Below are 70,226 nucleotides of genomic sequence, written 5' to 3'. Positions count from 1 at the left end.
AAGATCTCTCAGCCAAGCATTTGGAAAAAGGAAACGAGAGTAGAGATGTAAAAGAGACAAAACTACAACTTTTCTGTTTCACATATAGGAGGAGGAAGGTCAGGAGAAGTGTGGAGAGAAACCTCCAACTCCGTTCCAGCAGCCTACGGTAGCAGTGGGATGTTTGTTCATCTTTTACATGCAGAGAAGGGCAGGGACTTAAAGTACTTTAACAGACTCTTCTGCCTTTTGGCTTCAGTAGGGTCCAAGGCTAATGCGTGGTTAGCGTAGCCTTGCTGCCCCTTGCTTGGTGTCTGCGTGGCAGACATGTCTTGGTGCTGTTGGACACACAGGGTGCCCACGGTCCTCCACTGGTAATGGGACCATGGCTGTGAGCGGCTGCAGCCCAAAACCTGTAGGTACGTATGACCTACGTGCAGCACCATGCATGCTCCCGTACGCCACCTCGGCTGTTGGTGACAACATGTCCTGTGTCCCATTGACATCCCCCTGATTTGGTTTCACCCCTCTGGCCCTTTCCCAGAGGACCACTGTGTGCTCTGATCGTAGGAAGCTCTCCTGCTGTAATCAAAACCCTAAGAGGACTCTCACTGCCTTTGCAGCTATTTCAGACCCAGCTTCCCTTGGAGGGGGAGGATTTCCCTTTCCACACCTGCAAAAACAAGCAGCCCTGGCTCAGTGCCTACAGGGTGTAAGGGCCAAGAGGGCTGCCCTTATGCCACGCTCACAGGGGTAGGAGCTGGGGAGCGGGGTCTATTTACCAGGCACATGAGCCTGAACTCTGCCTGTTACTGTGGGATTTCCTTGCCCTACCCTCTGGGTCTTCCCCCTTTTTGCTCTTTTCAGAAGCTGATTTCAGTGCAGTGTGGTGTCTGTGTGGTCCTGTTGTGATTTAACCCCAGTGGGCAGCTAAACATGACCAGCCACTAAATGGCTGAACACACCTGCCTGCTGGTGGAAAGTGGTGAACTAATTCCTTATTTTGCTTTGCTTGCACACTCAGCTGTTGCTTTACCTGTTAAACTGCCTTTGTCTCAACCCTTACCCTTCTAGTTCTGCCCCCCTTCCTGCTGGGGGGAGTGAGCAAGCAGCTGTGGAGGGGGCTGAGCTGCCCACTGGGGTTAACCCACACCAGGTCCCAAGCCTGTGCTGGTTTTGGCATTGCCACGGCGTGCCCTGAGTATGTGCGTTTGTGGAGGGTCCTGCTGGAGCTGGTGCTTCTCCAAGTCCTCCTCCCCATGAACCTCCTGTCTGATGCTTTGTGGTCCCCAGGAGCTCTCCCAATGGGACATATTGTCTTTCTCCATCACCAGTTGTCAGGCCATTTCTCCATCCCTCGTCACGGCTGCCAAGGAAGACAGGAGCTCAGCATGTGAGCCTTGTCAGCTCTGAGCTCTGACTCCTGTCCTGCCCTGGCAGCTGTGTCTATTCAGCCTTGAGCAGCTCCATCCCTAGACTGTAAAGGAATGGGAAAAGCCACTGGGCTTCTGCTTAATAGCTTAAAGGACCCGTTGTGGGGGAGCGAGGTCAGCAAAAGGGGAGTGCTGCAGCCAGCTCATTGAGGAAGGCGTGCGGACCACAGCAGGGCACGTACACAATAGCTCAGTGTCCTTCTCCAGCCTGGCTCAGTGCTTGTCCTACCCTCAGAGCTTCAGCCACATGATTCAGAATTGGTTTGTGGTTGGAGTAATTCAACTAGTGTCCTTTTCTGTCACCTCGATGTCATATGTATGCCATCTGCTCCCCACCACACAGCAAGTTAAGGCAGAAAATGAATCACAAATTACACTGCTGACCAGGCATCTAAAGGAAAGAGAGCAAGGGCTGAGCCAGGCTGGATGCAAGGGGACTCTTCTTTCTCAGACAGGATGAAGCTGTGGTGCACAGAGCATACATGTTACCCCTTGTCCCATTGCTCAGGCTGTTGCCTGGTTTGTGGGACAGAAGATGATGATCACCTTTAGCCCAGGTAGTGCTAACCCAAACTGAGCCAGGAAAGCAGGGCAGGCTGAAGCTTTTGCCAGTCGGTGCAATCATGCCAGGGCAAAAAATCTGTGTATCATGGGAGGAGGCAGTAATTTCTGAGTCTTCCTCAAATGTTTTGCCAGTTTTCTGTAAAGCCACTGCAATCTCAAATCAGATCTGCTGGGAATGACCAGAAGTAGTATATTTGGGCATGGGTTTCCAGCCCAAAGATCCCTTGGTCAAGCCAGAAGTCCTCATTGCTCAAAATACTATTAATGTTCAGTAGCTCTGGAGTTTTCCATTTGTCCTGCTGCTGATGACGATGGCATAAGAAGCCATTTGATAAAGCCCACCTTGATTTCCAAAGGGGTCTCTTGCAGTCTCTTAAGGAAGCTAAGCTCCTGTGGGATGAGAGGGGAGATTCCTACCAAACTGCTAACCCATTATTTTAACAGGCTAAAAGGCAGGGGGAAAGGTACATCAGGAAAACTGTGAGTAATAGGAGTATTTCTGACAATATTTCGGTAGTCAAAAACAAAAGACTAACTGTGAAGGGGCTGCAGAGGGACCTTACTGGGTGCTTGGTGGCTTATAGCATCTTGAAGCGGCTGTCTTACCCTGTGTGCCTTTTCCTTTTAACATCCATGGGGATTCTCTGAGCTGTCTGTTACTACTTGGAGTGAAACATGGGATGTGTGGGGTGTCCGTGGCTGAAGTTAAAACCCAAAAGCTCCCTCTGAGATCTAGAAGTCCCTGGGAAAGGAAGGAGAAGAGGGAAAAGCAACCACTGCAGTGGCTTTTTTTGTTTTAAATGTGCTGCGCTGCCTGCAGTTCTGGCTCCCCTGCCTGAGGAGGGCCACCATGAGCTAGGTAAGGTTGCAGAGGGAGGGAGCAAGGGTAACCGGATAGACATGGAGCTGCTTAATTCAGAAAAGGAACATGGAGGAGGCATATGAAATTATACACTGGAGATGTTTGTGTCTCTTCTGTGAGAGCTTGAATGAAGCTGGGAGGGGCAGGCTTAAATGCCAAGCTGTAGTTTCACAGCCCTCCTCTTTACAGGATGTTACAGATGCTTATGGTTTATATGGGTTAAAAAAAGCAGCTGAATACATTTATGGAAGAAAAAGGTGGGAGGATGTGAGAAAATTCACTGGTTGAAAAAGATGAGAGAGTGTCAGCGGGGGCATGAGGGAGTTCTTGGAGCAGAGGTGGAGGGAGGGAGCAGTCTCCTGGGTTCATGCTGTGCTGCGAAGGGGTTTGGTCTGGGCGAGAGCCGGGCTGCGGGAGGAGCGTGGCTCTGCCCAGAGGAGTGAGAAACTGCTGCTGCGGGTTGGGGCTCGGGGGAGGGCTTGGGGGATGTGGGAGAGCCTGGGTGCAGGGCGAGCGCCTGGGGAGAAGGGGCTGCTGGATCAAAGGAGGGTTTGCAGAGAACAGAGGACAAGCGGTGCATTGAGTACAGACTCCTGCTTTCTTTCAGCTCTCTCTAGCTACACTACAGTCCAGCTGGCAGCTGGGGGGACATCTCTCACCCCCCCCTGCTTTCTGCTGTAGCCCCGAGGGGATCAGTGCACAAAGCCTGGCAGCTCTGAATGCTCCCTGTGTTGTCTGAGCAAACCAAATGCTTCATCCCCACTCACTGCAGGACAGAGATGGGAGGGCAGTTCTCATGCAACCCAGCAGCAGCAACCTGAGACTACCCGTAGGCGCTGACCCACCAGCAGCACCCACACAGTGTCCACACATCAGGGTCCAGCACCAAAAAATGCCCGCCCTGCCAGCAGACCTGGAAGGGGAAGGGAGATGGTCGATGTCTGGGTTTGGAGTCAGTCCCTTCCCGGCCAGGCTCTGTGCGTGATCTGTCTGCATCAGACCCGCTGTGCACAGGGCAGAAGTGCTGCCCTAGCTGTCTTCTGTGCACAGCCCACGTTTCTCTTCCTTTTCTGGTTTGGGCGGGTGGAGGAAATACCCAGAAGTGATGTCTCCTGCCTGCTGCACTGCTGGTCAAAGGGACTCTGTGTGGGGCTGTGTCTGGGGAGTGGGGCAGGGAGAGGCAGATGCAACAAGGAGAGGTGAGGGGCAGTTTTGGGGGTGAGAGAGTGAGAGAGGGGTGCTGGGTTTGTGCTGGCTATTTAGCAGGGTTTGCAAAAGTCTTGTAAATCCTGTGCAGGAGCCTACAACTTCTCTCCTTTGCACAGTTTCCTTTGTCTGCCCTTGGTATTTCAGGAGCTAGGGTGACAACATGAAAGGTTTTCAGTCCTGAAAGAGTTAATTTCTCATGCCTGCAGTGTCTGGGCGGTAATTCAGCTGCTACTTTATATTCCTGAGCAGGTCTCCTCCCTTCTGCTGTCCCCTCCCAATCGTAAAAATACATTTTGTGAGACACTGAAGGCAGGAGCTTGTGCAGGCAGTGCTGCGTGGCTGTGCCGGTGCCTGCCTGTGGCTGTGCCGGTGGTGGTGCTCAGCCGGCCACGCTCATCCTGTGCCCTCTTCCACTGAGTGCCCTAGTGCCGGCCGGTGCTCTGCAGCTGCTCTAATTCAGGGATGGTGTCTTGAGTGTAACGTCATGAGCTGGATGAGCTTGGGCTTTAAGCTATAAAGGCTTCTTAAGGGTAGTTGCTCCCTGAGCCTTGTTACTGGGACACCAGTGTTTGGCTGCATCTGGAAGGCAATGCCGGGCGTAAAGGTATAAGGCCAAAGTGCAGAGCATGGGGGGATTTGGGGGGCTCAAGTTCTCTGCCAGCACAACCCCACAAGAGCCTGGCAGGCAGTATCCTCCCTTACACTGCCGCTGTCCTCTCCCACGGGCTGTGCAGGGGCCTCCTAAGGAGGGGTGTCCTGAGGTCTGGAGTCCCAGCCGGGTCATGGTGTTGCCTGTCAGGAGCTACGCCTGCTCTCTCAGGAAGGGGGGAAGACAGGTGGTTGCCTGAACCCTTAATGTGGTGCATTTTGCAGCCCGTGACCTCATGGTGGGAACTTCTCGATTCCCCAGTATCCTGAGGTCAGGTAGCTCCTCCAGCTCAGCCAGCTGTGGCCACTGCCACAGAAGAAGGTGGTCTGTACCAGAGGTGGCCTGAAGGTGCTTCTCCCCTGTTTTTAACGATGCCTTGTTTTCAGAACCAAGCAAAACCAGCAAAGCCTGCGAAATGACAAGAGTTGGAGGCATCATTGAGGAGACGGTGGTGATCATCAGCTGCTCGAGCTAGACATTGCCCCTGGATAAAGACAGAGCACTGCTGGACCTGCGAGAGCTTTCAGTAAGTAAAGTTTCATTCTGGGATCTGTGCATGGCTATGAAGGATAATTTATTTTCCTTCTTGCTCTTGGGGCTGTTTGTGCCATTTTGTGTTGTTTTAGCTGTCCTGTCTGATCTTTAGTCTGTCCCTGGAGACAACTGAAGGGTCAAAGGCTTCAATCAAAGGGAACAACATCATCTGCAGTTCTCGTGCTGGAGCAGACTGGGCAGAAAGGCAGGGACAGAGTAAAACCACAGCCCTCCCTGCACGTGGATCAGTGCTGGGGTACCAAAGCAGGGACCCAGGGTCTTGTCTTGCAGGGTGCTGGCTCTTGGTGCAATAGTTTACAGTGGGGATGGTTCTGCCCCAGCTCATGCATTCTAGGCATTGAGTTGTTTTCTTGTTCTAATTTAAAATCTTTGTAATGTTGAAGTCATGGAGTGATCCATAACAGCCCAGCATCATCTGGGACCAGCATGCAGCTTGGCTGCTGTCACTTCCCTGCAGGAGGAGGAGGCCAACTGATCCCAGCCCAGGTACGAGCTGGGGTACCAGGAGTGTAGAGAAAGAAACAGAGTGGCTGGGAATGCTCTTGGAGAGAAGGCAGGTTGGCACTCTCTGGTCTGTGAGAGCCACCCAGGGAGGGGCGAGCCAGCACTGGCAGTGCAGCAGGGTCTGGGGACCTTTCAGTATGGCTGGGGTGACCCAGCACAGGGCTTCCTGTGAGAGCTTGTGCCTGCCTGAGCACTACTGGGAGCACTGTCCCTCCTGGGGTCACACCAAGGCTTTGCAGCTTTTAGTTTTAGTGCACTTTTATGTTCAATAATAATACAATTCTACTTTTTGTAGCACTTCAGGAGTTCCTGGGGCCTGTTATCACATCACAGGTTGGAAGCACTAATACAAAGCTGGGCTTGCTTAAGAGAGTGTGTTCTCCTGTGCCAGGTCAGCCCGGCAGCCCTGTGTGGCACGTGGCACGGCCACCAGTCCCATCATGGCAGCAGCTGCGCACGGCAGAGCTCTTTGTGCAGGGCACAATGCCTGCTCACTGCTTCAGATGCACTTCGTGTCTATTATCTCGCTGCTATCCCAGGTGCTCGGCTCCAGCATGCAAACTCGGTGGTGCATGAATCGGAGAGAATAACAGCGAGCAAGCAGCTGCAGATGGGCCCTGGGGAAGAGGTAGGTGCATGCCTGCATACATGAGGTTTGTGCCTGAAAGAGAAAAACACTGATTGTAGAGGGGAGAAGAGTTGCCCCAGTTCAGCATTGAGCAGCTGGTTGGGCAGTATGGTGCTGGTTGTGGTCCAGGGACTCCCCACACTCAAACCTGGCTAACCAGGAGCCCATTAGAACCAGGAAGGGATGAGGAAGTAAAAAAGGGCAGGTAGGATAATTAAGCCAACGGTCACTCTGCCTGGGGCATCAGACTGCTCATTGAGGGGCCAAGAGCTGTGCCACCCCCATGTCAGGGTGATGGCGGGCTCTGCCAGTCCGGTAAGTGCAGGTAGGAGTTGCCTTTGTACAGCCAAATGCCTGTGGCAGCATTTAGCAGCCCTGGAAAGCTGCAGGATTGAAAGAGAAATTGGGATGCATGAGCTGCACCTGGGCCAGCCTGACGCCTTACCTGAGAGCTTTTATTTTCCTGTCACAGTTCCCTTAATATAAAGACTTTTTTCATGTCTTTGCAGTTGTGGGCAAGTTGTGCTCTGGTAGCACTGTGTTATCATGACAGTTTGTAAGTACAAAAGATGGAGAAATAAACACTCTTTTTGGTATGAAAACATGGTCTTGCTTCCATATCATAACTCTGCTGGTGCAGAGACAAACCTGGAGCCTTGTGGCGCTGAGCCACAGGGTCCTCATCCAGGCTGGGGTGGGCAGCTGGAGCAGCACTGCGGTTGCCTGCAGTGGGCTGGGTGCTGCCACCACTTCCCAGGAGGTGGCTGGAAGTCCTGTTCTCACCACAGCAAATCCACATTGGCAAACCTGGTCTGAGAGCCCAGGCATGGAGTGGGCTCGGGGGTGGAGGTGTCCCCCCTGCCCAAATATCACCCAGCCTGAAAGCCAGGTAGTTGGGGGATCTGGCAAGGACAGGAGCCCCTCTCACTGTCCAAATACTGTGATGGATATTTCCCAGGGATAAAACAGTAAGCAGAGCCCTGGTCACACCACTTGAGCCTTTCTTGTCCCCAAAGGTGTACATACATGTGTGTCAGCTCTGTTACAGCAGTGTCTGTCCAGGTGACCCCCATGGAGGGGTCCTCCTGCCCTTGCTGTCATATGAGTAGCACCAGCCAGGCCACCAGCTGAATTTAGAGGTCAACCGAGCCAGAAATCGGCCAGCCTGCGTTCCCCGCTGCTCTGCTGGGAGGAAGGACAGTTTCTCCCAGATGGCCACCTTGGAGGGACAAATGCTTTGCCACGTGCTGGTAGCCCTGTTTTGGTGGTACAGGAGGAATTCATCCTTGCAACTGGATCTGTGCATGGGGCTGGAGCCAAGGGTGAAAGCCTGCATCCCTTGTGCATGGACAGCCAAGCCCTGGCTGTGTTCCTCATCCTGGGGCCAAGTGCGTGTTGCAGCAGTTTAGAGTCCTGCTGGCATCTCATGGTAGGTACCCCATGGGCATCTGAATCCCTCTGTGGTCAGCTCCATCCCCCCTGCCCTAGGCAGCACTGCCTTTACCTTCTGCCTGTGCTAGGGAGCAGCCTCTGCTCCACTCCCTGCTGCCATGGTTTAGAAAGATGGTGGTGGGACATCACCAAGGGGGTCCTGTGTATCCCCTGGAGCTGCTCCAGCCTCTCCTGCTACAGCAAGCTGCCACCAGTACCTCCTCCCCCTCCTCAGTCCTCTTCCCTGCCTTCCCCATCCCCCCCATGGGCATGGTCTTGGGAGGACATGGCCATCAACCAGTTCTGTGTGTCAAAATGTCTCTGCCTCTTACCCAGCCCCTTTTCCTCTTCAAGGTGTCCCTGTTGCTGCAGCAGGTGTGGGATGGGGCCAGCCACCAGCACTGACTCCATGGAGCTTTCAGGAGCTGGTCCCCACAGGCATGGACACACAGGGGACTGCTGGGATAATTTAAAAATGAGGGCAGAGACCTGATTATTGCCCTAGTTTGTGTCAAATTTCAGGGGTTTTGGTTTGGGGGTTTTTTTTAGCATACTTTTATAAGCTCATCAATGACAAGTTGCTAACTGGGGAGTGGGAGGCCTGTATTATTGTCCTGTGAAAATGGGAAAAAAAGAGGCAGGATAAAATAATTGTCTAAAATTGGCACTTGGCCCAACCAGAGAGACCAGGGGGATGCAGGAAAGCCAGGCTGGGGTGGCCTCAGAGAAGCCATGGGGCTGATACTTAGGGGGTGGGCACATCCCAAAGCTCTGCAGGGGTCAGCAGAGACCTCATGAGCTTCAGCAGGGAGAAGTGCTGCATCGCCCTGGGGTGCTGCAGCGGTGGGGGAGGATAGCTGGTTTCTGACAACATGAGGCACCCACCAGCATCACGTAGAGCAGTGGGCTCCAGATTTTTTGATTGCACACACACACACACCCCCGCTACATTTATTGGTGTATAAATAACCTGCATGTACTGCTGGGCTAATATGTACACTGTAAACCACAAACTAAAACAGAAATTTAAAAATAATAGGGTAGAGATTAAAACCCCACTATTTTAAAAGGGGGGGTGGTAGTCCCGGGGTATTTTATTTATTAACAGTACAAAAAGTATTTTCTTCCTGCACCCCGGTGGACTATCATGCATTCTGCTTTGGGAACCATGGGATCAGAGGGAGCCAACCCAGCCTCTTTCCCCATCTGGCACCCACAGGCCCCTTCCCCATGGTCACCTTTTCCCCGCCCTCCGGATGCTGCCCTACACAAAGCAGCTTTGTCTGCCTCTTTCTCTTCACCTCCTCCTGTCTGGCAGCCCTCCTTCCCACCCTGGCACCTGTCCCATCTCCTTCTGCAGTGCAAGGACCCTCCTTCTCTATTTATCTCTGGGGAGGGGGGTCCAAGCCCTATTGTTGCCCCATTGCAGCTCGCAGGGACACCCCTGGCTGTGCCCTGTCCAGAGGCGAGGGGGAGGATGGCAGGAACTCCACCCCACCAGCCCTGGCACCTCTCCACACCCTGGGGACCTGTCACACAGCTGCCACTGGGGTGAGCAGTGGGCACTGCTCCCCAAAGCCCTGTGACGCCAGGGTGGCACAGGGGGGCCCTTTCCCTCTTCCGTGGCATGGCTTTACCAACTGCTTTCCCTTCCCTGTGTCAGCAGGGCTGTGTTGCTTGGGGTTCACCCAGGAAGGCTCCGCCAAACCCCCATGTGTTGTGAGCCCTGTGGGAGAGGAGGGGAAGTCCCCAGGATGAGTTTCTGTTTCCCAGCCTGAAACCAGCAGTGGCTTCCAAACCTTGGCCAGCAGGATGTGCCTGGCACCATGCCACCCATGTCTTTGTCCCCTGCAAGGAGGACATGCCCCAACACGGCCGTCCCCAGTCCCATTCCTGCTCCCAGCCCCCCCAGCAAAGCCCTGGGTGGTTTGGCTTAGCATTGCTGCCCGTTCATGGGGAGAGGGTGCCAAAAATACCCCTCCCCATGCTGGGCCAGCCACACTGTGGCACGACAGTGGTGCCCACAGCATCCCCCCTGTCTACCCAGTTTGCCTTCATCCCGCCTGGCATCCCTTTCCTTCCCCTGCCTCCCCCTCCCTGCTCTCCTCAGCTCCATGACTTCAGGCCTTGGCCACAGCTACTGTGAGCTCCACGGGGCCGAGCTCTTCCAGCCCCCAGCCCCCAGCCCGGCTGGGGCAAGGGCTCTGCCCCGGGGGAGGACAGACCGACCGAGCAGGCTCCAAGCAGCTCATGCCATTGCATTGCCGAGGCCACCGCCAGGTCACACAGGCTGCGCAAAGGGCGAAACCCCACCACATCCTCTTTTGCCTGGTCTCCTGCAGCCCCGACACTGGCTGAGGGCTGGCCCTGCTCCTTATCACGATGGATGAGCTCTTGGCAGCCCCCGAGCCCCCCGCAGGGCCGGCAAAGGGCAGGCATCCTCCCCCACTCCCCCCCCCCCCCCCCCCCCCGCAGTCACCCCGTCACCCCCCCGCAGTCACAAGGTTTCAGCCAGCAAAAGGCAATTTTTATTCCATCTTTGCACGCTGGGCTTAAGCTGTTAAAAAAAGTAATAGAATAAATCAAAGTGTCAGGAAGTGGATTTATGGAGCAGGAAGGGACAGGATGGTGAAACACCTCTCGCTCCCACTCGGGAGTGCGAGACTGGGAGAGGAGCCGGCTGTATCGGGAGGAAAAATCCCAGGGGGCTGTCACGGCAAGGGGCTGGTGGGGAGCGTGGTGCCATGGGCTGCGGGAAGGGCTTTCTCAGCACATCACCTCGTCCCCCCCGGGCTGTGTGTCTGTCTGTCTGTCTCCCAGGGCTGCCCTGCCCCCACTTCCTCCACCCCCCCCCCCCCCTCACATCTGGGCAGCAGCAGCAGCTCATTTTCCCTCTGCAGTTGCGACACTCCGAGCCACGGGATGTTTCTCCCCAGCCTGTCCTGGTCCCCCGCCGCAGGGAGGGGTCGGGGCTTGTCCTGGCTGGGGTCCCCGGGCACAGTATCTGACACATCTCCCTATCTGCTCCTCCCCCAGCACCGAAAAGGGAGCCCAGGCACCACAAAAGGCGAATCACCTCAGGGTTGGAGAAGGGAGAGTGGATCGCGGCTGGTAATGGGGAAGGGTGACTGGATCCCTGCCGGTGATGGGGAAGGGCAATTCAGTCCCCCAGGACTGGGGAAGGGGATGTAGCCGTGGCCACCACAGTCCCCTCGGTGGGGTGTACAAGGGTCTGCCCTGCCCTTCCCCAGAAATGCAGCTGGGAGCCCACTGGTGCCACCCACAGCCACTGCACCCTCTGCCCAAAGGCCTGGGGGACCCAAGGATGGGGGTACCCCAAGAGCATCCCCACTGCTGCAGCTAGGCTGGGGCTGAACCACCCCCCTGCCACCAGCCTCAGCACAGCAGCAGCACCAGGATGGGCAGGCCCCATCCGTGCCTTCCTCTTCCCATTGGAATAAATACCATTTATTCAGAAGAAACCATTTTATTATTTTTTCCCAAAGAAAAAAAGCAATATAAATATTAGAGTATAAAACTTGCGTGTAACACATCGACATTGGTCTATATGGGTATAAGAAGGATATAAGCATATATATAATATATAAGTATAATTCAATATTAGACACATTGAAAGGGCAAACGTGTTTCATTTCACGTACACTTGGAGCACAGACCACATGGAAAGAAGATACAGAGAAAATTGAAAATACTGGTGTCCACAAGTTAGTTACCAAGATTAAAAATAACACGCCACTAAGTACACGACACTCACTACGCTACCTCAGATTGCAGATTAAAAAGAAATATAAAGACTATGATTCAGCTACAGCATTTCTAGAGGGGGGCAGGTGGCAGCTGCGGGGGACAGGGTGGGAACCGCTCCCAGTGCAGCCAGCGCCAGAGGTGGCTGGATCCAGATGAAACACGGCAGATGCTCCTGCTGCCCAGGGTTTGGGGAGGGGGCAGTGATGGGGTGACTGCTGCCATGCTGGGGCCTAGCTGAGAGGGCTGGATCTGCTCGGGTGAGTTATGTGTTAGTGATTAAAAAAGGAAAAAACAACACACATCCCCTGGGAAATCCTGCATGGCCCCTTCCTGGCCACCCCACAGCCCCTCTCCTCGTTCTGGCTACACACAGCTCCAACTCCGACTCCTCGATGGGGCTCAGACCTGTTTTGGTTGGGAAGCCAGCCTGGTGCAAGGGTGGTGGGTGTGTGGAAAAACTATTCCTCATCCTTCAATTCCATCCGCGCGGAGAGCCCAAAGCCAGCAGGAGCATCACCTCTTCCAGGCTGGCCCAGTGTGGTCCCATGTGACACCCCCTCCTTGTTCCCCAGCTCCCAGGCTTTGCAGCATCACCCCGCGCACCCACCCACACACACCCCAGCTCTTGAATCCCTTCTCCAGGTCTGGTCCCCAGACACAATCAAACCAAACATCACTTACTCAATCACCAATTCTGCACCAAAGCCACACATGGGCAGCTCCGTGGATCTCACCTCTTTGGGTAAGACCCCAAATAACCCCCTTATTTGGAGTCTACACCCCAAATAACCCCTTTATTTGGGGGTCTACACCCCAAATAAGAAGTAATGAGTTTCCCCATCCTGCTTGACTAATCCCCACCCACCCCACCCCCCACCCAAGGCAGCCCCAGCACAGAGGCTTGGGCAGCTGCCAGCGCATTCACACCACGCTGCATGGGCATGCGAGGACTGCTCTGGGTCCTAACTGCGCTAGTGCAGGTGTGAGGTGAAAGACGTGCATGCAGACACAGTGTGCAGAAACGTGAAGTATTGTCCCCTGGTCCCCTTGGCGGGGACTTGGCTAGATGGTTGCCTGGCAGCAGGGGAGCAAGATTCTCTTAGCTTTAATTCCAGAAGAACATTGACTGTACATATAAATATTTACTGCAAAGAAGGGATGAGATGTGTCTGCTCTTCGGAGACCCCTAGAACCACTGGGGCAGCTGTCGCACACCTTGGCATGCTCCTCATTGAATTCCTTACCTCTCAGACATCAGATGGTTTTTTTTGTCTCATATATCAGGCCATCGGTAGTTACACATTTGAAAGAAAAAAAAAATTAGGATGCAGCTTTGCCATATTCCCTTTGACTCATGCAACATAACACTTTTTTTTTTTTTTTCAGGTAACAGGTAAGCAGGAACTGAAGCACTCCCTACAACTTCTCAGCAACAAATCCATCGCTAACATTAACTGGGGGTGAATTTTACTAATGGAAAGTTTAAGAGCAAAGATCTGGAGCATGGGCTCTAACCTAGGAACTTCCTTTTCCTTTCCAATAAATGATTGAAGGTCTATAAATTAAAAGGTCCACGTTAAAATTATTTACACTGGGCAAAGCCGTGCACAATCCTTGTGCCTTTCTCAGACTATCTGGGAGCAAACTGGATCCACAGACGTGGCAGAAGGCCTTCCACCCTTGCATATTCTAATTCCCGAGGGGTTGTATAAAATATTAGCAAGTATTCACAGGGCACTTGTTTGCATTCGGTTTAGCTTCTGGATTGGTTTTCATCATGAGATCTAACAGCAGCAAGACGCTGCTCCTAGCTCTGATGATGATGAGATACATTCGCAGCGTTTCCTACTTCTTGAATCACAAAAAAAGTTCACATTCGTCCTCCGGCCTGGGCTGTGGTTTGAGGGAGTGCTGGAGCCGGCTGCCCTGTAGCTCTAAGGTCTCCTTCTTCTTCTCTACTTCTTCTCCTTCTTCCCAGATTTCTTCTTGTTGCCTCCTGAGGAGGCAGCGCTTTTGGCATCACGCTTGCCAGCAGCGTTGGTGAGAGTGGCAGTGCTGCCGGGGATGTAGACATTCTGCCGGTAATCGGGGACGTGCTGCAGGGTGAACTGGGGACCATAGCGGGCGCTCAGCCCCATGGTGCCCGTCCCGCCACCCAGGGTCGAGTTGCCGTCAGCAGCTTCTGTGGGGGATGCCAGAGGGGGGGGGCAAAGAGAAGGGCAGGTTGTTAATGCTGGCCAGAGCCCCCCCCCAAGCCCCAGCAGCCCCAAAAGGCTCTCACTGGGTGTCAAACACAGACCTCGGTGCCACCAACCTTCACCCCCACCCCTCATTACCCTTAAATGCTAATTCTCCACAGGACAGCTGCAACCTATATGCTGGGGAGCAGGGCACAGCCAGCACCAAAATCCCTTGTCTTCATGTCAAATTCTTGCTAAAGGTTTGGGACTGGGGCTGGAGGCTGGCCGGGGTAGGGCAACCTCTCCTCTGCCCTTGGCAGCAATGGGGCTGCCTGTCCCTCCCTGCCTGCCTGATACTGTCTGCTCTGCCCCCCTCCCAGCTTCTGTCTCCACAGAACCTCCCCCCCCCGCCCCCACCACCACCCCCCGCGAAAGCAGCCCATTATAAATATTTTGTACAGCCATAACCATTAAAAATGCATTAAGGGAAATCCAATATTTTTCTTCCGCTGCATTTAAAACCCTGCCTACAGTATTTCTCCAGCCAGGTTTATTCAGGGAGCTGAGCACATGAGATGAGAAAGAAAATTCCTCCTGTGCAGTACCGCAAAATGGCTCTAGGAAGCCAAGCACAAAGCAAATCGTTGCTGAAGCACATCTGATGGTTCAGATCTGGGAACTGGGGGCGGGGAAGGCAAATTCATTCCTGTCACTCTGCAAAGCCCCAGCATGGAGACAGCAAGCGCAGGGGCGGGGAAGGGCGCAGGGCCCCCCCGGGATGTCGTGGAACTGCTGGATTGTAAAGACCAGATGGAGGAAAGGGGGACGCATGGAGACAGGGGGAGAAATGAGCATGGGGGGATGGCATAGCACGAGCGATGCTGTTGCCATGAGCTGCTACACAACCTGCTCCAGTGGGATCCTTCCACAGCCCTGCTCAGAAATGATTTGCTAAACCCCTGCCTCTGCCTTGGATACTGTGGGTCCCGTCTCAGCCTTTTAACTGCTTCATGCACGTGGCTGTGGACGTGCTCTCCTAGGAGGCTGGAGAGACCCATCAAGGGCACCTGGAGGGCCCAGGGCAGCATCCAGGGCAGCTACTCCCAGCTTTTACAAGCAGACAGACAGAAAAACAACGAGTAGAGATTGTGGGCTGGTCCCCTTGTGTTTCTCCTCTCTCCAGACCAGATCTGTGAATGCCTCTGTGTTACCTTTGCTTCTCCCTAAACAGATGGAGGTGGCTAAGCCAGCCAGAAAGCTGGACAAAAAGCTGGGCCACATCCCACCAGCCCCCTGGAGGACTGCTGTGTACACATCCCCTCGCAGAGGTCAGAAGTATGAAGCAACTGCAGTTTGAAAAGTTACAGCTGCTCTGCTGGAGCAGGCAAAGGAAAACACAGTGAGTCCAAAAACAGGCATGATATTGTACACCAAAGCTGGGGGACATGCAGGATGGTGTACAAACACAGCAAACCAGTGTGGGGAAATGCCATTTTGCTTTCTGCTGTGGAAGCATTCACCGGCAGATTTTTTCTACAGTCCCCATTAAATGGGTCCCAGACCTGGCAAGGCTTTGGGAACCTTGGGCTGGAGGAGGGCTGGAGGAGATGTGCATATACAGTGAGTGGTATTTATCACTAATCCTTGCTTGCCTGATCAGCAGCTTTTTTCATTAACAACCAACTGAACCCTACACCATCAGGGTGTAACAAATGTGGGCAGGATGGCTGGAGATGTGCTGTCAGGCCAGGCTGCAGCGAGGGACTGGCTCACAGGGGGACTACAGCCTCTGGAAGCAGGAGAGAATTTTTTTCCCCTGGGCTCTCACAGCTGAAGATAGCCCATTTGGGGTCCTGGTCGGCTTGGGAACCTTCTTCTCTCCCCTGGGTGCTACTGTCCTGCTTCCCCCCGGACCAGCCCAGATGCACCAAGGCTCTGAGCAGTGAGGGGGCTGTAGGCTGCCAGCACCATCCAGGACAACTGGTCCCCATGAACTAGTTTGCAGTCACAGTACAGATTTCATGGGGGAGAAAAAGCCGCCCGCGAAGTTCCCAGCCTGCCAGTTGGTCCCGGGTAAGAGTAAAGGGCTGTTTCTAGGTAACATTGACATTAAGGCTGAAAAGAAGAGAGAACAGGGACAATAGAGGTTTATAAATGGGCACTGAGCTGCTCTTGCCAAGCAGGGCATTTCAGCTCTTGTTGCTGGAAAGGTCACACTAAGCCTTTACCAGCAGCCAGCCATTATTCCAAACCATCCTGAGGAGGAAAACAAGAATTTGAGTTTTGGCAAAAATAACCAGATAGCAGCTCCATTGCCCTTCTGGGCAGAGGGGAGGAGAGGCTGGTCTGAGGAAGCCCTGGAGCACATGATGCTGCAGCTGTTGGTGGGTCTTTCAGGACAACCCAATATAGCACATCTGCCCCTGCCTGCACGCAGCAGAGCTGGGGAGAAAGACCTCCCTGGACTGCCTTTCCGTCTGCTCTCCCACCATCTCATGGCACCCCTATAAATTCCTGCTGGAAGCCAGAGTATTTTAAGGATAGGATGTCTGTCTGCCCTTTAGTGTCTGGTGTCCTGAAGCATCTGTGTCCCTTCGTCCATCTTAGCAGCTGACTCTGTCCCTTCAGATGGCTCATAACACCAGCTTTCCATGTTGTTCCTAGCTGCAATGGAGGAAGAGCCATAGGAAGGGAGCCTGGGAAGGGAGACAGAAGCCCTACAGCAGGGTCGCAGCCCTGTGGGGGAACCAGCTCCCCAGGCACAATGGCTTGGGAGGCTGATTTAACCATTAAGCAAGTGATTTAATCCTCAGAGCAATTGGACTGCGCAGGATTGTTGTGTCAGGGCCAGCTGTGCCTCTTGCTGAAGTGAAGGGTAACCCCTGGCACAGGGTAAGGATGCATGCAGGGCATTGCCAGCCCCTTCTGGGGGATCCCCAGCTCATCGAGCAGAGCAGCAGCAGAGGAGTTTCTGCCTGGTGGGTGGTCTCTGTTTGGTGCGTGGGCTTGACGTGGTGCAGTGCAACTCAGCATCTACAGCTCTGTGCAGGGGCAGCTTGCATTCAGAGGAGTGGGTGAGCAAAGAGCACACAGTGGCATCACCTGTCACTGTCCCACCTGCCAGCCCGGAGTTCAAACAGAGCTCAGCAGGTGATAGTAAGAGATAATGATCATTTAAATAGCCAGGAACAATTACCCAAGGATAGGCAGCAAAAAGCTTAGTGAGTGGGCAATTAGCACTGCCCCTAATCAAAGCCTGCTCCAATCACCACTATTAGCTTAATAAGCAAGAGCAGAAAAGGGGTATAGAGACCAGAGGAGGCATGAAAACACAGCGCTGGTGGAAAAAGCTTGTGCTCTCCATCCATCCCATCAATGACGAGCATGGGTAAGAAAAGGATGGAGTACTGAAGGCTACGCTCTCCCTCGGGCTGCCCCCGGGGAAGCCCTTATCTAGGGGAGGGATCTGATTGAAATTAACTCCCTGGGTGGACTGAAGCCGTGGAAGAGTTTAGAACACTTTGGGACTTGTGGATCGGGGGGAGGTCTGCTGCAACAGGGCCCGGGACTACGTGGATCCTGGAAGTGACTCACTCAGCTCTCGGAGCTGGGGACCGCTGGAGCAGCAGTCAGAAAAACAGCTTTAGTTGTGAGCGAGGAAACAGGATCTGGAGGCCCTGGGTGATGATAACCACATGCAGCCCCGGAGGCTGTTTTTCCATGGCCGTTTTTCAGAGCAGAGACACATTTTCACATTGTTTCTTTCCCTTGAGTGTAAACAACTTGCTTGCCTAAGACCTTCGTCCCCTTCCCTGGCCATGGAAGCTGTGTCTCCAGGCTGCCCCGTGTCCGCAGAGCAGCGAAGTTCAGCTGCAGCAGCTTTCCAAGAAAGCAACATCAGAGCCACCCCTCCCCCCTTCAGATTCCTTCTCTCTCAACAGCTCAAAGGAAACATCCTAAGCATTTTGCACAAGGTTTTATAGCTGTGCTTGTTGCTTCTATTTTTAACACAAGGAAGAAAAGACTTGGGAGGTATTTATAAATAAAGGCTATATGAAAAACCAGCCTCTCCAGCTGTAGTGCTGCTCAGAGTGATAATTGTACTTTTATATAAAGCCATGGAGACTGTGGGTGCATGGGAACACCCCTCCCTGCCCACTGCTTCCACATGGCACAGCCATAAACCAGAACAAACTAATCCAAAATAACCTCAACCCAAACTCCCGTGACTACAGCTGCAAAGAGCCAGCAGCAGCCTGTGGGATGAGGCTCGGTGAGCCCACGGCCTGGCAGAGGAATACGGTGTGAGCAGGGGGCACGTGCCTGCACCTCTGGACACAAGGGTTGTTGGGGATACAGAGTCGGGCATTTACCGTATTCCTGGCCCAGGCTCTAGCCACAGGCAAATCTTCTACACTTCCTAACTCTTCCCCTTACAGCAACTCGCAATACAGCAGACATTTCATTTACTGTGACCTTCTGGAACAAAGTACTTTATAAAACATCAACTCAAAACTGGCTCTTTCATATAACATAACTGCATCACAAGCTGGATAATGTTCTTTCCAGTACATAGATAATATAGTGTGGGTGGAAGAGGTGCCCCTGCCTACAGCATGCCCGATACTGATGGCTATCTGGTATCTCCTCTGCCTGAACCCTTGCTGATCTCTCTCCTCTACACGGTAATACAGACAGCAGTGCTTTTCCACCAGCGTCTATTGAAGAAGGACTTCTGAAGCCACCTCAGTTAACCCAGACACATCAATCCCACCAGCATCTTATCTAACAGCATGCATCTGAGATGTCCATGTGAGAGCAAGTGCCATGGTTTTCCCACATGCAATGAAGACCAACCGTTTGCTGAAGCCAGGATCATGGCTTGGAGCATCTCCGTGTCAAACTGGTTGTTTGGCCAGGCTCCGCCTTCCTCTCCATTCTGGGAGCTATGGGAAAAGAAAAGAAACAGCAAGTTACTGCAGCTTGCTCAGGAGGAGTGGGCTTGTCAAAGCACAGGAGAAGCCAAGGCTGTGGGCTCACCCGCTGGCGAAGAGGAGTTTGAAGGCTTTAAATCCTTCTATTAAATAGCAGTCAAGAGCCAAGACACTTTCAGAGGTCTCCATCCCTCACCAGGGATCTATTGAAGAATAACCACTAATACCAAAAGCACTTGGGAGCTCAGTGGTACTTCCAGCAACACCTACCTAACTCTTGCTGACTTCAGAGACGGCCAGCACCTCATCACCTCAAAATTCCACCAATATAATGCAATGCCTTCCCACCAGTATAATGTAATACCACAAAAAATGCTGGTCCTAAAGCCCCAGAGGCGCATACACCTTGGTATGACCAGGTTGTCTGTTCCTTCTGCAGGCCATGTGACTGGATGCACGTTTCAACCTATCTGAGGCTACAACTCTGTTCTGCATCTTCATATGTAAGATGGAGGGTGAGAAAACCCCATGGCATGGTGGGCTTTGGGATTAGCATGGAGCCAGCTGCCTAATACTACAAAACTTGCTCTGACGGGAGTGCAAGAGCAGCTGCCAGCTCTGCAGAGCTGGCAGCAAACAGTCTTGGGGAGGCTGGAGCAACAGAGGGAGGAGAGAAGGGAGGTGGGCACCTGCCTTGGTTCCCTGGCACTGGTTGGGGGGCGCGGGCGGGGGGGGGGGGGGCGGCTGAGCCCCAGAGATCTGCCTGGGAAACCTCTGGGGATGCTATCACACTTCAGTCAAGGAGGTTTCATGACCGAGGTTACAATCAGCAGTCTGTGTGCAGTCTAACAAAGCCCTGCTTTCATGTTTGCCAGGTGCCAGCTGTGCTTGGCCACTGCTCACTGGTGGTGGCACTTCCCCTCCGGAGGGGCCAGCACTGTGCTCCCAGAGCCCCACCAGAGCCTCCCCACTTCCAGCACAGACCTAAACATCTCACCAGCTTCCTGGGTCCTCCTCTGCTCTGACTCTAAGTGACCACTCACTCAGACAACTGGGTGTCTCTCCTTCCCCAGCCAAGTGCTCTGCTCACCTGCTGGGATGCCAGGATCTGCCCCCTTGGTTGTGCGCTGGCTTGCCTGGGACAAAGGCTGCCCTGCTCTTGCAGCTGGGAGCTCTCCAGAAGTGAGGTGGGCGGTGGGGTTGAAAGTCCTTCCCCTTGGATAGAGCTGAGCCCGTTTCCCAGGCAAGTGTTCAAACCACCAGGCTGCAAGGCACTGAAGTGGCCTCCTCCTCCTCTACCGCTGTGGTCCCAGCCCTTACACCCAGGAGCTGCCAGACCCCAAAGCCCTGCTTAGACCACAGAGCCCTGCTCAGACATGCTCAAGCAGCCAAGATCTCCACAAGCTCTGGGGTCTCCTGCCGGCAGCTCTGTGCTCGAATGCTTGGCTCCCCGCAGGTTGCAAATGCCAGCGCAGGCAGTGCCGGTACCAATTCAGTGCTGCGTGCTGGGCAGCAGATGGGCCCTTCACCACCATGCCGAGCACCCCGCCGCCCAAGTGCCCCTGCTGGCTGCACCCGCTGCAGCCGTCACACACAGGACAGGCTCAATACGGCCATTTCGGAAATGGGATGGACCCACAGGCACGTCTTTGAAGGTTTTGTCTGCCACACTAACCTTGTTGCATGGGCAGCTACTGTCCCAGCTGCATCAAAGCTCTGCAAAGAAGGAAGCCCTGAATGCACAACAGCTTCAACCATCCTCCCTGCGCAAATGTCCTGCACACAAGAAGCGAAACTGCAGATGCACAGGATGCGTAAGAGTGCCTGTGAGCTCTGATCAGGCCCTGCTCAGTCACACAGCTTGGTATGGGACCAGTGAAGGGTCTATATGGGCAAACTCCCTTTGAAACACAAGATTGGCGTGTAAGGATTCATGTATGGACACTCCCAGGTACTCTGTGGAAAATCTGGTCTTAAGCAACTTGTGCAAAGACATGCAGGACCTGTGCCAAGATGACACAGCCATCCATCCCTTCCCCTGCCTGACCCATCCCCAGCCAGGCACAGGGCACTGCCCTCACACTGGTTTGTCTGTGGAGGATGCAAGCAATCACTAATGTAGCAGAGGCTGCCCTGGCATGACACTGCCAACAGCACTGCTTCTAAAATACCTGCTGTCTGCTGCAACCCACGGCATCCCAAAAACTATTTATATCACGCCTCCGCACATGTGTGGTGGCAGTTTCAAGGCCAGAAGCGAGGCTTGCCTGCCCTGCAAATCGCTTTCAGTGTTTGCATGATGATTGTGCTGAGCCTCCTTGGATGTGGGTACTGCTGCCCTGCACTCGGTGCTGTGCCAACAAACAGCATGCAGGCAAGTCCAGGCCATGAGGACACGGTGGGGACAGCCCTGGGGCTTCGGTGACCTGTTAATGTCACAAGTAGGGCTGGGAATAGAGCCCTGGGCTAGATCAGATAAAGGACTTAGGAACATAAACTCCACTGCAAATCACAACCCATTCAGCCACCAGTTAACCCCAGCAGCTCCTGCCGGACCAGCTGGCGCACCCCAGCTGGCAGCTCAGGTTCCCAGGTTTTTCAGGGCTGCAGGAAAGCTGCCCAGGAACACCCTGGTGCCTCCCGGCCGCTGATTCTGCCTCTGGGGGCTTCACCAGCACAGTGATGGGATCCAAGGATGGGGAAAAGAAAAGCACAAGGTAGTGCCAAATCCATTATTTTAATTTTTTATTTATTTTGATATTCCAGTGGTCTGAACTCTGTTTTGAAATTAGAAGTCTAGGTTCAACTCCCTGTTTGATAAGGCAGTGCTGGCATAACATTTTCCACCTCCCAAAAGACTCTTTCCTCCCCTCCCACCTCTCTCCTTCAGGCAATGGGCTGCACTGGACAGAAGCTCCTCCTGCCCCCTGTCAAAGCCGTGCCTCTGTGCCCCAGGACAGCAGGAATGCATGTAAGGAAAGGCTAACGCTGTGGTCAGGGCATTCACCTGGGAGGTAGCACCAGGACCCCGAACCTCACAGAGCTCCCAGTCAGGTGGTCCTCACTCTCCACCCCAATGGCCCTTGGCCCCATGGCTGCATGCAGGCACAGACAGGAGAGCTGGCCACCACTGAGCACCAGACTTGAGCAGGGTTGAGTTGGAAAGGGGAAGGGAAGAAGGGCAGTGGTTAGTCCCTGCAGCCTGGGAAGGTGTTGAATGACACAGTCCAACCCCTCTGGTGCACTGCACGAGAGGAGCGGCTGTACAAGAAACATGTGGATCTTGTTCAGGTTGTTTTGAGTTTGTTTTAGAGCTGTGTGCCCCCAGGGAAGGTGACCGTGAACCACCAGCAAGCAGAGTGGGGTTCATCCCCAGAGGATGGGGAGACAGGCAGCATGTTGGACCCCTTTCCTTCCTTCTGGTCTTAGAGAGGGAGTGATCTCACGTGGTGGGCTTCACTAGCCCCTGCGTTATGGCTATACTCCAGTGTCAGGGGACAGCCAAAGCACTACAACCCCTTAATGCCCTGTGGGATCACAAAATCACAGACTGATTCAGTTGGAGAGGAACATGAAGTACCCAGCCTGAGGAAGGTGGGAAGGGCTCTGGTCCCACCTCCCACTCAAAGCAGAGCCAAGTTTTCAGCCAGACCCAACTTGATGCTCAGGTCCTGAGCAGCCACATTTTGAGTATGAGATTTCTCCACCTCTCTGGCCTCCTGTTCCAGTGTTTGACCACCCCTGAGTGAAAAATATTTCCTAACATCTACTTCAAATTGGTCTTGTTGCAACATGTGCCCGTTGCCCCTCATCCTTTCATTGTGCACCTCTGAAGACAGCAAGAGACCCTTCTCCCACCTCTTATGCCCCCAAGCTGAAGAAACTCTCTCAGCCTCTCCTTCCCTGCCTCAGGCTCCAGACCTCTGATCATTTTGGTGGTTCCCATATGGCCATGTCTGTTTTGCAGCAGGGAGCTCAACACTGGACACAGTGCTCTAGGTGCGGTCCTGTAGGTGCTGAATTGAGGGTAATCATCTCTTATCTTAACTTGCTAGCTACAATCTTACCCGTAAAACCCAGTCAGTCTCCATCACAGCAAGGGTGGACTGGTGACTTGTGTTCAACCTGACAGCCACTAGGTCGTTTTCTGCAAACTTACTGACCCAGATTACCCAAAGTCTGCATAAACACCCCCAAAGCTGTGTGCTTGCTCCTCATAAGGCCACACAGAAAAGCTATTTTAGAAATGCCTTGAAGTTGCAAAATACACTATTGATCTCACATTAAGCAGGAAATTCAAATGCCTCAATTACTTGCAGTGCAATCATCCAGAATTCACAGGCACAGAAAAAAACAAGTGCTGTAATCTTAAAAACGCCCAAAAATATCTTCTCACATTGGAAAAAGGCACACAGCTGATGACCAGATCTGGCCACGTTCCACGGCTACAGGATGGAGCTGTGAATCACCAATTCAACAGAAAGCAGCCTGCCCTCCCTGCAGCCCCTGCCCGTGGCAGGCAGACCTTGGAGCCCCCCTTGCAGCACTGCTCCCTACTTTGCCACAGCCTTGGGTGCTTCTGCGGGCAGGCTGCCCAGAACGGGAGGGCTGGTTCCTATGGAAATGACTCCAAGGACTTGATGTTTTTAATACAAATGCCGTTGACTCAATAGGGGTTTTTTTCTAAAACCCATCCCCCATAGGATACTTTTTTTTCCTTCTCTCTCTCTCTCTCTCTCTGTTCAATTCCACTCCACACTTCAAAGCTCAGAAAAAAGCTGGCTTTCATTTTCGGGAACGTTTCCAGCACAGCTAGGACTGGAGGGAAGGAAGCAAGCCCGCATTTGAGACAAACCCAGGGATGCAGCATCTTAGAGGGCTCAGGGCATGAGAGACACAGAGCACTGAATGGAGGCTGTGCCAGCAGAGGCAGGTACTGCCAGTGCGTGATCTGCAAACGCCTTCATTAAACCTGGCTACGTGGAAATCAGGGAATGCTGAAACATAAGGCCTGCCCCACAGCCTTGGCACAGCCCCACAGCAAGCTGCATTGCAAGGCTGCCCCATTCCCGAGGGCTTCCACAGGCATCCACCCAAGCAGTGCAGGGTGGACCTGGCTGCTTTGCTGACCAACTATTTTTCGGTACCCCCGGCCACCACAACCCTTTTTAACTTGCACTTTGAGCTCAGAATTATTAATTTCCTTGCAGGGTTGCTATGGAGATCGTCACTATGGCAGCCAAAGGCCTTGCAAACATTTATTTGCACAACTGCCTGGTGGATTCCTGAAAAATTGTTTTCCTCACTCTGCAGCTGGAAACATGAGCCATAGCCGTGCCACAACAAACTGGAAAAGTTTATTCATGCCAGAGCAGTGCTGTCAGAGCCCCAGGGGCTGGAGAGGACAGCCCAGCACTCTTGGGGTGCCTGGCAGGGCTGCAGGCAGTGTTTGGCCTGGGGTTTTTCCTGGGATACCCTCAGCATCCTCCCTCCTCTTCCATTTGAGACTTTCTGGATCCTATAGCAGTGGCCCCCCACCAGCACGGCTCCCACCCCCGGTCCCCAGCTGCCCCCAAACTTCCCCACTCAGGGGAGGGGGATGTGGCTAGGGTTTGTTTCTCCTCCCAGCCTCCTCCCCTTTTGCTCCCATTTGCTCCCCAGCTCCAGCTGCTGCTCCCACCATCCAGTCACCAGCCCCAGCAGCCTGCCTGGGGCAGCACTCTGCCCTCCCCTCCCCACCCAGTTCCCAGGGCCAGGGGGTATCTTCAAGCCCATTCCTCCATTCCCAGACAGCCCTTGGTTCCCCCAGGCTGCCCCTCCTGCCTAAACCCCCCTGCACTGCTGTTTCCTCTCTCCCAGCTTCCTCCGAGCCCTCCCCACTCCCCCTGCTGCCTCCCACACACAGCTCCAGGCTGAGATAGCAGCAGAAATAAAATCTCAGCCTGCACGTTTCCAGGCTGGCAAAGTGACAAGAGAGAATGAATCCATCCCTGCTGGTGCTGAGCCTCCACTGAGCTCAAGGTGTGCTGGGGACACAGCCCCACGGCTGGGGATGCAGCCCCAGGGTTAGCATCCCTCTGTCCTACTGCCCACATCAGCTTCCCACAGCCATGGCCCACAGCCCACCACCCTCCTGCCTCCCCCAGCCTCCAAAAAAATGGAACCAACTTGAAAACTGCCACAGTTCCCTGCCCTTCTCCGCTTCTTAAGAGAGGATGCTGCTGGCCCTTCCCCCATGCTCCCCCGGCTCTGCACATTCCCTGCCGCTTCTGTAATGCAATTACAGGGGCTGGAGAGGGCCTGGATGAGGCTCAGCTTTAAGATCATGACTTTGCAAAGATGGGATTGAAAATGTTAGCAGGCAAGCAGGGGGAAGATTTGCAGCCTCCCAAAGCATTCCTTAATTCCAGCCAGCACAGCAGCTGAGCTGCTGCTCTGCCAGGCGAAGGTAGCACAAAAGGGCACGCTATCTCTAAAAGGGGGACCAGGTGCAGCATCCCCCCTCCCGGATATTCTTCTAGCCCTCCTGAATGAGATGGAGATGCTGAGACCAGCAATTACTTCACCCAGCCCATCCTGCTACCATCCATGCCTCAAACCCACCAGGAAGGATATTTTGAGAAATTCTTTGGAAAGGTTATCGGGCCTATTTGTCAGATCCCTGCACTTCTGCAGCAAGCCATGGCATGTGCTCAGCTGCACAGGAAGCAGATGGAGAGAGAAAAATTAAACTAATACACACAGCACCTGCTAAATTACCTAAAATAGCATTTCTATACATAACACTGTGATGCTGAAACTCCTGATATTGGGGGTGGGGTGTGGGGGGGGTGGGGTGTCCAGAATGAGAAACGTGTCCCATTGCTAGGACATCTCCCCTCTTAAAAGACTCTCCATCTTTTGTCCCACTTGGCAGGATCTGGATGGCTCAGACTTCAAGGGCTGCAATAATGCAGATAAGGGGATTATTGGCCCAGGATGGTCAATAAGGGAAGGAAACGTTCAGCTGAAGAGAGCTATGTGATCTAGAAAGAAGCTCAAATGCGGAGTCTGCTGAGATTTGGGCTGTTAATAGACAATATAAAGGTTGAACCCTGCAAGCAGGAGTGCTCACATGGCAGCATGCACAGCACAGGGGACCACCTCTGTAGTCTCCCAGCTGTGGAAAAGGAGGTGGGTTGGGACCAGGGCACATCACTACAAAACCTTCAGCTTCCAGTCCCAGGATCGGCTCAGCTCTGCAGGAGGGGAAAGGAGAGCAGTTATCTGGGGACAACTCCTGCTCCCAGTGTCAAAACAGCTCCTGCCTGTCCCAGCACCCCAAATCCACTCCAGATTTGTGCCATGGGGCTGCAGCCCATGCTGAGAGCAAAGCCAGACTCTGAGCAGCCTTGTAATGTTCTAAAGCAGCATTTTCTCTGCAGCATTTGATACGACACCACAGTCACAGAACCATAGAATCATTTAGATTGGAAAAGACCTTTAAGATCACCAAGTCCAACTGTTAACTGCCCAGTCCACCACTAAACCATGTCCCTAAGTGCTACACCTACACATCTTTTAAATACCTCCAGGGATGGTGACTCCACCACCTCCCTGGGCAGCCTCTTTCAATGCTTGACCACCCTTTCTGTGAAGAAATTTTTCCCAATACCCAACCTAAACCTCCCCTGGCTCAATTTGAGGCCGTTTCCTCTTGTCCTATCATTTGTTACTTGGGAAAAGAGACTGACACCCACCTTGCTACAGCCTCCTTTCAGGTAGGTGTAGAGAGCGATAAGGTCTCCCCGAGCCTTCTCCTCTCCAGGCTAAACACCCCCAGTTCCCTCAGCTGCTCCGTGTAATTCTTGTGCTACAGACCTTTCCCCAGCTCTGTTGCTCTTCTCTGGCCATGCACCAGCACCTCAAAGCCATGAGCCTCTGAGTGGTCTTCAATCCTTCATGTTTCACGACTCAGGGCAACACCAAACCTGACAGGTGTTACCATCTGGCCCTTGCTGGGCTTCTGTGGTTCCCTCTGAGGTGTTTGCTGAGCAAAAGACACACACAGGCTGGGGTCTGGCATGGCCTGCATCACTGGGCATGAAAAAACACCTCAAATATTCCCCAGAAATGCAGCTTCTCTCCCAGGCTCCCCAGGACCTGGCACCAGCTGATGATGTGAGCTCTGCAGCCCCAGAGGCTTTGGCAGGTGGAAACCCCTCCCTTCAGAGCAGAGACCCTTCACTAGCACAACTCCTTCACTCCGGGGTCTGCAGCCCACATTAAAGTGCAGTGGCTCTCAGTCTTAGGAGAGCATTGTGTCACTTAGATTATGGCTGTTCCTGCAAAGTGATAACCTCAAAGGCATTCCCAAAGGCTGCTGTGATTTTTCAGGCTCCACTCACACCTCCTCAAGTCCCTGGAAGGCAGCTGAGAGCAGCTCCACGCTCTGCATGCTGCAGGGGCTATGGAGGAGTCACTCAATACTCAAGCATCTGAACAGGCAGACAAATGCAAACCAGTCAGAAGAAGCAGCAATTTTAGCTCAAAGACTGTTTGCACCTCTTTTGATTCATCTGCAAAACATATGGAACATCACCTGGTAAAGTGAATACCATGTTGGCTTCAAACCCTGAGTACATTTGGGATGGAAATCTGAGGATAACAATTATTTCCTAAACTCCCCAGGGTGGCAGTTATTTCTGATGCTACTCTTGCTCCTGTCAATGAGAAGCTAAGGATGGGAAGCCCAGAAGTGCCAGTGATCACTCCCAGGGCTCCTGGCCTTCCCTACACCACAGTGACACCAGCTGAGGTCCACGTCCTACTAGCTGCATGCTCTCCGGGTGACATTGCCCTAACAACTGTCTCCTTTTCCCTTTTTCAGCCTGTTTTCTCCACACTTCCCATTCACTCATTTGATTACCCCCAGCTTCTGGAAACTCTTGAGTGGTTTCAACCAGCTCCGACAGCCAGGTGGAAGTTTCTGATATTCTTAAACTACTTGCATGAAAATCAACCAAGAAAGACCCTCACTGGTGTCTCGCACTAGGGAAAGGCTCAGTTGCCAGTCATGCCCGTCCCACCAGCTTGCTTGTCACTGCCCATCATCACACGGGTGGCTGGACACAGCAAAGCTGCTTTTTCTGCTGCTGGTTCGGAGCTGGGCACAGCCTGGGATGCTGTGTGGGGTGACAGTGGTGCTGGGGCAGGGAGAGAGGAAGCAGGAGACTGGAGATGCAGTGGGGAACAGAAAAGAAGAGCACAGGGAGACCCTCACCACATGGTGCACAGGAGGGCAGCAGGAGCAGATACTGTGGTGGGAAACACCAGGGACCTGCACAGGCTGGAGGAGTGGGCCGACATGAACCTCATGAAGTTCAACAAGGGCAAGTGCAAGGTCCTGCACCTGTGTTGGTGCAATCTTCTGTTTCAATACAGACTGGGGGATGAATGGGCTGAGAGCAGCCCTGTGGAGGACTTGGGGATACTGGTAGGTGACAAATGGGACATGAGCCAGCAATGTGCACTCACAGCTCCGAAAGCCAAGTGTGTCCTGGGCTGCATCACCAGCAGCATGGCCAGCAGGTCGAGGGAGGGGATTCTCCCCCTCTGCTCCACTCTCATGAGACTCGCCCCTGGAGCACTGCGTCCAGCTCTGGGGTCCTCAGCACAAGACAGACACAGACCTGGCAGAGTGGGTCCAGGGGAGGCCACAGAAATGGTCCAAGGGCTGGAAAAGCTCTGCCACAGAGGGAAGCTGAGGGAGTTGGAGTTGTTCACCCTGGAGAACAGAAGGCTACAGGGGACATCAGTGCAGCCTTTCCATATATAAAGGCAGCTTATAAGAGAGATGGAGAGAGACTTTTTATCAGGGCCTGTCATGACAGGACATGAGGCAAGGGTTTTAAACTGAGAGTAGGTTAGATTAGATATTAGGGAGAAATTCTTTAAAATGAGGGCAGTGAGGCACTGGCACAGGCTGCCCAGAGCAGCTGTGGGTGCCCCATCCCTGGCAGTGCTCAAGGCCAGGCTGGACAGGGCTTTGAGCGACCTGACCTAGTGAAGGATGTCCTTGCCCATGGCAGGGGGCATTGGACTGGATGCTCTTTAAAGGTCCCTTCCAATCCAAACCATTCTGTGAATTTATGATTCTCTGAAAAGGAGGGTCACAGCCACAGGGACCTGACTCTGCAACCCAGTTGTGACACTGGAAGGAAGGGAGCAGACTGCTTCAGGCTGCAGCTTGCCCAGCACCTCTGCCCAGCAAGTGCCTGTTTTCACACATTTTCAATGAAAGAGCAAACGGAAGGTAAATCTGTCAGTGTTTACCTATACATCCCCACTGCTGCACCTGTGCATGTGCTTTATAGCACTCACTACTTTGTCCACTGTAACATTACACAAACTTGCAATGTAAATTCCTAGGGGGTTACAACACACACAGACATCCCTCTATGGCTGCTGGGTTAGCAAGTGGTTCGTTGGGCTGGGTTTTTTTCGGAAGGACATGGTAAAGCCTGCATCTGTGGCCAGTTGTCTTTCTGCTGTGTATCCACCCCCATGCTGGGTAAGCCCATGAACATCCACATCCACATCGCTGTCTCTGGCCCCAGCTACTGTGTGCTCTGGGATGTGCCACCCAGACATGCACACATGGGGTCCCCTCAGCAGGAGCATGTCCTGGTACACTGGGGTGCTTCTGTCATACAGGACCTCCTGACCAACCCAAACACACATTAGAAGCCTCCCTGAGCTGCAGCACCCTTTGGCAGCATCTGCATGCTCTGAGCACCAAGATGCTCCTGAGAGCTGTAAGGACTATTTCCTGGGACAACTCTTCTCCCCTCCCTGCCCCCCACCACATGCAGGCAGGCTGTTGTTTAGTCCTGCAAGCCCAGCTCTTGGAGCTCTTGTGTGAAAAAAACCCAAAGAATTAAAAAACCAGCCTTTCCTTCATAGCTCTCCTCTGGGCACTGCTGCAGTAGTTCCACTGTCAGCCCCAAACCCCTTCTGCAGCCAGGGTCACGGGGCAGCTGTGATGCTGTTTAATGGGTAAGTGAAGCAAACATCACTATTGGCTCTGTTTGGCCTTGACGGGGGAGGCTGGCTCAAAACAGCATTGTAAAGCATTAACACAGAGAGATTTAGAATTGGAAAAAATAAATGGAGGAGTTGTGTGAAATGGCATTCTGTATCTTGTTTGAATGCTTTGCTCCTTCCTTCCCTGCAGTGGCTGGGGATTCCCAGACTGCTCCCCACCTCCTCCTGTGTCTCTTGCCTGGGATCACCTTCTAGCCTGCCCACACAAACCGAGACTGTCCACACTCCTCCCACAAGCTGCCAAGGACATAGTGGCTCTTCCCAGCCCAGGATGTCCCACCCTCTCATGCCCACCTGTGAGCAACACAGACGCCTTCCCACTCCTCCAGAAAGGGAATCCTGATTTAAGCTCCACGTTTTCCTCACTAAACCATCACAGAGAGATCAATGCAAAGAGCTATGGGGTCAGGCAAGTACCACGAACGTGCAGGGCACAAGTCTGGTCTCTGTTCCTTTGGCAGCTAGTGAAAAAGCAACAAGATGGTTCCCTTGTACCGGTCCCAGTCCCTGCATTCTCCCCCCATATGCCATACACTCCCAGGAAATCCCCCAGGAATGTCCTGCAATGCTGCCAGACCGTACACCTACTTCACTTTGGACAATTCATTGCTGTAATCTCCACTACAGCCACTGATCTGATTCATCGGGGAATGGCATCTGCTGCCTGGTGTCATTCTGTATTGCTATTTAATTTGGGTCAGACAAATGCATTTAAGAGCACATTCTTTTTTTTTTTCTTTTCAGCTAAGAGGTGGCCTGTGTTCCCCAGGCACCAAGCAAAGCCCATCAGAGAGAGAGCTCATGGTGCTGGACAGGCTTCCCTGCCAGCAGCAGACACAGCTGTATATAAGCTAACATTGGAGAGAGGAACAGCAGGCAGGGCTCTGGCAGCTGCCCTTGCACGCTCTTTAATACCTGTAATACCAACCTGGTATTGTGCCTGGGGAATTCACACACCAGGTATCAAAACACTGGGAAGAGCATGGGAGAGCACAACAGGGAGCAGACTGCTCTCCCGGATTTCTCTGTTTGATCATCAGAGAGACATCAGGGCTGGGCACTAAACATATGATAGCACTTTCTATTTCCATCCTTTAGTACTGTAACACAGGTTTAGAATAAAAACATCTCCTTGGTTCAACTTAAAACAGGATAAAAGAAACATGGAAAAAAAATCAGCAATAGCTGTTTCACTGCTAATGTGAAATCTGCACACAGGCATGTGGGGAAAACCAGCAGGAATTAAAATCCACTGAGTTATTTCAGTACCAGCCTGTGCTTGGGCAAAGTCCCTCTCCAAACCCAGGGGCCAGCCCGTGCTGCGGGAACCCCTGCCCCAACAGGCACTGACACAAGCCACTACCGTGGGCACCCAAGTCACAGATCACCACGGGTAACATCATGGCTCAGCACCAGAACCAACATGCCATGCTAGTTCAGCTCCCCATGAACAAGAGTCTGAGGCTGCCGTTCCTCCTGCCCTCTCTCTTCCCACCCCACATGCTGCTGCTCCCATTTAGGGACTGGGAAGGGGCTGGAGCTTGTAAAGAGCTTCAGGCAGAGGCTGGGGGGAGGGTCACTGTCCCATGACCTGAGAAAAGGTCCCTCTTGTTGAGTTAAGTAGGTCTGGGCTGCATCAGCTCTGTGCCTTGAAGAGCTCCAGCATGATGCTAGAAGAGGGAACAAGAGAGCTTGCTCTGATGGGGCTCATTTACTCACTTCTCATAACAAAACTATTACAGCAGCTCTGGTGCACTTCTGTATTAACAGGGCCTTGTTAATTGTCATTTGAACTAGAGCGTAAATGGTTAGAAAGATTTTTCTTGATTAAAATGTTGTCAGTGATGGGGAATCCAACAGACCTCTGAGAAAACTGCTCCAGTGATAGCCTTGTTTTAAAGTCTGGTTTCTAGTAGGAATGCTTTATCTACTCTACATCATACCCTCACTCCATTTTAGCTATGTCAGCTAGAAAAGCCTAGTAACAAAGTTTAATTGCTGCAACAAGTTGGATATAGGAGCCTTTTAATTTTCTGATAAGTTAATTTATCAAGCCAGACCCAGGGAAATACTCAAACACAACCAGCTGCTGCAGATGTTTAACTACAAGCTTCAACACTGAAATCCAGGACCTGGTGCTCCCTGTAGCACCATGTAAACCTCCACAGGAGCTGCGCGAGTGGCCACCAGGAATGACAAAGCAGAGGCATGAGCTCCTCTCTTTTCTGCAAAGATATGGTGCCAGACCCAGCCAGCCAAGGAAGCGCATAATCTAAATTTACTCCTGATTGCTCCAAGGGTATAATCCTTGGTTATGCCCCAAAAGATATAATCTTTTCACATATAAATTCTCACTTATCAATTCTCCCATATAAATGGAGCCATTACCCTCATACACAGTAACCTCTGGTTGGGGTATTCACAGAGTAAGGTGGACTCCCAGTTTAAGTCCTTTCTTACCCTGATGGCACTCAAGGAAGCTGACCCTCAGAAGAGGATCCCTGCCCCTGCTTATGAACCAGAAGGGAAGACGGGAGAGGTGAAGGGCACCTGCTCAGCATTTTCTTGTCAATGCTTTCTCACTGTGGACCAAGAAAAGCAAACTTTGTTGGGCCAGAGCAAGAGAGCGCAAAGTCAAGAGAGGGGTACTCCCTTGGGAGGCAGGTCTCTGCTCTGCTGACAGGGCTTCTTATCTTTCGGACATCACATGCAAACTGGCAAAAACTCAGCCATGATTTTGACAGCAAGACCAGACCTTAGGAGACAGCCTTCCTGTAAGTGTCCTGACCCATGAGGTTTAATTTCTTCTTTCTTAGCCTCCCTCTGCCCAGTTGTCCAGTTCCAGTAGGAAGCGTGCAGAAGGCTCCTCACCTGGATGAACCATCCCATGTTAGTGATGGCACTTCCCAAGGAATGCAATGAAGGTTCCAAACTCTCCAACAAACAGATCCAGGCGTGCCAACCCGGATTCAGCCAGACTAGCCCACAGGAGAAAGCACAAACAGTGGCCTTTCATGAGGGATCTGCTCCTGCTGAGTTAGATGTGGCTGGGGACACATTTCTCTAGAGGGGCCTTTGGGGACCTGGGGCTCATCCACTCAACTTCTGGCTGCCACAGGGGCTTACACAGCAGTTTGGCAATAGGTGTTCAAGCCACAGCAGGCAACACACTTCAGCAGCACAGAGCCTGAGGCTCCATGGTTGGTAAAGGGACTCACACAGTGATTTCCAGCGGCCTCCGTACAGGAGGAATCAAGATTTTGGACTCAGAATCTAATCTAAATGCTCAAAATCCACTTTAAAGAAGCATCCTTTCCCTGTGAAGCATGTTTTCCATTCCTTTAACCATCTCACAACTTCACCTGGAGTTCCCTCCAGCTCCTGACTGTCTCCTTGCACTGTAGATACCAAACCAGACAAACCACGGCAAACAACAGCTGACACACCACCACCAAACAGGACTGATGCAGAAGCAGCCCGACTTCACTCTTTGGCTGGACAGTTCTACCAATGACAGGGAACACCCATCCGCAGAGCTGCCAGTCAAGGAATTCCCAGCACTGGAAGTGGTATGCAAAGGAAAGGAACCTTCACCGGACACATACATGAAGAAAAGAGGCACTTACCCACTTGTTCCAGGTCTCTGGGTCTGAGAGAAGCGCCAGTCTGTGTTTGGCTGAGCTTGCTGCAGAGAAAATAGAAGAGTTTTAATACCTCTATTCTTGCCTTTGAAAATGGAAGTGAACTGATCCTGGATTATTTCAGTCTGGAGTATCAGTGTGATCTTTCCAAGTAAAGCAAATCAATTAGAACAGAAAGAAAGCTCCCCTTCCCCCTTTCTGGAGTATTTCTGAACCAGCATGAATACTAAAAAGCATGACAAAAACTATTCAGCGAATAATCTTCCAAAGCAGCTCAGGAAACCAGGCTGTGAAAGAAATGAAGCATGAAATAAACTGATAAGAGCATCAATTCAGCAGGAGCAATGGTACCAAAGTAATGAGCTTGGAGGAGGGCAGGGGTGGGGGTGGCAGAATTAATTGATACTGAGAAAGATGCTTTTAATGCCAGAAGGTAAAATGGAAACAGACCTTCCTAATCTGTTTTTCTTCTGTCCTTAAAAAAGCCTGCCTGAGATCTTGATTTCACACACTGTATTTGAATGACATTTCCTAGATGATGTGGCCTTAGAGCATTACAGTATTTTTCTGTCCACAGAGAAAAGAATGAACTTCCGACAGCAAAAGAAAAAAGCATTATTTGTTTAGGAGGCACAATAAACTTCAGACACAGCAGCACACTTTGTAACTTCATTAGTAAGCCCTCGTATCGCTTTCTGCCCGTGTTATTTTACCATCAGACAATGGACATTCTGTAAATAGGGAAGGACACAAGCAGGCTTGCATATTCCTATTTGAATCACGCCTTTGTGAAGAGCACTAAATAGCAGAGCTGTTTTCTGTCTGGAAAACATACTTCCGAAAATCGTAATCTTCTTAATTAACTCCAGAATGATAACATACTACCTGCAAAGGACAACATTTCTCTCAATCATGTTAGGAATGAGCAATTCATAGTCCATACAGTGGAACATCAATTTTACAGGATTATTCTGCTTGTACATGCAATTACTAAGGAAAAGTGAAGACGGATACAGCTGACCTAGATTTTTAGTTAGTAGATGTGATTTCACTAATTCTTTCACAGCTTTGATGACTCTCATGAAAGAATATATCAGAATAAATTACTCCCCTAAAATAGAGTCCCCACTGGTACCCATGCTGCATGCAAATTAAACTGTTAAAATACTTGCCCTCCAGATTTCAGATACACATTTTTGCACACCAGCACTGACACACAGTCCTGCACTAGATAAGCCCTTCCCAATCTGTATTTTGAATTCCTGTTGTAAATACCAGTTTCAAATTTAGGGCAGGCATTTATAACACAAAATTACCTTTTATATCCCAAAATTATAAAATCTACAGCTAAACACAGTCACCTACATCCATATTTAGACATCTGAATACAAGTGGCTAAAGTTTTCAAAGCTCACCGCTGCCTAGGTCTCTGCAAGACCAAGGGCATGTAAGGTCACCAGGATCTTTGCAAAAAATGTCACTATGTCCAGTGCTGAATACTGAATTCAGCCCCTCCCTCAGAAAGACTAAGCTGGAAAATGATCCCTTGCTGAGGCACGATCAATAATTACTAACACTGGGAGTTAGGGAATGAGAAATTTCTACAATGCACCTCTAAAACAGAGCAAAAGAAAACACTGACAAACTTTGCTTTCAGATAACCTCCTCCTCTGTCACGGTTCATATGCCATGCAGAATAAAGGGGTTAAACAGAGTCAAGAAGTTAAAACACCCAGAAAACATGTTCCTGACCATGTTAAGAATCACTTTAAAAAGAAAAGAGTATGAACGGGTCTAAGGGAAAACTCTCCACTTCTACAAACACACAGCCTTTGACTTTACAGTACTACCCAGCCCCTTCCCCCACCTCCATCAAGCCAAGCCAAAGCTTTCACCTGCCACCTCCCAGGAGGTGATGGTGACACACATTCCCTGAAGTCACCTTCTTAGGTGGAAGGACAGACAGAGAACAGCCAGCTGGCCTTGATATTACGGACTGTTGCACTTAGCAGACAGGACAGTAAGAAACACCCATCTCTTACCCCATCGCAGGGACTCGCTAAGGTGCTGGTCACCTGCTCATAGGCAGCCACCGTCTCCGCAGTGCTAGAATGGCTGAAAGGTTTTACAAAGAGGAAATCACTCTGGTCAGACATGGGTGAGAAACAAGAGGTGTAATTCTGTGCCTGGGAGGTCAAGCCCGCTCCTCCCACATCCAGGTATTTGATGAAGCCATCTGGCTTCATCTGCCCACGGAAATGGGAGGCAGGCTTGCGGCCAGTCCCTCGGCAGCAATCCGCAAAGGTCCAGCTGGCAGTGCCAGCTTTGAGACACCGGGCAGCCACCACAGCAAACATCACACAGGACACAAGGGAGATGGACACCAAGGAGATGATGAGGTAAAGCGTTAGGTTGGTATCCTTGGGAGAAGATTTGGGGAGGTCCAGGGACTTGGCGAAGTCCTGCACACCATTTTCCTCTGGAGAAATTATTATTACCACAGAGGCCGAGAGGGACGGTGTCCCATTGTCCCTCACTTCAACCACCAGCCTGTGGGGATCTTCTGACTCCCTGAGAGCCTGTGCAACCCTTATCTCTCCAGAGCGGCGTTCCACTTGGAAAGGCAAAGCCTCAGCGGCTTCCTGCAGCTGGTAGGACAGCCAAGCATTATGACCACTATCAGCATCAACAGCTACAATTTTGGTGACCAGATAGCCAGGTTCTGCCAAGGCCGGGATGGTTTGGTGGAAGGCAGAGCCCTGGGGGACGGAAGGGTAGACAATGGTGGGGGCATTGTCATTCTCATCCAGGACGAACACATGGACCACAGCAGTGCTACTCAACATGGGAGACCCAGCATCCTTCACCTCCACGGGCAACTGGAACACCTTGTCCTGCTCGTAGTCCAGAGCTCGCACAGTGTAGATGGTGCCATTGTCCTGGTCTATTCGGAAGTAGGTTGAGATGGGTACATCCTGCACTCCATTGTCCAAGATGGAGTAAGACAGCTTGGCATTGCTACCCTCATCAGGATCAGATGCTGACACTGAAAAGACAGAAGTTCCAGGAAGGGAGTTTTCCTGAACATGAGCTGTATCAAAAGGACTGGAGAAATTTGGTGCATTATCATTCACATCAGCAATTTGGAGGTAAAATGTTTTTTGTGTGGCCCTCTGTGGGGTCCCTGAATCCACAGCCCTCACTGTGATGTTGTATCCACTGGCCTTCTCCTGATCAAGGGGACCATTTGTGACCAGTGAGAAATGCTCTTTAAAAGACGACACCAGTTTAAACGGGAGCTCTTTTGCTATCTGCAGATGGACCTGCCCATTGTCACCGGAATCGCTGTCCTTCACACCAATGAGGGCAATTACAGTGCCTGGGGTTGCATCCTCCTGCACTGGGCTGGAGAGAGAAGTCAGCACGATCTCTGGGCTGTTATCATTGATATCGATTAATTCCACTCGCAGGTGACAGTGTCCTTCCATGGCTGGGGATCCCTTGTCCCTGGCTCGAACCGCAATCTCATAAGCACTGGATTCCTCATAATCCAGTGGGGCTGTGGTTCGGATCTCCCCTGTCCGGGGATCTAAGGAGAACAGCTTGGTGAATTGACCAGGTGCATTATTGCTAGTTTTGAAAGAATATTCCACATCCCCATTGGGACCTTCATCCAGGTCGGTGACATTCAACTTGGTGACCAAAGTGCCCACTGGCACATTCTCCTCCAGATGTACCTTGGATACAGGTGGGTCACAGACAGGAGGGTTGTCATTTGCATCCAGGACATGGATGGCAACCTTGGCAGTGCCAGATTTCACTGGATTCCCTCCATCCAGGGCTGTCAGAGTTAGATGATGCACAGCCACTTTCTCTCTATCCAGTGGTTTTTCAAGTATGATCTCGGGCATTTTAACACCATCTCCTCTCACATTGATGCTCAGGGCAAAATGTTTGCTGGGACTGAGCTCGTAGGTGGAGATGGAGTTGGAGCCCATATCCGGGTCTTCTGCTACCTCCAAGGGTAGCCGAGTCCCAGGGTTGGCTACCTCAGTGATCTCCAAGACCACCTCCGGCTTGGGGAACTGGGGCGCGTTGTCGTTCACGTCGAGGACATCCACCTCAACACGGTGGAGCTGGAGGGGATTCTCCATGACGAGCTGGAGGTGCAGGGAGCACATGGGACTCTGCCCGCACAGTGCCTCCCGGTCCAGCCTGCTGTCCAGGAGCAGCACCCCGGCTGCCAGGTCCACCTGGAAGGGCTGTTGCCCACCCTCGCTCACCAGGCGCAGGTTGCGGGCAGCCAGGCTCCGCGCCTCCACCCCGAGGTCCTTGGCCAGGTCGCCCACAGAGGAGCCCGGCTCTCTGTCCTCGGGCACGGAGTAGCGGAGCTGGGCGCTGCTGGGAGCCGGCAGGCAGGAGAGGGCTGCGAACAGCAGCTGCCATGGCAGACTCCGTCCCCCGAGCATCCCGTGCCGGGTATGAGAGCGGGGTAGCGCGGAGCGGAGCGGCGGTGGCTCCGCACAGCCTCCCCCGCCTCCCCGCCCCCGGCAGCCGCCGCCGCGCCGGAGCCCCGCGCCCCGGGGGGGTCCGAGCGGGTTGTGCAGGAAGAAGCTGCCGCCGGAGCCGAGCTGGGAGGGATGGAGGGGGCGCGGGGGGGGAGGGGGGCGATCGCAGCCCGGCCGGCTGAGCCGCTCCTCGGCACGCAAAGACACACAAAGTCGGCGAGCAGAGGGATGGACCGAGTGACAGTTTTACGTCTCTCCACAGCCCCCTCCTCCTCCTCCTCCTCCTCCTTTCTCTCTCCCTCCTCCTCCGCTGCCGCCGCCTTCCCAAAATACGCACGGCGTAGCCTCCCCCCCCCCCCCCCCCCCCCCGCCCTGCCGCCGCCACTCCACCCCCGCAGCGCCGGGGGGGCGCCGGGAACTCCCGGCCGTGGGAACCCCCGCCCCGCCCGGCTGCAGAGAGCGGGCACCGGCGGGCACCCCCTCCCCAAACCCGGCCGAGGGTGCCGCGCCCCAGCCCGCGGTTGCGGTCAGCCTGGGGGCCACGCTCCCGAGCTCACCTCGCTGCACAGGGTGGGATCCGAGTTGGCACCGCCTGGACCCGCGGAGGGTCTCACAAACATGAACTCGCTGATGTCCGAGACCGGAGAAAAGCAGGAGCGGTAACGCGGAGCAGGTGGTGCCGTGGCTGTCACCTGGACGCCCATCACCGTGTCCCCTTGCTTAGGTTCATAGTTCAAGTGCCCAAAAATGTGGCTAGGAGGGGGCTGAAGCGTGTTCACACTCTCCACCCAGCAGCCCTGGCTGGCAGGTGCAGAGCCCCGATGGAGGCACCGCACGCCCAGCACTGCCAGTCCCACGAGTGAGACAGCAGAGATGAGCACTAGGGACGCGATCAGATAAAGCGTAATTGTGGCCAAGCCCCCACCATCAGTGGCCCGAGTCTCGGCGCCCTGCAAGGCTTCTGGCCCCTTCTCCTCCACCAGTACCACCAGTGTGACAGCTGTGGAAAGCGGGGGTTCCCCGGCATCCCGGATCACCACCAGCAGTTCATGCGCAGAGGCATCTGTCTCCTGCAAAGCCCGGGTGATCCGGATCTCCCCAGAGTGCAGTGCCACACTGAAAAGCCCCAGGTCTGTGGCTTCCACGAGATGGTAGGAGAGCCAGGCATTGCGCCCCGAGTCCGCATCTATCCCCACCACCTTGGTGATGAGAGCAAAAGGGGCAGTGGAGGGGGAGATTCGGAACTGGGTAGTGGAGTCCTCCCCGGCCCTGGGGAAATGCACCCGTGGGGCATTATCATTCTGATCCACTATAAAAACGTGAACCAGTGTCCTGTTCCTCAGGGCTGGGGAGCCACCATCAGAGACCTCCACGTGGAACTGGACATAGGTGGTTTGTTCATAGTCAAAGGGGAGTTTGGCAGAGACCTGGCCACTTGTGGGATGTATGGAGAGGTAGCGAGTCGGATCCAGGCCTGGATCTGTCCCACCAGCTCGCAGGATGGAGTAGGAAAGGCGGGAATTCTGCTCTGAGTCAGGGTCGGCAGCGGAGACTGTAACCAGCACACTGCCCACCGGGTTGTTTTCTGCCACCAGCACTTCGTAGGATGCTTGTTCAAACTGAGGCGCATTGTCATTGACATCTGCCAGCGTGATTGGCAAGATGGTGTGGCGGGAGAGTGGAGGACTGCCCAGGTCCGAGGCAGAGACGGTGACATTGTAGTAGGCAACATGCTCCCGGTCCAAACGGGTGCTGGTCAGCAGTGAGTACTGGTGCTCATAGTCCTTACGCAGCTGGAAGGGAAGATCTGGAGACACATGACACTGGACCTTGCCCTGCTCACCAGAGTCCCTGTCTCTGACGTGTATCACAGCCACCACTGTGCCCAGGGGTGCATCCTCACTCAGGGAGCTGGAGAAAGAGGTAAGAATGACCTCAGGGGCATTGTCATTCACATCAGTGATTTCCACCACCACACTGCAGTGCTCCTCCATCGTTGGCGACCCCATGTCCTTGGCCTCCACTTCGATCTCATACACTGTTGCCTCCTCAAAGTCCAGGTTGCCCTGGACACGAATCTCCCCAGTTTGCTCATCGATGGCAAAGATCTGGCGTAAGGCAGCTGAGTTGTGGCTGCTGAGGGAGTAGCGGATGTCCCCATTGGGCCCTTCGTCCACATCAGTGGCATTTAATTTCACCACAAGGGTGCCCAGTGGCGAGTTCTCCACTAAACGGGCTCCGTATGATGGTCTGTCAAAGACCGGGTGGTTGTCATTGGCATCCAGGACATGAATAGTGATGTGTATCTTGCTGGACTGAGGGGGAGAGCCCCCGTCTTCGGCAGTCAGGACCAGGTGGTGGAAAGCTCTGAGTTCCCGGTCCAGGGCTCTCTCCAGCACCAGTTCAGGGAACTTCCCCCCATCTGTGCGTGCCTTCACATTGAGGTTGAAGTTCTCATTGGCACTCAGGTGATAGGTCTGCAAGGTGTTGGTGCCCACATCGGGGTCCTGGGCAGGCTGGATGGGGAACCGGGCACCCAGAGATGCCAGCTCATAGATGCGCAACGAAACCTCGTCACTGGGGAACTCCGGGGGGTTGTCATTGACATCCAGAATCTCCACCTCAATGCGGTAGAACTCCACTGGGTTCTCGATGGCAAGTTTCAGGTGGAGGAAGCAGCGGGGATTCTGGCCGCAGAGCTGCTCCCGGTCTATCCGCTCACTGACCATTATAATGCCAGTGTTAACATTGACCGAGAAGTACTGAGAATCCGAATCAGACAGTACCTGCAGGTTAGCTGCTGCCAGTTTCGCCACATCGGTGCCCAGGTCCTTCGCAATATTGCCCACGAAGGCACCCCGGGTGAGCTCCTCCGGGATGCTGTACCGGATCTGAGCAGAGGAGCTGTGCAAAAACAGACAGAACGAGAAGACACGCGGCAGCCCCAGGGACCGGTCCGCCTTCCCTACCCTCGGCATCCTTGCCGGGTGGGCGGCCGAGGAGCGATGCCCTCCGCGCCCGCGCTCAGCGCTCGCCGCTCCCATTCATTGTTTGGGGCGGACGCGGTTCGAGGAGGGCGGGGGACGCCGGTGCTCCGCACAGCCGCCTCGCCATTGGCTCCGACCGCCGCGCCGCTCCTCCAATCGCCGCGCTCCTTTCTCAGGACAGCAACACCGGCGCCAATCGCAACCCGCGGGCTGTTGCCGCGCGGCGCGAACCTGCGCGGCGCTTCCCCGACCCCGCAACGAGCCGAGCCGAGCCGGGCCGGGCCGGGCAGCAACGGCGGACCCGGGGGCCATGCGCGGTCCTGCCGCCCCGCCCAGGCACCGCCTTCCCCAGCCCCAAGGCTCTCACCTGGCCGGGCTCCCGCAGCGTACCGGTAGTGGAGAGGAAAGCCCTGGTTTCCCTCGGTAGGGTCGCGGGGGGTGGACAGGGCCGCAGGAAGGTGAAATCACTCCGGTCGGAGCCGGGGGAGAAGCAGGTGCTGTAGCACTGAGACTGGGAGTCGGTGGGTCGCAGGGTGACCTCCATGTACTTGAGGGTGCCGTCGGAGCTGAGCTGGAGCTTGGGGCTGGAGTGCTTGAAGAAGTCCCGGTTGGGCGACTCGCTGAGCCAGCAGCAGCAGCAGGGCGAGCCAGCAGCACGGCCTCTGCGCCGCAGGCAGCGGGCGGCCAGGAGAGTGATGGTGGCAAGTGCCACGGTGCTAACAGCTGCCAGTGCGATGATCAGGTAGAGGGTCAGGTCTGGCTTCTCCTTGGCACCAGCCAGGAAATCCCGAGGCTTGTAGTTATCCTCCGGAGCCATGTCCTCCAGGGCCACAGTGATGATGACAGTGGTGGACAGTGGTGGGTCGCCATTGTCCATCACCTGGACAATGAGCTGCTGCACAGCAGCATCGGTGTCCTGGAGGGCACGTGCTGTCCGCACCTCCCCGGTGTACAGCGACACGTGGAACAAGGAGGGGTCAGTGGACTGCGGCAGCAGTCGGTATGAAAGCCAGGCATTGTGCCCAGCATCTGCATCCACTGCTGTCACCTTGGTGACCAGGTAGCCCAGTGGGGCCGACAGCGGAACCCTCTGGGGTGCGGGGACATCACTGTCACTGGCTGGGTGCAGGATAGTGGGGGAGTGGTCATTCTGGTCCAGCACAAAGATGTAGACAGTAACATTGGCATGGAGCGGGGGGGACCCTGAGTCCCGCACAGCCACAGAGACTGGCAGAACCTGCAGCAGCTCAAAGTCAAAGGTGCGCTGAGCATACAGGTTGCCATTCTCAGGATTGATGTGGACAAAGGAAGAGATGGGGGTACCCTGCACTTGGCCACTCTCTATGGAGTAAACAAGCCGAGAATTATCCCCATCGTCAGGGTCCGAGGCAGAGACAGTGCACAGCAGGGAGCCAGGCAGGTTGTTCTCCTGGAGGAAGGCATCATAGGAGGGCTGCAAGAAGCGTGGGGGGTTGTCATTCACATCAGATATGTTGAGGAGCAACATGAGTGTTGTGGTGAGGGCAGGAGACCCACCATCCTGGGCAATCAGCTCCACTGCATACTGTGAGGTGGACTCACGGTCCAGGCTGTCCCGGGTGACCAGGGAGAAGTGGTTCTGAAGGGACCTGATGGCAAAAGGCACATCGGGGGCAATCTCCAAACTCACATCCCCATTGGCCCCTGAGTCTTGGTCCCGTACATTGAAGAGCCCCACAACGGTCTCTGGTGGGGTATCTTCTGGCACCGGGTTCAGCAGGGAGGTGAGCAGCACCTCAGGGGAGTTGTCATTGGTATCCTCCACTTCCACCTGCAGTGTGCAGTGTCCCTCCATCTCCGGGACCCCTCTGTCATGGGCTCGCACATAGATCTCATAGAAAGGTGATTCCTCGAAGTCCAGGGCCCCACTCACCCGGACCTCACCACTGTGGGGATCCAGGGTAAAGAGCCTCCGGACAGAGTCAGAGGTGTGAACCCCAAAGGAGTACTGTGTCTCCCCATTGGGGCCCTCATCAGGGTCAGATGCATTGAGCTGGACGAGCAGGGCCCCCACGGGTATGTTTTCCGGGACTTGCACCTTGTACATGGCACGATCAAAGGTGGGTGCATTGTCGTTGACATCCAGGACCACGACTGTGATCTGCGCTGTGCCCGAGCGAGCTGGGCTTCCCCCATCCACGGCCGTCAGCACCAGCTGCAGTTCTGGCTGCTCTTCCCGGTCCAGGGCACGCTCCAGCACCAGCTCTGGGAAGAGTTTGCCATCCTGCTGCTGCTTGACATCCAGGGAAAAGTGGGAGTTGGGGCTTAGCCGGTAGGAGCCCACAGCATTGGTGCCCACATCAGAGTCCTGCGCACTCTCCAGGGGGAAGCGTGCAGCCACTGTGGCAGACTCAGCAACGCGCAGCATGCGGTGAGCAGTGGGGAAGCTCGGGGAGTTGTCATTCAGGTCCAGGATTTCCACTTCCAGGCGGAAGAGCTGCAGGGGGTTCTCTGTCACCACCTGCACCGACAGCACGCAGCTGGCAGCCGCTCCGCACAGCCGCTCCCGGTCCAGCTGCTGGCTCACCACCAGCGCACCGCTGTCCAGGTGCACGGCGAAGTGGCGCAGGTTCTCCTCTGAGCCCAGGCGCAGCCTGCGACCTGGCAGCTCCTCCACCTTCAAGCCCAGGTCCCAGGCCACGTTCCCCACCACGGTTCCCACCTCCGACTCCTCAACCACCGAGTAGTGGATCTGCCCGGAGACCCAGCCCCAGCCGCAGAGCAAAAACAAACTCAGTACTTGCCATTTCCAGGCGGGTCGCTGGAGGCTGCCGCTTTCCATGTCCATGCGCGTCCGGCCCAGGACACAGCAGGCGCCGGAAAGATGCAAAAAAAATCCCCAGGTCTCTCTTCCACGGCTTGGAAAACAGCTCTGGGGCTCCGGCAGGCTGCGGCTCCGGCTGTCAGCCTCCCAGCAGAGGGGGTGGGCTGGGGGAGGGGAACTGAATCACAGCCCCAGCGCGGAGGTGGAAGTGGGGGGGGAGAAGTAGATCCCCCCCACCCCCACCCCGGCTTCAGATCAGCGCCCAATTGGCCGAGAGCTCCGGCCCCTCTCGCCCAGCACTGGCGCCCTGGAGGTTTGGGAAGCAGGGGCCCGAGCCGGCATCAGCCAGGCTGCCACCCCCGGCCTCCCCTCCACCAGCCTGAGTCACTTGCTCCGACAGCTCACTTCACGTTCGCAGGGAAACTGCACATCCTGGCAGCCTGGAAGCTAGGTACAAGCCCTCCCTGTGTGCTCCCCCTTCCACAATGGTGGCTTCACACTGCACCCACAGACAAAGGGCAGCTGTCATGAACACAGGCCAAAAGGCCTTTTCATGCCCAATAAAAAGGTGCTTGTTAGAGCCCTGAGGTGCCAGGGGCTCTTCTCAAACCCCTTTTCTCCTCCCCACAAACTAATGCTCTGGCCACTGCCTGTACCCTGTAATTGCCTCTGTAAGTGAAACATCACTGCCACCAGCACACCATCAGCCCAGAGACCTTGCACTGAGGCAGGGACACCCACCCCTGCCAGCACCCCATGGGTGTCCGAGGTAGTAGGTGAGAAGGCAGAGATGGGTGAGCCATTCAAAGGCGGAATGCACTTGCTCCCCACACACACCCAGCTGGACACCCCTTCCTCACCTTGGGACAAGGAAGAGATCAACCTCCACAGTACCCCAGTCACTGCAAATGCAGGGAGCCAGCCAACAAGCCCACTTGACCACCGCCAGATCACAGCATCAGGTCAGGACATCAGACTGAGATGAGGCCTGAGCCGTCCACCTGACAGACACATATGATGAAATGCCACAGCAGACACAGCTTTGCAGCCAAGCAACCTCCCAGAGGGCAAAAGCAGGTGTCTCAGCCTCCCCAGGGAGGGAGCAGAGCAGTAACTCCCCCTCTCTCCCTTTCCCAGAAGATGGTGGCAAGCTGCAGGGTGTTTGCTCAGTTCACATCCCCACAGAAGCCTTGTGCAGTCATGCCCTCAGTTCATGTCAGCGGTGCACTCAAGACCACCCTGACCTCCCCTGGGTGCATGCAGACCCTGGGGGTTGGGGTCCGCAGTGGTGCAGCAGGCAGGGGACCCAGGTCCTGCCTGGGACCCTGCTCATCCCCACCACCTGGGCCCCAAGGGGATCTGGGGGAATAGGTGACCGAGGCTGGGGGCACCCACACCCAGCACGGTGGACAGTGACAGGGACACAAGCCTTCTGGGTGAGGATAAAGACGGCACAGCCGCTGCCGCCGAGGGACCTCCCTCTCTTCTGCAGCCCCTCCCTGCCCATTCTGAGAATCACGGGGCGGGACCACCCTACTGCCACTCTGGGAGAGACACAGGAAGGGACCTCGCGACTGGTGCAGGACGGCGCCCGAGTCCCACCTACTGCCCGCTCGGCGGGCGGGGAGAAGGCCTTCTTAAAGGGCAAACGCAGCAAAAGGCTGGAAAAGCGGGTTCCCCAGTGTCCAGAGACCTGTTTGACCTGCTTGGACGTCCTAATTCCCTGAGGGCTGCCGACGGTGTCACCAGCAGGAGGCTGTCACAGTAACCTTGACTTTGGGATGTGCCCTGTCCCCATCCCTGGCAGGGTCCCAGACAGCACAACCGGGTGACAGACATTGCTGCTGGCAACACAGAGTGCTATGCCCCAGGAATGGATTTGGTGCTGCTGCAGTGTCCCAGTAGAAGCCCCCTGTGAAGCCCATATAGTCTGGGAGAATCTGCATAGTGTCCCAAGGTAGCTCAGTCACCAAGGGGCTGGAGTAAGGGATGGGCTTCACACAGGGGATCCTGCTGTTGCTTGGGTCTGCCAAAGCCCTGGATGGGAATGCTGGCAAGGCAGGAAGGGTATGGGGTGTTTAGGGTGGAGAAGGAGATATCCCTGTTCCAGAGGGCCAGAGCTCACCCTACAGAAAGGTTCCAATCCAGACAACCCAGGGAGCTGAGGGATCACTGGAGATCCTGCAGGGTAGGATCTCTCATGGCAGGGCATGCCACCTGCCACAGATGGGGCCAGCACCGTCCCCACTGCATCGGTTTTAGGGTCTGGCCATTACCCTGCAAAGCAAAGAGGTGTATAGCCCTTGCAGGCTTGACATGGTCTGTGGCATTGGGCTGGATCTTCTGTCACCACAAAGACTGAAAATCCAGAGCTCAGTGTCAGCCCAGATGGTTTCTCACTACCGGTGTCTTTCCAGTGTAGTACTGGGAAGTAGGGAGGAGCCATGGCTAGGGCTCAGGCTTACCACCTGTCTGTTATCACCTCTTTCCACCCCCATTCTCAAATAATTTACTGCCCCCACCCCCAGAGGCATCTTGCCAGGACCCTTTGGTGGAGGGGACACCTTTGTCCCCAGCTGTAGGACAACCCACACAATGCTGAGGAACACTTGCTCCTGCAGCTGCTGCAGCCATTTGCACCTGCCACAAATCAGAACTGCTGAGCCTGAGCAGCAATGCGGAGGGGGAGGGGGCGGGGGTAGGAAAGGGAGGGGAAGGCATAAAATAATTCTGAGAGGTTTCTGCCTCCGTCTGTGATTCAGCCACAGAGAGCAGGCAGCACACGCAGCCCCACGCCCATGCACAGCTTCCACTGTACCTCACTTCCGTCTGCTCCGAGGAACAGGTTGCTCCTACTCACAGCATCCCAGGAGGGGACACATTACTGGCACCAACCACCTTGGAAACCCATCAGATTTACCCCCCCTTTCACTGGATCCACTCCCCAGCCTCAACTCTGAGGATCAAAGCGTTCCTGTAATTAAAAACTCTCAAGCTGCACAATCCCCACCGGGGAAGAAGCACAGAAGCTGCCTGCCATGCGTGAATGCCTTCCTTGCTGCAGTTTGTTCAGTCAGGACATGAGACATCATCCAGACACAGCGTATTACAAATCGTGTGGGGCTTTTAATAGGGTTGTTAAACCACCACCTCAGTGCAAGACTCACCATCCTGCTCAGAGCCACAGTCCAGCGCACCAGAGCCCTGCAAGCAACGGGTTGACTGCAATCCCACCCACCCCAAAGTGAACATCACAAAATTTCTACAGAAACAAAACCAGAACCACCAGGAGTGAAACACAAAATGAGACACGGACTGGAGGAACTGCTCTGTGACCACAGTCTGTCAAATGGAGGAACCAGCATCGTCCTTCAGCTCTGCATACTACACTGTGGGAAGTGACACCCTGGTTCCCCCTCGCTGACAGCTGGTGGCTCCCAGCCCTGTTTGCACGGCCACCTCCTCAGCCCCCACCAGGGCACGATGCAGAGAGGCTATGTTCCCCTCCCAGTGCCCCCCTTGGCTCTCACTTTGCTAAGGGAAGGAAATACCATTAGCAGCAAACTTTCTGCCAAGGATTTGCAAGTGGTTGCAAGCTGACCTCAGTCTCCATCAGTTACTCACACAAGACATACCCAAAACTGCATCCGAAATATATATATGTTCGCTAACCTGAGCAAACTGACCCACTTGATCCTGCACACCACAGTGCAAATGTCAATGATACTCAGGACGACTCATATGACTACAAAGAAGACCTGTTCAGCTACAACTTAACCACTCTTTAGAGGCAAGGCGCAACTGGATATTCCCCCCAACCTCAATCTGCTACACCTATGGCACAAATGGACCATGTCTCTGCCTGGCACTGAGAAATGCCAAGGAAGGAGCTACATTACCTCAGCAGGCATGGGGAGCCGGCCGGTGGTGCCCACGATCTGGTGGTACAGCCCTGGCTCACCATTCCTTATGGTGCTCTGGCGGCTCCCCAGGGGGCTGGAAGTGAAGGGCTTTTTACACAGAAGATCACTCTGGCGAGAGTCTGTGGTGAGATAGACCTGGTGGTAGAAATTGGGTGGCGTGAAGCCACCACGCACGGCGTCAATGTGGTGGAAGGGCCCTGGTGTCCTGTACAGGGTGCTCCTGGAACTGTTGAACAGCTCCTTTGACTGCCTCCACTTGTAGCACTTGAAGATGCCCACTGACAGCATGGTGATGAAGAAAGCTGCTGACACCAAAATCACAGCCAGGATGAGATAGAAAGTCAAGTGCCTCCTGGAATCATTGGCAGGTGCCACATCAGTGAGGTCAGTAAGCACCTCCTTGACCATCTCAGCCACAGAGATGGAGACAGTGGCACTGGCAGACAGCACAGGCTCCCCATGGTCTTTCAGCAGGATGACTAGTGTGTGCTGGGGAGCATCATCCTCCTGGAGTTGGCGTGCCGTGAAGATCTCCCCACTGTGCAGCCCAACTGAGAACAGGCTGGGGTCAGTGGCCTGCAACAGGGTATAGGAGATCCAGGCATTGTACCCTGCATCTGCATCCACTGCCACCACCTTGGTGACTATGTGCCCAGCAGGAGTGCCTGGTGCCACCACATCAGTATAGGTGGCAGTGGTGTTGGGGTGAGGGTGCAGCACAGTTGGGGCATTATCATTGAGGTCAGTGACAAACACACTGACTGAGACATTAGTGGCCAGAGGCGGAGAGCCGCCATCCTGGACCTGCACCGTCATGCTGAACTCCACCTGGTCCTCATGGTCCAGGGAGGTAAGCAGGTAGAGGGTGCCATTTTCTCGGTGGATGGAGAAGAGGTGGCCTACACTGGGGTCACCCTGCAAGAGGGTATAGGAGAGATGGGCATTGCGCCCAAGGTCTGGGTCTGTGGCACTCACATTAAGGATGGGGATACCAGGCATGTTGTTCTCCAGCACATACACATCATAAGAGTCCTGAGAAGACTTGGGCGCATTGTCATTGATGTCTGACACCTGCACCAGGATCTGTTTTACGGCAGACAAGGGTGGTGAGCCTGAGTCCCTGGCGGTGATAGTGATGTTATACTCTGATGCCTTTTCCCGGTCCAGAGCCGCTTTTGTTTTCAATGTGTAATAATTTTTGAGGGAGGAGCTGAGCATGAACGGGATCCCAGGGGAAATGAAGCAGTTCACCAGACCGTTGCCATGGGAGTCCAAATCTGTAACACTCAGCAGACCTACGACCGTCCCTGGGGCTGCATCTTCAGGCACAGGGCTGTACACAGAAGTCACTGTCACCTCTGGAGCATTGTCATTCACATCCACGACTTCCACCAGCACTTTGCAATGAGCCATGCCAGGAACAGCACCCTTGTCTTTAGCCTGTAAGTAAATCTCATACAGCTTCATTTCCTCATAGTCCAGCTGTCCCTTGACCTTCAAGTCCCCCGTGGCTGAATCCAGAGCAAAGAGTTCTCGTACCTTGGCAGGTGTGTGGCTGCTGAAGGAATAGACAATGTCTCCATTGGGCCCATCATCCAGATCATACGCGCTGATCCTGGTGACCAGGGTACCATCGGGCATGTTCTCCCTCACACTTGCCTTGTAGGTGGACTGGTTGAAGACCGGGGCATTATCGTTGGCGTCCACAACGTCAATGTGGATCTGCACGTGGGCTGACCGTGGCGGGCTGCCTCCATCCAGCGCAGTCAAGACCAAGTGCAGCTCCCGCTGCTCCTCCCTGTCCAGCTCCTTCTCTAGCACCAGCTCCGCGTACTTGCTGCCATCCACCCTCGTCTGCACGTCGAGCGCAAAGTGCGGGTTAGCGCTGAGCTGGTAGGTCTGCAAAGAGTTAACTCCCACATCGGGGTCTTGCGCGCTCTCTAGCGGGAAGCGCGCTCCGGCTGCCACCGACTCACTGATTTCCAGCCTCGCCTGGCTGCTGGGAAAAACCGGGTCGTTGTCATTGATGTCCTGGATCTCCACGGCGCCGCTGTACAGCTCCAGCGGGTTTTCCACCAAGATCTCAAAGCTGAGGGCGCAGGGGGAGTGCGCGCCGCAGAGCTCCTCCCGGTCTATCCGCTCGCTCACCAGCAGCGCGCCGCTCGTCAGATCCACCCCGAAGTACTTCTTGTTGCCCCCGGACACCACCCGCAGCCGGCGTCCCGGCAGCCGCCCGAGGTCCAGCGCCAGGTCGGCTACCACGTTCCCCACCGTGGAGCCTCTCCGCGCCTCCTCGGGAATCGCATAGCGAATCGCGGCGGCAACCCAGTCGGAAACGCCGAACAAAAGCAAGAGGCTCAGTACCTGCCCCGTCGTCACCCCGCGGCTCCTCGCAGCAACGCCGTTCATCGCACAGGACGGCCGCGCCCTCCGCTTCGCCCCCCCGCCCCGGCTAGAAACCCCCAGCTCGCCCCGTCATGCCGCTGCCCAGCGCGCCCCGGGAAGCGCCGGGCATTGCTCTGAGGGCTCGGCCGTGACTCGCTCCCAGGCTCTCTGAGACCGTCTGCGCCTCATCCCGGCTCCGAGCGGGGCCGGGCCGCCAGATCCCCCCACTCCATCATTGGCCGACAGCGGCACACAGAGTCCCGGCCCATAACTGCACGGAGCGCAGGGCTGCCGCAGCCCCGCCGGGAGGGAGCGGCGGCCCCGGCCCGCGGGGCTCAAGCCGGTTGACCCTGAAGGGAGAGCACAGCCCTGCGAGAAACCCAGCTAATGGCAGCCGGGCGGGGAGAGCGCTGCCTAGATCGGGCACAGGGGCTGCGCGCGCGGGCAGGAAGGTGTAAGAGCTGGCGGAGAGGAGGACGCCAGAAAGGGTGATACGGCAACGGGTGGGGTGTCCCCCGGGAAAACATCGCTGGAAAGAGACAGCGGGAGCAAGCAGGGGAAGTGGAGCGGGCGGGACGAGGGGTGGGGAGGGTCGGCCGGGGCACGCAGGGCGCCGGGGAGAGCCAGCCCAGCCCCGGCACGCGACGCGCCAGGTTCGAGTGTCCCTCGGGATGTCGGTCCTCCCACCGAAGTGCTTGGCCAGCCTCTTCCTGGTATCCCACGTCGTCGCAGCGTCGCGCTTCTGCGTGCCACCACGGCAGCGTCACCGGCAAAACGAGACGGATGTCGTGCTGCCGAGTTAGGAGCAACCCCTCCGGCCGCAGTCACCCCCTGCCGCAGGGCCCCCAGTAGCATCGCCCCTCCAGCTCCCAATGCCACCACTGTCCCACCAGGCATCTTCCCCGACAAATCGTAGAAATCTCGGGTTAAGACGCCCTCCTGCTCTCGCCACCTCCCAGCTTGCTCCCCAGCACCTGTTTCCACCAGCCAGACGCAGGGAAATCACAGTCTGCGACGTGCCGATTCACCGGGAGCAGTTCCTGTTCCCGTGCTGGTCACGGCACCGGCAGCGCCTGGGTGAGAAACAGCCAATTCTCGGGCTGCCTGCCTGCGTTTGGGGCTGTCATGGCCAACAACTCCTGATACCTTGGATTTTCCGACGTTTCGAGCGTTCATGTGGATAAAACTACCTCAATTTGGGCATTCGTTGTCTGTCACCTGCACAACTGATCAGCTGTCACGGTAAGGGGCCCAGGATGCTTGGTAAGGGAGCACCAGGAGCTCTGTCAAAACCCGCCTGTGGCCAAGAAACACAGAGTCCAGGTGGCTTCCCACAGCCGAGATTGATAAGGAAGGGACGGTGATCTCTGGGAAATAAACCGGACTAGAAATCAGTGCCCACGTGTTCACTCGCTTACCGAGAGACAGGAGAAGGCTCCCCACGCCCTGCAGACCTGGCTCGGAAACCTGGCTGGTTATCAGCTATTGCTCGTCGTGGCGGAGCGTCTTGTGGAAGGGATGCAAATCATCTGCACCAATGTGGGAGACATGACACCCACCAAAGTGACAGGGACCTTGACTCTGGTTACGTGTCCTTGCCCTGCACGGGCCCCTTAACTGCTATGAGCAACACGGGATCCACTCAGAGGCAGTATTTCTGCGCTTATATGAAGAATCAATAATATCAAATAGATCGGCGCAGCCTTTCCTCTCTTACATGCTCAGCTATTTCCTTTCCTACCAAATAATCGTTGCTGAAGGATAAACTAATTGTATCAGCTCCACTTACCATTCTCATCACCAGTCCACGGAATGTGATAAAAGTACAGGTTTCACACCGATAAAATCCAACGTTAGTCATCTAATGCTGTACGTAAATAGAATTTCGTTCTGGAGCAATTTAAAGACTAAGAAGGAAAACTATATGCTTTAGCCACTGCAGCTGCATCATGCACGTAAGTACACGATATGCTTCTATCCATTTTGGAGCGCTTCTGTAACAGACAGTATCTGCAGGCTCACAGTGCTGACAGCAAACTTCTTTTCTCATAGGACCTTATGCAACAAAATCCCAATTACCTTTCTCTTTTACATATAATCCGAAAAGAAGAAAATCCATAGCTCTCTTCGAGACAAATTTTGAAACAGTATTCAGCCACTTATTTTCTTTGAAATAAGCTCTGAATCTTTTTTCCAACCACTGCCCATTTTGTATCTTTCCCTGTTTACTCAACAATTTGTCTAACGTGCGTATCACAATTCTTAAGGAGTTTCTCTTTGTATGAATGTGCACACAACCCCTATTCAGAGTACCTCGACCGCTTAGTCCCAGCAGCAGCGGAGAGCTGAGTACAACAAAGAGACCTCTGGAAAGGCATGGAAGACTGAACATTTGCCTTCCCGTATTTCGACTGATCTGGAGACATTACGTCTCCACCACTTTGATGGGAAGCCCGAATACGGAAGGTGATGCTCTGGAGCTCCTGAAAGCACCATTTGGCGGGAGAGGAGTGGAAATGTGCGAAAGTTAACGGCAAAGATGCCTTTCCCCTGCACCAGGAATTCCTTCGGGGACGGGTTCAAGCCAAATCCCAGCCAGAGCCGCTCACTCCGGGATTATGCCCGGGCTCCAGAGAAGTCGCTGGCAGTAGTGGACCCAAAGCATTTTCCGCTGGGCGCCAGGCTCGGAGCTACAGTGAGGCACCAGCCCCGGCTCCCCAGACGGAGGGGGATGTTATTCCCGGGTGTAAATAAATAACTTCCTTTTGAGGCGTTCAGAATATGAAAAGAAGTAAGCAAGCAGGGGAAACAGCAGTACAGAGCTGCTGCCCTAAACAGGCCCGGACAGATCACACATTGTTATCACAGGAACGGGCTCAAATCGGGCTGAGACGATCAAACTGGACCAAGATGAAAGGGTTATCTCAACTTCGGACCCCAGGTCACCGTTGCCCAGACTCTACTCCGTGTCCACCCCACCACCCCAGCTCAGTGAAACTCGCACCTAGAGCAGGACAGACAGCAATACTGACAGCATTGCGTCGCTCCTCGGGGAACAACCGACAATTTACGGATGAGACTGAGCAGGTCAAAAGGAAGAGCCATAGTCACACACACACACCAGCACACAGCCACGCCCCCGAGCGATTCAGCAATACGCCCGGATGTAACGCTGAGCTTTGCCGGTTACCCACTGATCTCTGAGGGCAGAACAGGGGAAGGAGAATAATCACACAAGCCCACAGAAAGGGACCCTAGGATGGAAGCTCACCTGTGCAGACCTCTCGGCGCTATGAGAGTCCATCCTGGAATCAGTGTCAGAGCCGCGTTCACCAGCTAGGAGACGGTCAGACACGGCTACTGCCCCTGGTCTCAGAAACGTGAAGTCCTTCTGACCCGACTCGGAGGCTAAACACACCTCGTAGGAGTAGGGCAGGGGCAGCGTGCTGCTGCAGTAGTTATACGGAGCTTTTGAGCCCAGGCTTGAATACAGTTCTTTATCAGAAGTTAGAAAAACGGGAGGGCTCCTCGATCGTCGGCATTTAAAGAACAGTATCAAAATTACTGTGGAAACGAATAACAAAGACACGACAGCGAGCGCCGCTACAAGAATGAGGTTTAGGTCAGACACCAGCTCAGACACAGCTTCTCCATCGCTCAGCTCCGGCAGCGCCTCCTGCAAGCTCTCGGCCAGCACCACGTGCAGCGTGGCCGTGGCCGACAGCGCCGGCTGCCCGTGGTCCTTCACCACGGCCACCAGCCGCTGCTTGGCCGCGTCCCTCTCCGACACGGCCCGCGCCGTGCGCACCTCGCCGCTGTGCAGCCCCACGCGGAACAGCGCCGGCTCCGGCGCCTGCACCAGCTCGTACGACAGCCACGCGTTGCGCCCCGCGTCCGCGTCCACCGCCACCACCTTGGCCACCAGGTACCCGGCCTCGGCCGAGCGCGGCACTACCTCGAACGGCCCCGCGCCCGCCGCCGCCTCCGCCCCCGCGCCCGCCGCCGCCGCCGGCCACAGCACGCGCGGCGCGTTGTCGTTGCGGTCCAGCACGAAGACGCGCACCGTCGCCGTGGAGCTCCGCGCCGGCGCCCCGCCGTCCTGCGCCCGCACCGCCACCGCGAACTCGCGGCACTGCTCGTAGTCGAAGGAGCGCTGCGCGTACACCGCGCCGCTCCGCGCCTCCACCGACACGTACGGCGCCGCGCCCGCGCCGCCGCCCGCCAGCCAGTAGCTCACGCGCCCGTTGGCGCCCGCGTCCGCGTCCCGCGCGCGCACGCGCAGCACCGGCGCGCCCGCCGCGTTGTTCTCCGCCACGTAGGCGCTGTAGGCGGCCTCCTCGAACACCGGCGCGTTGTCGTTCACGTCCGACACCTCCAGCACCAGCGCCGTGCGGCTGGACAGCGCCGGGCTGCCGCCGTCCCTGGCCACCACCGTCACCCGGTGCTCGGCCGCCTGCTCCCGGTCCAGCGCGCTCGCCGTCACCACCTTGTACGAGCCGCCCGACGACGCCACGATCGACAGCGGCGCCTCGCCCGACAGCTCGCACGACACCTGACCGTTCTCCCTGGAGTCCCGGTCCCGCACTTTCACCACGGCTACCACCGTGCCGGCCGGCGCGTCCTCGGGCACCGGGCTCAACAGAGATGTTAGCGTCACCTCGGGCGCGTTGTCGTTCACGTCCAGCACCTCCACCTCCACTTCGCAGTGCGCTACCAGCCCCCCACCGTCCCTCGCCTCCACCAGCAGCGTGTAGCTTCGCGTGTCCTCGAAGTCGAGCGGCTCCTGCAGCACGAGCCGCCCGCTCTCCGCGTCTAACACGAACTTCGCAAGCACCTTGGCCGGCAGCTTCCCGAAGCTGTAGGAGATTTGGGCGTTGGTGCCGGCGTCGGCGTCGGAGGCGGAGACATTCAGTACCGCCGATCCCGGCGGCGCGTCCTCGCGCAGGCTCGCGTAGTACCGGTCGTGCGCGAACACGGGGGGGTTGTCGTTGGCATCGGTGACGTTGATGCAGAGCTGGGCGGTGCCACTCCGGGGCGGTTCTCCGCCGTCCAGCGCCGTCAGCACCAGCCGCAGGCTCTGCTCACGCTCTCGGTCCAGTGCGCTGCGCAGCACCAGCTCCGCGAACTTGCTGCCGTCCTTGCTCTCCTTCACCTCCACCGCGAAGTACTCGTTGGCCTCCAGCTCGTAGCCCTGCAGCGAGTTGCTGCCCACGTCCGCGTCCTCGGCCATGCCCACGGCAAAGCGGGCGCCGGGGGGAGTGAGCTCGTTGATCTCCAGCTGGAAACTATCTTGCAAGAAGCGCGGCGCGTTGTCGTTGACGTCGTGGATGGCGACGTCGACGTGGAAGACGTTGAGCGGGTTCTGCACCAGCGCCTCGAAGCTGACGGCGCAGGACGGCGACTCGCCGCACATCTGCTCCCGGTCCAGCCTCTCGCTCACGTACAGGTTCCCGTTCTCCCCGCTCACGCTGAAGTATTGCTTCTCGGCGCTGAGCCGCAGCTTGCGTGCCGGCAGCTCGGCCGGGCTCAGCCCCAGGTCCCGCGCCAGCGGCCCCACCAGCGAGCCTCTGCCCAGCTCCTCGGGGATGGCGTAGCGGATCCGCTCCGGCGCCGCCCGGCAGCACAAGCACAGCAGCACGGCGGGCAGCAGCGCTCGCCCGGCCGCTGGCCGCCGGCTCGGCCCCGGCCTGCCCGCCATTCTCGCCAGCGCTCGCCGCGCTCCTCCCTCCTGCCGCTGCCCTCCCTCCCTTGCAGCCCCGCTCCGCCACGAGCGCGGGGGCCGCCGGAGGGCAGCGATCTCGGTGCCGGCTCGGACGCCGCTGCTCCCCGCGCCGCCTCTCGCCGCTGCTGCCCGTGCCGCGGCCGTTCTGCCCGGCGCCGTGCGAGCCAGCAGCCCGCGGGGGGCAGGACGCTGCGCGGCTGCGGCTGCGGCTGCGGCTCCATCGCCGCTTCGCGTCGGCCAACAGCGGCACCCGGAGGCGCCACGACGCCACCGCAGCCGGCTGATGGCCGCGCTCCGCGGCGCACACCCGCTCTCCGGGGCGCTCCCAGCAGCTGCCGGGAGTCGGCGCCACCGGCTACCGGAACGCGCGATTCAGCTTTTCAGTGCGGCGAGTTTCTCACAGCCGCGGCAAGGCGACTCAAGCAGCGCTGCTCAGCCGCGGCACGGCAGTCTGGCTCGGGAACGTGTTGCCGAGCGGCGGAGGAGCGCTCAGGCTCCGCGCAGCAGAGCACAGGTGAGTACAGGTCAGTACAAGCAGGTGCGCTGTACAGCGCATTTCCGATATATTCCAACAGCTTCTACTTTTGCTGCGGGTGGGATTTCCCAGATCTTTTATTTCATTTCTACGAGCTCTGAGAACTAACAGCCACAAGTGACTTTCGAGGAGAAGCTGTTGTAGACAGCAAGCGCCAGACCCCGCCTTTTGATTTGAGGAGATTCTTGTTCATATTCCTTTTATTTTACATACCTCTGAGTGTGACTGAGACCGAGGGAAAACGGTAACCCTTATTCCTTGCAACAGCACTATTATTACATGCTCAGAGTTTTACATATCACGGACATCACTACTTCTTGCTCTCGGGAAGACAGACCTGTTAAAGCACTTTTTTCAGGATTGTTTCTCTCAGCGAACGGGGTAAGTAAGTAGATCTAAGATGGCGGGCAGCAAACAGGTAGACATGCGCCCAGGATACTTCAGTTACCAATCCGCTATTCCAGGAATTGTGAGGAGGAGTGGTATAGTCCTCCGCGGTGTTGCCCCAGGTGCATGCGACATGTCAGCTAACTTTCCGGGGACAGCCAGAGACTTGTAGAATAAAAAGGCAGCAAAAGAAGTCCAAGAAGAAAAAGTCAGAAGGACAACACTAGAGAAGGCAGTTTACCCATGACACAAACACAGGGACGTGTGCTTTGCACCGATCATACACGTATCACTCCAGGCGTGGGATGGTCTGAAAATGAAAAGGATGAAACCCTCTTGAGTGCGACATCTATGAAAAAGTACTTGATCCTCCTCAGTTCCTGTTTGTACGATAACACCACCTCTCAGCAACAATCAGGAAATCACGGAATGCAAGCCCGTCTTCAACAAGTCTTGGTTCATGACCACGGAGAAAGCAGGGCACAGTACGACCAGCTGAATCATTCCAAGCACTACACAGACCACGTGCTGAGAAACTACAGGTACATCAGATTTTGCTAAGACTCCTATTGCTCCAAACAAGACCTGACTCTGTGGATGACTACTGTGCTCATTCTTGAGATCCTGGTGATAAGTCAATTCCTGGTTATGCCACTCTTGCCACTTCCTCAAAAGGTACAAAGACATGGACTACAGGACTCAGTTTCTCCTTCACAAGTTTTTTCCACTGCAGTAGTTACTAACAAACGATCGTTGAGCCACAACATTGCTGTAAGAATAGGCTCTTCCTTGCCAACAAGACCATTCTCACAAAGTAGCCAGCGCACTGTGCTTCAGATGCAGAGGCACATACAGGAGGGTCACCTTCCCACACTAAGCAAGTATTGACGCAGAATCTCGCCATTCCTCAACTTTTGTTGCATTGCACTACTACTGCTCACATGCATTTCAAATAACTAATGGTACATGAAAACTCTGTGTTGTAAGACAATCGTGATAAATAAAGGAACGAATTATAGACTTTAGAAAAACCTTCAGCTAATAAGCCGTTCATAATGAAAATACCTGTGCATGTCTAATAGTCCAATCCGATGAAAAACGTTGGCGAGCAAGAATTTAGCATTATATCGGCATTAGGCACATTAAGACCCTGTCACTACATCCTCAGCTACACCACTACCTCTAACTACACGGCTCTGTAAAAGACACGAAGACGAACAGTAAAGCAGGTGAAGAGTGCCCAGAGGAGAGTAACGATCCCTCAGAGATTAGCCCCTCTTTGGCAGAAGAGGCTACAGGGTTGCTGCGTCAACAGGTATCTCGTGGAAAACGAGGTCATTCTCACAAAATCGTTCTAGGTACAGGAAGACTCTGGATGTGCTCACCGGCTGGGAGTAAGGGTAAAGGAGCCCAAAAGGAGAAAACAACCTTTCCAACCCGTAACGCTAGTAAGAATGCATGCTTCTCTGTTCCTCACACACCATTTGCATCGACTTTAAACACAGTATCGGAAAATCAAGCGCTGCTACACGAGGGAAAACCGTAAGAAACAAGCTGTAAGGCGACATCAAAAGCACAAATGAACAACCCCTCACTGCAAGAGCGTCTTGACATTTCTTGAAAGTGCCATGCTGTCTGTAAGACACCCCGACAGATATCGAGACAATACTATTTCCTAACACTTCCCCCATAGACTGAAGACCTAAGAGGCTTATAGAGTCTATAAGCACAACATTCATTCTGGGAACATCTACTTCTTCAACTCCACTCCATCGTTGGAAGAGCACAGCGGTAACTCACAACCAACGTGACCAACCAGCTCTTGCATATGCACGCGTATTTTAGAATTTAACACTTACCAACAAGTAATTGCGCTCCTCCTCGACCCTCTTTCTAAATCCGGAGCATGGAGCTCACTTTTGACCCAGTCAAGGAAATTCCGACAAATAACAAGGAATTGTTATCCCAGGAATGCCTGGGAATGGTCTCCTGATTAAGGAAGGCGTTTTCCACCTCCAATGTGGAAAACACACCCCATTCTGGTACACAAAATCGGCATTGCTATCACTACTGGCTGAGGAACATGCTCCGTGAGGGACTTTCACACAAGAGACTAGTACAAGACATGCCAAAGCACACAGGCGCTATACGTTCATATCCAACAATGGCTTACATCCATCCTAAATAAATGACTGTTAAATGAAAGAGATGTGTAACAAGGGAAGAGAGATAATCAAGTGAACCAAAATAAAAGACTTCAGATAAACACCTTAATTAAAATGTCGTTCACGATAAATACAATTGTGCATTTGTAATACACCTATAAGTAAAATGTCTCACAGGCTGGTAAAAACCACAAAAAAGTAACAGAAACTTTCAAATAACGACAGGTTCCAAAAGGCATACTAACTGTTCGTCACACACGGCTTTCAACAATAATATTTAATAGAAGATCAAAAGGGTACTACATGCACAAGTACGAAACAAGAAATAAGGATTCATAAAAAGTACGAACTAGTAACCAGCCGTACAAAGTTATGCACGGGGTGGTTGACGTTCTGCTTACAGAAAACCTAACGTTACGAAAACGCATGTGCTGTCGGTAAGATACATGACCCTGCTAATAACGCGAAGTACTGTTTCATATTAATGCAATATCTCTGTTCAGAAGAGCTGCTACTAAAAGGAAAACTGTTATTCTACATGTCGGGGGACAGACTGAGAAACAACCTGGCCCAGACTAAGAACAATATAGCCAAAGCAGCCTCCCACACCACGGTGAGGATGAAAAATACTCCAACGTCCACCTCCCGGGAGCAAGAGGAACGACCACGCAGCGCGATGCTAAATGAAACTTTGCCTCATTCCTAACCAAACCTCCCCACACAGTATAAGAAGACGGGAGAGAAAGGGCAGAGAAGCAGCAGAGAGATGCGTAGCGAAACCTGTCCGGCCAGAGGCACTCACCGGGGGCGCGGCGGGGTCGTCGCCGAGCAGCGGCGCGGGCTCGTCGGGCGGCGGCCGGGCCGGGAGGGTGTCGCAGCAGCTGCCGGCCGACAAGCGGAGCTGGCTCTTGCGCGAGTCGGCGGTGAGCGACACCTCGTGCGAGTAGGAGTGCAGGAAGGCGCGGACGCCGTCGATGCCCACAAAGTGCGAGGCCGGGACGCCGCGCGCGGCGCCGCTGCCCGCCGCCAGCAGCTGCGAGCGGCGCCAGCGCCGCAGGCGCAGCGCCAGCAGCAGCAGCAGGAAGGCGAGGAAGAGGCAGGACACGGCCGCCACGGCCACCACCAGCCAGCGCGTCAGGCTGCCGGCCGGCTCGCCCGGCGCCGCCGCCGCGCTGCCCAGCTCCGAGAGCAGCTCGGCCACGCTCTCGGCCAGCACCACGGTCAGCGTGGCCGTGGCCGACAGCGCCGGCCGCCCGTGGTCCTTCACCACCACCACCAGGCTCTGCCGCGCCGCGTCGCGGGCCAGCGGGAAGCGCGCCGTGCGCACCTCGCCGCTGTGCAGCCCCACGCGGAACAGCCCCGGCTCCGTCGCCTTGGCCAGCTCGTACGACAGCCACGCGTTCTGCCCCGCGTCCGCGTCCACCGCCACCACCTTGGCCACCAGCGCCCCGGGCTCCGCCGAGCGCGGCGCCAGCTCCACGCCCGCCCAGCCCGCGCCCGGCGCCGCCGGCGGGTACAGCACCTGCGGCGCGTTGTCGTTCTCGTCCACGATCACGAGCCGCACCGACACGTTGCTGCTCAGCGCCGGCGCGCCGCCGTCCTCCGCCCGCACCCACAGCCCCACCTCGCGCACCTCCTCGTAGTCGAAGGAGCGCAGCGCGTACAGCGCGCCCGTCTCCGCCTGCACCGACACGTAGGACGAGAGCGGCGCGCCGCGCACCCGCCCCTCCGACAGCCGGTACCGCACGCGCGCGTTCTGACCCCAGTCCGCGTCCGCCGCCCGCACCGTCAGCACCAGCGCGCCCGCCGCGTTGTTCTCGGGCAGCCGGGCGCTGTAGCGCGCCTCCGCGAACACCGGCGCGTTGTCGTTCACGTCCAGCACCCGCAGCGCCAGCACCGCGCCGCTCCACAGCGACGGCGACCCGCCGTCCGCCGCCCGCACCGTCACGTTGTACTCCGCCACCTCCTCCCGGTCCAGCTCCCTCGCCGTCACCACGCGGTAGTAGCCCTCAAACGACTTCTCCAGCCGGAACGGCAGCCCCTCGCCGATGCTGCACCGCACCTCGCCGTTCGCCCCCGAGTCCCGGTCCTGCACGTGCAGCAGGGCCACCACCGTCCCCGACGGCGCGTCTTCGGAGATCGCACTCAGCGCCGACCGCACAGAAATCTCGGGCGCGTTGTCGTTCACGTCTGTCACGCTGATCGCGACTTTGGCAGTGTCGAAAAGGGCCCCACCATCATGTGCTTGAACCTCAAGATCGTACGACTCGGCTTCCTCGAAGTCCAGGCTCCGCACCACCGTGATCGATCCCATCTCAGTGTCCAGGTGGAAAATCTTTGACGCTCTCTCCGAGATTTTCTTCACTGAGTATTTCACGTGCCCATTCAGCCCCTCGTCGGCGTCGGCGGCCGTGACGGTGAGGAGGACGGAGCCCACGGGCACGTCCTCCGACACACGCACCGTGTACTCGGCCTGGCTGAACTGGGGCGCGTTGTCGTTCGCGTCCAGCACTGCCACGCGGATCCGCGCCGTGCCCGTCCGTGCCGGCTCGCCGCCGTCGCTCGCCCTCAGCACCAGCTCGTGGAACGCCGCCTCCTCCCGGTCCAGCGCCTTGGCCAGCACCAGCTCGGGGCGCTGGTCCCCGCCGGGGCCCGCCTGCACGGCCAGCGAGAAGTGCTCGTCGCCGCTCAGCTCGTAGCTCTGCAGCGAATTCGCTCCCGCGTCCGGGTCGTGAGCCTCGGCCAGGGGAAACCGCGACCCCGGCGCTGTCGTCTCGCTCATTCGCAGTTCTTTTTCTGCCTCTCGGAAGCTGGGCGCGTTGTCGTTAATGTCCGTGATCTCCACGTCGACGCCGTAAAACTTCATTTCCCCGTCCACTATCACCTCACAGCGCAGCACGCATTGCTGCAGACCCTCGCAGAGCTGCTCTCTGTCTATCCTCTCCGCCGTCACCAAATGTCCCGTCTTCCCGTGCAGGGCGAAATACTGCGCCTTACCTTCGCAGACAAGGCTCACACCACGGTCGGGGAGCGCGGGCAGCTGCAGCGCCAGGTCCTTGGCCACGTCGCCCACGAACGAGCCCTTCGGCATCTCCTCGGGAACCGAGTAGCGCAGCTGCCCCAACACCGCCTCCCACGCCGCCAGCAGGACGCACCAGAGCAGGGCTCGCTCCCGCCGGCCCCAGCGCTTCCCCGCCGTGCACATCACTGCCGCGGCACCACCGGCAGATCCCCGCCGCCGCCCGCCGAAAGGGGCACGGGCACGGCTCTCCGCTTCGGGCCCCTCCGCCTCGGTGCAGCAAGGCTCCGCACCGCGGGGACGCTCGCAGACCGCCCGGCCGCCGAGCCAGCCAGCCAGCGAGAGAGCGAGCGAGCCGGGCCGCAGCGGGCGGGGCTGCCGGCAGCGCTCCGGCCTTCCTCTCGCTCCTCCTCGGTCAACAGCGGCGCCCGCAGCCTCCTCCCGGCACTGCAGGCACCGAGCGCTGCCGAGCGCGGCCCTCCCGGCCTCCCCACGGGCAGCTCGCCGGGACGCGGCACTCGCCGCGGAGGCAGCGGGTCCCGTCCAGCGGGGATCTCCGCCGTCGCCTTCTCTCCCGCCCGCCCCTGCCTGGCTCCCCGAGACCATCCCGGCCAGGGAGACAGAGCGCGCCTCCCGCGGCTCGCCTGATGCTACCGCACGGCAATGATGACTGCCTAACGGCCGTGGATACACAAGAATGTACATTTTTTCGTAAAACGATGCTCAGACTTTTAGTCCAAAAGCACAACCCTCCCATCACTGGCTTCTGTAGCCGTCACGCTGGAACGACCGGTACAAGGACAGCAAAAGCAAACAGGCTCTGCAACACAAAACACGACCTCCAGAGCGTCCCCCGGGAGCCAGAGGGATCAGGCTCATTCACCCAGCCGCCAGGAACACGCCTCAGATTAAACGCTCCGCCACCGCTGACGGTCATTAGGCGGTTAAAGGCTAAAGGGGGTGGCGGCCAGCAACACAGAACCTCAGCGCCCCACCCCCGCCCAGCCAGACCCTGACGAGGGGGGCTACTCGGGCACCTGAATGGGCTCTGGGATTTCTCCCAGCAAGACGCAGGATAGCTTATGTACATTCACATTTATCCAAGACATTCGATAATTCGATACTGATAATTCTATAATCGGTTTCAACGACCGCGCAGCGGCTTTCATCTTCTCAAAAATCACGCTGTAAGAGCTTGATGCGTGGCAGGAAAACACTCGTGTAGTTCGTGAATATTCCCGGCCGCGGGACACCTTTCACATTAAATGCTGTAGGAAGCGGCAGAAGACAAGGACGGCTGCAAACCCTAAGCCACGTGGACGATGCGCAAATGTGCAAATGCACTTTAGTCGAGTGCGCAAATGGTGTCGTTTTGCGTACCTCATTGTAGTCTTAGGTATGTTCTCAGGATGGGAAGACAGGCTCTGAAACACAAGAGGCGACTTTTTCCCATCCCTTTTTTTTTCCCGTTCTACACCTGCGCTTGTCTCAGACAGACAGACAGACGAAGGCCAGGCAGAAAGAGGGAACTACTACCACACAAGAAAAAAGAGAGGAGAAATAATCGCGCACAGAACTCGGGAAGATCACGCGGGGACGAAATATATCCGCCCCCCGAATGCAGCCGTTCCTGCAGCCTTCTCTAGAAGATGGGAGGGAACCTGGCGGAAGGAGGGAACCGCTCACTGGCGGGGAACAAGCGCCGGGGTAACTGCCCCGGTCACGGCGCCACGCGCACCTTCCTGTGGGAAAGAACATCAAGGGGCAGGCGGAGAGCCCGTGCGTGCCTCCGTTCCCTGGCGGGGACACGGCCCAGCGCTGCCCCTGCACCGCCCCCGCGGGAAGCCCCGGGGAAGAGCGGTCGGCGGCTCGGAAAGGCTCGAGGGGAGGAGCGCGAGCGCGCGGGCTTACCGACCTGCGGTGCGTCGGCGTCCGCGGGCGGCTCTCCCGCGCCGGCGCTGCTGCTCGGGCTCGGCTTCCCGCAGGGCTCCCCGCCGAGCAGCTCCTCCGCGGGCAGGCTGGGCAGCGGCGGCGGCAGCCAAGCGCCCTCGGCGACGGCGCGGCCCGGCGCCACGCACAGGTTGTAGGAGTAGGGCAAGGTGCCCTCGCAGAAGTCGGCCGGGAAAGCGGCGCCGGCCACGGAGAAGCGCTGCGCGCCCAGGCAGCGCAGGACGGCGGGCGGCCCGGCGCCGCGCACCCGCGCCACCACGGCCAGCGCCACGCTCAGCAGGAACAGCGCGGACAGCAGCGCCAGCGCCAGCACCAGGTAGAACTGCAGCTCCGCCGGCGCGTCGGCGCCCGCCGCCAGCTCGCTCAGCTCCGGCAGCGCCTCCTGCAAGCTCTCGGCCAGCACCACGTGCAGCGTGGCCGTGGCCGACAGCGCCGGCTGCCCGTGGTCCTTCACCACGGCCACCAGCCGCTGCTTGGCCGCGTCCCTCTCCGACACGGCCCGCGCCGTGCGCACCTCGCCGCTGTGCAGCCCCACGCGGAACAGCGCCGGCTCCGGCGCCTGCACCAGCTCGTACGACAGCCACGCGTTGCGCCCCGCGTCCGCGTCCACCGCCACCACCTTGGCCACCAGGTACCCGGCCTCGGCCGAGCGCGGCACCACCTCGAACGGCCCCGCGCCCGCCGCCGCCTCCGCCCCCGCGCCCGCCGCCGCCGCCGGCCACAGCACGCGCGGCGCGTTGTCGTTGCGGTCCAGCACGAAGACGCGCACCGTCGCCGTGGAGCTCCGCGCCGGCGCCCCGCCGTCCTGCGCCCGCACCGCCACCGCGAACTCGCGGCACTGCTCGTAGTCGAAGGAGCGCTGCGCGTACACCGCGCCGCTCCGCGCCTCCACCGACACGTACGGCGCCGCGCCCGCGCTGCCGCCCGCCAGCCAGTAGCTCACGCGCCCGTTGGCGCCCGCGTCCGCGTCCCGCGCGCGCACGCGCAGCACCGGCGCGCCCGCCGCGTTGTTCTCCGCCACGTAGGCGCTGTAGGCGGCCTCCTCGAACACCGGCGCGTTGTCGTTCACGTCCGACACCTCCAGCACCAGCGCCGTGCGGCTGGACAGCGCCGGGCTGCCGCCGTCCCTGGCCACCACCGTCACCCGGTGCTCGGCCGCCTGCTCCCGGTCCAGCGCGCTCGCCGTCACCACCTTGTACGAGCCGCCCGACGACGCCACGATCGATAGCGGCGCCTCGCCCGACAGCTCGCACGACACCTGACCGTTCTCTCCGGAATCCCAGTCCCGCACTTTCACCACGGCTACCACCGTGCCGGCCGGCGCGTCCTCGGGCACCGGGCTCGACACCGACAGCACCGTGATTTTGGGCGCGTTGTCGTTCTCGTCGGTGATCTCTAGCTGCACCTCGCAGTGCGCCGTCAGCCCGCCGCCGTCCCTCGCCTCCAGGCCGAAGCTGTATTTACTCCTCTCCTCGAAATCGAGGGGCCCCGCCGTCCTGACCTCGCCGCTCTCGCTGTCCACGCTGAACAACGCGCGGACGCCGTCGGGGACGTTGCCGAAGGAGTAGGAGACCCGCGCGTTGGAGCCCACGTCCGCATCCGTGGCCCGCACCCGCAGCACCGGCGACCCCGGCGGCAGATTCTCCCGCACTCGCGCCTCGTAGATGCTTTTACTGAACACGGGGGGGTTGTCGTTGGCGTCCGTCACGTTGACGCGAACCTGCACGGTCCCGGACCTGGCGGGGTCCCCGCCATCCACCGCCGTCAGCAGCAGCTCGAAGGAGCTCTGCTTCTCACGGTCCAACGCGCGCTCCAGCACTAATTCCGGCTGCTTCTTTCCACCCGGGCTCTCCTTGACGGCCAGGCTGAAGGACGGGTTGCTGCTGAGCTGGTAAGTCAGCTGCGAGTTGCTGCCCACGTCCGCGTCTCGGGCCATCTCCAGCGGAAAACGAGCGCCGGGAAGCGTCCATTCACCGATGTCGAAGTGGAGAGCAGCCTTGCTGAAGGCCGGCGCGTTGTCGTTGACGTCGTGGATGGCGACGTCGACGTGGAAGACGTTGAGCGGGTTCTGCACCAGCGCCTCGAAGCTGACGGCGCAGGACGGCGCCTCGCCGCACATCTGCTCCCGGTCCAGCCTCTCGCTCACGTACAGGTTCCCGTTCTCCCCGCTCACGCTGAAGTATTGCTTCTCGGCGCTGAGCCGCAGCTTGCGTGCCGGCAGCTCTGACGGGCTCAGCCCCAGGTCCCGCGCCAGCGGCCCCACCAGCGAGCCTCTGCCCAGCTCCTCGGGGATGGCGTAGCGGATCCGCTCCGGCGCCGCCCGGCAGCACAAGCACAGCAGCACGGCGGGCAGCAGCGCTCGCCCGGCCGCTGGCCGCCGGCTCGGCCCCGGCCTGCCCGCCATTCTCGCCAGCGCTCGCCGCGCTCCTCCCTCCTGCCGCTGCCCTCCCTCCCTTGCAGCCCCGCTCCGCCACGAGCGCGGGGGCCGCCGGAGGGCAGCGATCTCGGTGCCGGCTCGGACGCCGCTGCTCCCCGCGCCGCCTCTCGCCGCTGCTGCCCGTGCCGCTGCCGCTCTGGCCGGCGCCGTGCGTGCCAGCAGCCCGTGGGGGCAGGACTCTGCGGCGGCTGCGGCTCCGGCTGCGACTCCGACTCCATCGCCGCTCCGCGTCGGCCAACAGCGGCACCCGGAGGCGCCACGACGCCACCGCAGCCGGCTGATGGCCGCGCTCCTCGGGGCGCGGGGGCTGCGCCGGCACCAGGGGCTTTCGGGTCACCTCTCCCATCGCAGAGAGTGCTCAGCACCCGATTCGCCCGGCAGAGCACAACAGAAGGAACTCAGCCTCTCCTGTTGAAATCGGCAGCAACAACAAGAGGAACACACGGTTTGATAGCTGTGGAAGTCTTCTTCTCCGTTCTGCTTTCCTTACCTGGGACGAGTACCATCGAGGACAAACTCGTGTTGGAGTACTCAATGAGGCATCAGAAACAGAATGAAGCAAAATCCTCTGCAGTCCTACCATGCCAGAACTTCAAAGGCTCTCCTTTGTTCCAATATTACTTCTTTTCTTAATAAGAAGAACAATTATCCCTAGAAACATATCACCCTAACGGCCACGTGTATGATAAGGGAACAGAATAACCCTTACTAGTTTCATTTTAATTCACAGAAGTTCCTGCTATTGCATCTCCATACTTGAGGGGCTGAAGAGGGAAAAGTGAAAGCCACACCGAGTCTTTCATGGATCCAAAGAATGGTTTGGGTTTGAAGGGACCTTTCAAGTTCACCTAGCCCAGCCCTGTGCCATGGACAGGGGCCTCCTTCACTAGGTCAGGTTGCTCAAAGCCCCATCTTACCTGACCAAGAACCCTTCCAAGCATGGCACATCCGCAACGTATTTGAAAAACCTGTTCCAGCGTCTCATCACCCTCATCATAGAACGTTTCTTCTTTCTGTTTCATCCGAAACAACCATCTTTCAGTACAAAACCATTGCCTCTTGCCCTGTCACAAAGCGCCTGGTAAAAAGTTTTTCTCCGTCTTTTATTGTAAGCCCCATTTATACATTGAAAAGGCACAATAAGGTCTCCCAAGAGCCTTCTTTTCTATAGGCTGCAGAACCCCAACTCCTTCAGCCCTTTTCCTAACACCAAAGATAAATGGCCAATAGAAAAGAGGTGCAGTCATCTAACAGAGCCTGGGTCATCAGATGTTCTAGCCCTTTGACAATTAATTTGACATTTTCTGGAACTGGAACGCAGTACTGCAGCTGGGATCTCATGAAAGCAGAGCAGAGCGGGAGAACCATCTCCCTTGCACTGCTGGCCATGCTATTTCTTATGCAGCCCACAATGTGATTGGCTTTCTGGACTTGGAGCAAACATTGCCAGCTTCTGTCCCATTTGTCACGCACCAGTACCCCAATGTTGTTCTCAATCCTCCCATCCCCTAGTCTGTATTGAAACTGGGGATTGCCCAGACACAGTTGCAGCACCTTGCACTTGGCTTTGCTGAACGTCTAGCCTGCAAAGGTGTCTCCGGATTCCGTCCCTTCCCTTGAGTAAGTCAACTCACCTTCAAGTCATATCCAGATATGCTGTCACTGATCCAAATTGCCCTATGAATATATAAAATAGTACTCATCCAGGTACAGACTGTTGAGGGATACCACATGTTACTGGCTTCCACTTGGATATTGAGCCATTGACTAGAACTCTTGGGACGGGGCCATCCAGACAATGATTTAACAGTCCCATATTTCTCCAATTTAGCAGCCAGAGTATTTTGGGGGGCTGTATGGAGGATACCCTGCACAGTCTTCCAACGATGCACATATTCTCCCACAGCCCCAGGTGTGCTAATGGAAATTTGCTTGGGCTGGGTTGGAACTCTGCACTTTGAGGACTGCAGTAGGGATGGTCTTCCTCTTTCTCACTACAGACAAGTGCGCCTCTGGGAGCACACGTATGCCTAGGAAAGCCTTCCTCTTTACAGCTCTCAACATCAAAGGGGTGTATGTGATCTGAGCCTGCACTCAGGGAATTGCAAGGGACCTGACCTTCCCTATGTCATCAGGCACACTGAGGTCAAACTCTAGCTCGTGACAACAAGCAAGGCAAGAGTCAGAAACATGCAGGAATGAAAGCATCACAGGGAATAGCATTTCTTAGGCCACACTGTCTGAGAAGCAGGAACCCCAATTGCACACATGGTACACCATCAGGCACACAGTTGTGTTAACTATGGCAAGGAAAGAAAATGACTATCTGTTCTTCTACAATCTCACACACACAGCTCCCCTCTCTTCTCTCCAACGGTGCACAACTGGTGGGTTTGCTTCTGGCCTTCTCAGAGCTGAAAAAGACATACCGTGCTAATACAATGCGCTACAAACTCACCAAGGGGGGAGTTACGTTTCCTCACCACAAGTCCGAGAACAAACAAAAGGATCGTAAAGCATGCCATTGAAAATTGGCCAAAATAAAAGAAGAGAAGCCACCTAACAATAAGGGTCATCACACTGTCTGCTGAGGAGGAATCTCCTCCCCTCTTTTAACACAGGTGCTCTTCCACAGAGATGTGGCTTCCACTAGGGTCATGTTTAAAGAGATTCCTCCCAACAATAACAGAACACAAAGATACTCTGACATCTCCTGCCTTTCACACGCACTGTAGCATGGACAAGAGGCACTAACACGTGATACATTGCTAAACAAAGCTCTGCTGATAATGACAAGGAAACCTACACACACAGGAAAACAAGAAAAAAACCCCCATAAATCAACAAAGCAAGGCAAGGAAGCATCAGAAGATGAAGTGTTGTCAGAGAAACTCACCGGGAAGTCTTCTTGGTCTTCACTGCAGGCATTGAAATTCCTCCCTGAGAGCACCTGGAAGTCACACATATCTCAGTCTGCCAGTGTAGCCCTGAAGTCTCACCCTGGACTGCATAGTACTAGGGGGGTCATTTTAAGAAATAGTCATCAGCTCCCAGAAACCTTTTTTTCTACTGTGTGACCCGTTCATCTCCCACAAATATGAAGCAATAAGTGTAAACACCTTATCATCGGTCTCTTTCTCATGCTCATTCTCCTGGGCTACTACAACAGACTCTCTTTTAGCTTCTGCTTGCTTTTCCTCACAGGCAAAAGTCTGTCTTAGGTGGCTGAAGGAAGTATTTGCTGCAAAATGCCACGCACGGTTTCAAATGCAAAAGCGGGGAAATGAACCACGACCTTCCAGGACACAAAAGCCTGAAAGACAGTGTCATCACAACTATGAAGAAACTCCACATCGCAGTGTTACAGGGGCAGACAGAAGGGTAATGCAGTTTCACAGAGGAATTGAAGCCGTTCTTCCCGTGCATCATTGTCCAACACAAACAGTTCCTGCGCAAACTGCTAGAGGACTGACATTCCCTTTCAGGACAGCGCAACCAGGACCACTGCCTGAATGGCACAGGCCTTGGCAAAAGGCACAAAATCAGACCGTTGCTCAGACAGGACCACGCTGACCCACCGGTTTCCGTGGCTCCAAGCCTCCCTCCCAACCTCCTGGCTCTGCGCTCACAGCCTTCAGTTGCACCACGGACAGTATCCAGTTTTTTGGCCACGTGTCAGCCACAGGCTAAAGAGCATGTCATTTGGTGGCACCTTAGGGAAACAGGAGGGCATCAAAGTCTTTGCCTTGGCAGCTGTACACCTTCACGGTATGGATGGGAAGTGCTTTGCCAGACCAACAACTAGAAGAGAACTTTAAATGTCGTAAGGGTCACCAGGCGCAATGAGGCCCAGCTTTAGGCCTGGACAACCAACAAGGAAAGAACGAGACATCTGCTGCAGAGAAGGAATCACAACTTCACAGTTCAGCCCCTGCCAACTGCAGAAGCGATGCAAGAACGGTACCTAGTTGGTAATAAGCACA

The 70,226-nt window shown here is 55.7% G+C and overlaps 1 protein-coding gene and 1 long non-coding RNA gene across 10 annotated transcripts in view; one reads left to right on the top strand and one right to left on the bottom strand.

Moving 5' to 3' along the window:
* LOC114010762 (uncharacterized) overlaps positions 1-7,647 on the top strand; it is a 15,152-nt gene extending 7,505 nt beyond the window's left edge. The window contains exon 3 of the long non-coding RNA XR_003552400.2: positions 5,083-7,647. This is a non-coding gene — a long non-coding RNA (uncharacterized LOC114010762). The remainder of the gene's footprint in view (positions 1-5,082) is intronic.
* A 3,634-nt stretch (positions 7,648-11,281) lies between these two features.
* LOC101917328 (protocadherin gamma-C5-like) lies at positions 11,282-66,438 on the bottom strand. Of its 9 annotated transcripts, none has more exons than XM_055812745.1 (4): positions 63,772-66,438; positions 33,408-33,466; positions 18,620-18,708; positions 11,282-13,764 (listed from the first exon to the last, which is right to left on the bottom strand). In XM_055812745.1, exons 1-4 carry the CDS (start codon positions 66,208-66,210, stop codon positions 13,538-13,540), a joined length of 2,814 nt encoding a protein of 937 aa, XP_055668720.1. In that variant the 5' UTR covers positions 66,211-66,438; the 3' UTR covers positions 11,282-13,537. The 9 variants fall into 9 exon arrangements, with proteins under 9 accessions (XP_055668720.1, XP_055668723.1, XP_055668725.1 ...); XM_055812748.1 differs by lacking the exon at positions 63,772-66,438 and adding an exon at positions 60,780-62,823; XM_055812750.1 differs by lacking the exon at positions 63,772-66,438 and adding an exon at positions 54,863-55,881.
* Between the last annotated feature and the right edge of the window lie 3,788 nt (positions 66,439-70,226).

The sequence above is a fragment of the Falco peregrinus genome, chromosome 8, assembly GCF_023634155.1.
Source record: "Falco peregrinus isolate bFalPer1 chromosome 8, bFalPer1.pri, whole genome shotgun sequence".
In the NCBI taxonomy this organism is placed as follows: domain Eukaryota; kingdom Metazoa; phylum Chordata; class Aves; order Falconiformes; family Falconidae; genus Falco; species Falco peregrinus.
This window is presented reverse-complemented; position numbering and strand designations above follow the sequence as displayed.

Coding starts and splice junctions, on each gene's coding strand:
- LOC101917328 (XM_027779672.2), bottom strand. CDS start 40,974: ATGGGAGCGGCGAGCGCTGAGCGCGGGCGCGGAGGGCATCGCTCCTCG. Junction 33,467..38,487: donor ATCCCACCCTGTGCAGCGAG/GTGAGCTCGGGA, acceptor TTTTCTCTGCAG/CAAGCTCAGCCAAACACAGA. Junction 18,709..33,407: donor CAGAGACCTGGAACAAGTGG/GTAAGTGCCTCT, acceptor CTTTTCCCATAG/CTCCCAGAATGGAGAGGAAG.